At 42.7% G+C, this 72,089-nt stretch overlaps 1 protein-coding gene across 1 annotated transcript; it reads left to right on the forward strand.

The window, feature by feature from the left end:
* Positions 1 to 27,945: 27,945 nt before the first annotated feature.
* PIN4 (peptidylprolyl cis/trans isomerase, NIMA-interacting 4) lies at positions 27,946 to 53,600 on the forward strand. Its single transcript, XM_075834254.1, has 4 exons — positions 27,946 to 28,052; positions 38,249 to 38,316; positions 41,446 to 41,565; positions 53,422 to 53,600. The coding sequence occupies exons 1-4, from the start codon at positions 28,025 to 28,027 to the stop codon at positions 53,578 to 53,580; spliced, it is 375 nt and encodes a 124-aa protein (XP_075690369.1). The 5' UTR covers positions 27,946 to 28,024; the 3' UTR covers positions 53,581 to 53,600.
* The last annotated feature ends 18,489 nt before the right edge of the window (positions 53,601 to 72,089 follow it).

The raw sequence follows: 72,089 nt of genomic DNA on the forward strand, positions 1-72,089 counted from the left end.
TGCAGTTTAACTAATTACTGTGCGACAGGGAACAGTGATATGGTGGTAATTGGTGCCGACTAGGACAGCACCAATCCCTACCATTTACCATGTAAAAAGTGGCGGTGATGCCACCCCCCACCCCCCCGGTTGCCAAGGTTGGTCGGTCTGCACCGACCGACCACTCGCCGCCATGGCGGGTGTTTGAAATACCCTCCACCAGCCCTGCCCACCTCATTCCGGTTAGGAATGGTGAGCAGAGCTGGTGTGATCGTCTGTGAGCTGATACTTACCAGTTCTGAGGCCTTCTGTGCTGCGATCCTTCTATGACGTCTTCATCCGTCTGCTTCCTGCTGCTGTGTGATCACCTCTGCTGTGGTAATCATCATCAACTGTGCTGCTGATTTTTTTTTAGCAGCAAAACTAGTTTTGTCCCTAAATTTCTTATCCCTGAACCCCTCCCCCTCTTCCCCTTTTTATGTCTTGCGGTCGCTGAGTGCGGATCAGTGACCACCATCACTGATTGCTCTGTGCGCTCAATTTTTTGGCACAGGACTTTTTTTTTCTTTTTTCTGCACCGTCTCCCTGTGTGCGCCCTGCGGCCACTGGGTGCCGATCAGTGACCACCATCATTGATCAGCATCTGTGGTAATTTTTGACACAGTTTTTTTTTTTTTTTTGTACCAATTTCAATGTGTGCATCCTGCGGCCGCTGAGCAATGATCAGTGACCGCCGTCACTGATTAGCATTTGTGCTACATTTTTGCCGCAGGTTTTTTATTTTTTGGCCTTTTTTTTACTGCACCATCTTTTGAGTGCGCCCTGCGGCTACTGAGTGCTGAGTTTATAATCAGCCTCAGTGGTAATTTGGTGACGCAGGTTTTTATTGAGCCTCTTTATTTTTTATTTTTTTAACAAAATATTTTATTTTCTTCAAGTTATTCAAAACCATACAACAAATATGGGCACACAGGCCCAAAAAAAAAACTATTTTACATCAATAAGTAAGAGGAAGAGGAAAAGGACAGGAAACATTGGAAAAGATAATCGCCACAGTGTATCCATCATGTCACGGATCTGAAACCACAAGGGCAGAATTGCGGAACATTGCCACAAACCGTGGAATAGGTCTGTTCTACTAGTATGACATTTAGGACAAGCCACCAGGCGATCAGGCATGGCAGGACTCGGTGGTAGGTTAAAACCAAAGATTGCCCTATGCATTATACGAAACTGAGTGACCCTCCACACCTCCCTCACCACGTTTCCAAACTGAACCCCAACCTATCAAGATTTTATCCCTGAGGTCACTATCACCAAGTTGTTCTTCCCATTTTGTAAAGAATTGTTCCGGCGGAATAACAAGCTATCCCTAATTTTACAATATATGTGAGAGACAGACATCATTCCAGTATCCTGAAAAATATCTTTATCCATATCGTTTGTGATCACTTCTCGACTAACATCACGTATGGCATTCCCAAAGAAATGTTGGCATGATCAGAATGATAACTAGTCCGTGCAACCCAATCTATTACATGTCGTGCTAAACAAGCCAAATTGTATCCCCGTATATTAGGTAAATTAATACCACCCCTCTCCTTAGTAGCCATAAGCTTACCCATACGAATTCGAGGCCTCCTCCCTCTCCATAAAAAATGACCAAAAGCCAAATGTAACTTCGATACATCTATATGTTTCAAAAGAAGGGGTAGGGTTTGTAATGGGTACAATAATTTAGAAAAGCAAATCATCTTAAGAAGGTGGTTTCTTCCCAACAAGGAGAGTGGTAAACCATGCCACCTTTTCAAGTCATGAAGAATTTTCGTAAATAAGGGAAGATAATTTAAACAATATATGGAGTCTGAGGTGCGCCAAATATGGATGCCCAGGTATTTAATGGAGCGTTTAGCTACAGGAATATTGTAAAGATGAGTGGGTAACCCCCCCCCCCCCCCCCCCGTGGGTCCTTAGTTCCCTAAAACAGGGCCTTGCACTTTGAGACATTCAATTTTAATCCCGAAGAAAACACTAAAGTCCAAAATGAGATCTAGTACCTTAGGCAACTCCGAGCTCGGATTAGCCATAAATAATAGGATATCATTCGCAAAGAGGGCCATTTAGTGCAGCGCCACCATTCGGAATACCCTTAAAAATCCGGTCTGTATCCAGAGATCGGGCCAAAGGCTCTAAAGCCAAATCAAATAATAAAGGGGACAACGGACATCCCTGTCTCGTCCCCTTTAGCAAAGGAAAGGGCGGGGAGACAAATCCAGGAATGTGCACACTAGCCTTAGGTTGCATATAAAGAACTCCTAGAAACCTTCTAAAAGCCCCCTGAAAGCCCATGACATCCAACACTTGACCAAACCACCCCCATCTCAAATTATCAAATGCTTTCTCTGCATCCAGGGTGATCAGGACAAGCGTCTCTCCCTCTAGGCCATCCCCAACCACATCCATCGCCAAAACAACTCTACATGGAGATGTATCATCCGACCTTCATCATCCGTAACTACATCAGTAATCGTATGAGGAAAGGCTTTAAGAATCAGCACCAAAACCCCTGCTTTACGCTCTACTGGAGGAGAGCCATAAACTTCCCCCACCCAAAGTTTAAAGAGGCTCTGTCACCAGATTTTGCAACCCCTATCTGCTATTGCAGCAGATAGGCGCTGCAATGTAGATTACAGTAACGTTTTTATTTTTAAAAAACGAGCATTTTTGTAGTTATGCAAATGAGGCTTGCAAAAGTCCAAGTGGGTGTGTTTAAAAGTAAAAGTCCAAGTGGGCGTGTATTATGTGCGTACATCGGGGCGTTTTTAATACTTTTACTAGCTGGGCGTTCTGATGAGAAGTATCATCCACTTCTCTTCAGAACGCCCAGCTTCTGCCAGATCACGCTGTGACGTCACTCACAGGTCCTGCATCGTGTCAGACGAGCGAGGACACTTCGGCACCAGAGGCTTCAGTTGATTCTGCAGCAGCATCGGCGTTAGCAGGTAAGTCGATGTAGCTACTTACCTGCTAACGCCGATGCTGCTGCAGAATCAACTGTAGCCTCTGGTGCCGATGTGTCCTCGCTCGTCTGACACAATGCAGGACCTGTGAGTGACGTCACAGCGTGATCTGGCAAAGGCTGGGCGTTCTGAAGAGAAGTGGATGATACTTCTCATCAGAATGCCCAGCTAGTAAAAGTATTAAAAACGCCCCGATGTACGCACATAATACACGCCCACTTGGACTTTTACTTTTAAACACACCCACTTGGACTTTTGCAAGCCTCATTTGCATAACTACAAAAATGGTCATAACTTGGCCAAAAATGCTCGTTTTTTAAAAATAAAAACGTTACTGTAATCTACATTGCAGCGCCTATCTGCTGCAATAGCAGATAGGGGTTTCAAAATCTGGTGACAGAGCCTCTTTAAGCATACGTGAAAAATCATCTTTAAGGAGATGGGTCTCCTGCAGCAAAGCGATATCTACCTGGAGTTTTTTCAAATGGCGCAAGACTATCATGCGTTTTGCCGGGGACCTAAGCCCCTTAACATTCCAAGTGACTATTTTCATTTCATAAATGTACTATAAATATGGTCAACTGAATAGGTCACAAATACGTGGGCACTTATCTCAGCCAAAGAACCAAAATTATGACAGCTATATAGGACATCCCGGGAGATTAACTTTAAACAGAAATTGCAATAACAGTCCTCAATGAGCAGTAGTGCATTAAAAAGCACAATGAGAGGAAACAAAAAACACGGCGCCACATAGTGCAGGTTACCCAAGTTGAAGTGGATAGATGAGAAGAGTGATGCTCACCTTAAAACGATGTAAAATAAGCGATGGAGAGATAAAGTGCTGCTGCTGCCAGGACTCAAGGCCGGTGATTCAAGATGAAAGACCGCAAAGAATATGCTGGGTGAGCTGGGAAAAGAGTCTGCGAGGGCGCTGCTGCACACGGATAAGACCGAAAAAACAGGACTTCGGAGTGATGATAATAAATGAATGATTGAATAATAAATAAAATTTATTGGTAATATGACTACGCGTTTCAATGCCGTACCGGCATCTTCATCAGGTCATGAAGGAAAGCACACAAATCACTGTTTAAATAGAATGTTAAAATTGAAAAAAAACCGCCAATGTGAACGAGGACAGGGCGTTCTAATGACGTCAGAGTTCAAAGGTTAAAACATGACAAATAACAATGATAATGAGATAAGAACATATGATAAACATAGTTGCAATGATAAAAATGGAAAGATAAAATACATAAACTGGGAAGCGATATGAGAACAATGAAAGTAATAGCACAGAATGAATCACAAAGGATGCCGGACCCGATGAATGGCTGCCCGTGAAATAAACAGATAAAAATAGATGCTAGTGTAAATGTATAGATATAAAACACACACGGATATGTAGTATGGGAATACAGTTTTTTGGTGCAGAAGATGACGTTTGAAAGAAAGACAAATAATCAGCAACAGTTCTAAAACCCCAAGATACGAATAAAAGAGCTATAGAAAGAAAATAAAAGGGGTGACAACGTCAATGGACTGAACTTTGGGCAAAGTGAGCAAGCCAATACCGTAAAGTGTGTAATATGAACTACAAAACTATGTACATAATGTAGTGTAATAACTCAATAAAAAGTAGGACCGAGTAGCAGATAGTGAGAGTGATTTTGAGGATAAAGGGTACAGTATAAAAAAATATATAATATATTAAAATGTATAAATGGTCCACATACTAGCACAATTATCAGGAGTGTCAGAGAGGTAGTGGGAACTATCCTTATATACTCTAAAGAACTAAGTCGGCAAAAGCCGGTAAAACATAATTGATGGCTCAACGAAATTGGAAGACTATGATGTCTCATGTATAAAATTAGAATGCAAAAATATAACTGTGAACAATTCTAAGAGACTGAGAGTAACAATAATGTATCTGAAGCTAGTGAACAAATATATATGGTATGGTATAGTAATACGCTATGTAGCCGATTGTAAAGTCGGCAGCCGGTAAATGATAATTAGTAACAAAACGAAATAATAAAGACCAATAGGTTTATGGGAGAGAATGTCAGAAAAAGGGGGAGGGGGGGGGGTAACAAAAAGGCTAAGTAATGAAATGTACGATTAGAGAGGACGGTAAGTAGTAATTAACAGTGGGTACTATTAATACTAATGATGGCCAAAGGAAAGGCCATATGTCATGAATATATTCAATGGGAAACATAAACGTGCATATATCAGAAAAATAGGAACACTAATAATACATAAGAGAAACGATGAGAAACTTAAAATGAGCAAAGATCTGAAAAGAGAAACACTAATGATACATAACAGAAATGGCACAGAATGTATTGAGCCAACAATATATGGTCTCGGGTCGGAAAACAATACAGTAATGATATAATATAGTATAATGTAATATAATGTAATAATGAAATGAATCATAAATCAATTAACAAAAAGAATAAGAATATATAATATTAATAATTAAGGCATTTATTAATCAAGAGTAGACTCTGATACATCATTGAGGCCATCAGGTTGGAGAGTTTTCATTTTAAAAATCCAGTAATTTTCACGTTGTTTGAGTTTGCTGAATCGATTAGTGATGTTGAGCGGAATTTGCTCTATAGGCGTAATGAGCAAACTACTAAACTGACTATTGTGTGTAGTGGAGAAGTGTCGAGAGACACTATGTTTTAAAAAAACAGTATTTATGTTAAATCTGTGATTATTAATCCTGGTCCGCAAACATTGCGTAGTACGGCCAATATATTGGAGATGACATGGACATTCCAACAGATAGATAACAAAAGAGCTTCCACAGTTCAGAAAGCTATTGATATTAAAGGATTCTTTAGTTACTGTGGATGTGTAGGTGGAGGCTTTGTGAGTTATGTTGGAACAGCACATACATCGCTGTCGGCCACATTTGTAAGAACCTAAAATCCTAGGAAGCAAAGTGGAACAAGGTACCATGGGATTTTTCAGTTTGCTGGGTGCTAAAATATTTTTAAGAGATTTAGATCGTCTATAGGTGATAGTAGGTCTATCAGGTAATTCTGTTTTTAAAAAGGGATCATTTCTCAAGATGTACCAATGTTTATCAAGAACCTCTCGGATTTTTTTGTTTCCACTGTTAAAAGTTGTAATAAAATTATTACTAAAATTCTGTTTACTTTTAATTGCTTTATCTTGCTTAATGCACGAAACTTGTGATAGTAGAGAAGCTTTGTGACGTGCTCCTTTAATAAGACTCAAAGGAAAATGCTTTTCCCTGAACCTTTTTTCTAATAGGTTACATTCCTCTGTGAAATCAGAGTCAGTTGTGCAATTTTTTCTCACTCTTCTAAACTGTCCAAAGGGAACATTTTTTATCCATGGGGGGTAATGGGCACTGTTGAAATTTAAGTAGCTATTTACATCAACAGATTTAAAATGTGTCTTTGTTGTAAATTTATTAATTCTGGTATCAAATGAAATGGTCAGGTCTAAAAAGTCGATAGACAGAGTAGAAAAAGTGTGTGTGAAAGACAGTCCTAAGCTATTCAAATTTAAATGCTCAATGAAAGATGAAGCCTCAGTCTCATTGCCTAACCAGATGAAGAGGAGGTCGTCAATGTAACGTTTATAAAATAAAATTTTGCTTTTAAAGGGGTGATCATGTAAAATATACTGATCTTCAAACTGTCCCATATATAAATTGGCATAGGATGGTGCGAACCTTGAGCCCATGGCGCATCCTTTAATTTGATTATAAAATTTATTATCAAAACTGAAAGAATTGTGATTTAAAATAAAGTCAACACATTTAATTAAAAATTCAGTTTGATTCTCTGGCATACAGGTTTTGGTAGATAATACAGACCTAATGACCTCAAGACCTTTGGAGTGGGGAATATTACTATAAAGGGCAGTTACGTCAGCTGTAAGGAAATTGATGGGGTATATAGAATTGGTGACATTTAATGAATGGAGTTCTCTAATCACTTGGGTGGAGTCCCTAAGATATGACGGAAGGCTAACTACTAAAGGTTGAAGGTGAGTGTCAATGAAATGTGAAAGATTACTAGTTAGGGACCCAATCCCCGATATGATCGGACGACCAGGGGGATTTGTGATGGATTTGTGCACCTTGGGGAGATGGTATAAAAAGGGTATGTTTGGGAAGGGCACATTGAGAAAGCCTCTTTCCTTTTTGGTGATGACCCCTTCATGGAAAGCTGTATCTATAAGAAGAGCGTATTTGGGTATATGAATGGGTAACGGGTTTGTAGCTAATTTAACAAAGAAACTACTATCGTCCAAAATTCTATAGGATTCATCCAAGTATTTATCCTTATCCATGATAACAATCCCACCGCCCTTGTCAGCAGAACGGATCACAATGGTATTATTTTTGGCTAAAGATTTCAGGGCAATTCTCTCCTGGTGAGTGAGATTATAAGGAGTATTGATGGGTTTGTCAAGGGATCTAAGTTCATTACCTACTAGAACAGAAAAGGTTTCTATAAAGGAACCTTGGTGGTGCAGAGGGTAGAAGTTCGATTTAGGCTTCAAATTAGTGGCAATAATTGCTTGAGGAATAGTTGCAGTGGAGGGTTCAGGAATCGCAGTCGGTACTGGAGCGGTAGGGGCCATTTTTGCCATAGAGAAATGCCTAGTTAGGGTAAGTTTACGGATGAAACGATTGAGGTCCATGAAGAGATCAAAAGTATTGGGTGGGGAGACAGGGCAAAAAGAGAGACCTTTGCTAAGAAGACTAATCTCATGTGTGTTGAATTCATAAGAGGATAAGTTGAAAAGTTTGACTTTTAATAGTTGGTCCGATGTTTCTTTAGATTGGTTGGTGAGGTTCTTTTTGTTGGCATTTCGTTTACGGCCTCCTCTTCTTCCTCTATATCTAATTTTCTTTTTGTTGATATTTTTTGAACCAAGGGAAAAAAATGTGTGATTGTTTGAATTTTCGGACTTATGAGGTAAGTGATGAGGTGGTCGTTGCTGTTGATAGTCGGCGTGACAGGTGGCATTGTGAGTTGGGAAGGAAGTCCTAAAAAAGAAGTGGTAGTGTCCAAAAAGGATACAGGCGCTAAAGATACAGCTTCAGATGAAGCGACATTCTCTGTACAAGTAGGTAGAGACATTTCAAAAAGGTTGGCAGAGGTGTTATGAATGGACAACTGTAAGAGGGAAGGGGATATGCCATGGTCAGAAGATGAAATAGACTCATTGGGAGATAGGGATATTGGAATGGGGTTGGAGGAATTTTCAATAGTGGATTGGAATTGTAGTAGACGAACTTCCAATTCCGAAGCCTTAAAAGCATTGATAGGTACTTTAGTAAGGTAATTGGTGGGTGGTGCCGAGATGGTATTAATAGGGACATTGGTAGGCTTGGGTACAGTGGAAATGGTAGTAGAGACTGGTGCTGAAACCATAGTGCGTCTAACTAATGGTGATTCAAACTGGTGAGCAGAATCTATAATAGGTTTTGAAAGATTATTGTTCCTAAGGCTGTTCTTAAAAAATCTGTTGCGGGGTGAATATCTCCGTGGTTCACCCCCAAGAGAACCGTTGGTATGGGGATATTTGTTAGGAACCGCTCCTAATGGGAGATGTGAGCCCTCCCGACGGGAGTTTGCCGTATTCTTAATACAGTTGTCAAAAATGTCATTACTTGAACTAGGAGAATTTTCATAATCACGGCGGTCTCTTTTGAATTTGTTCGTTTTTTTAAAAATTAAATCTTTTTCATAGACATTCAGACGTTTATTAATGGATGTTTCTATTTGTAAAAAATCGGGATGATCGGAGAATTTGAGAAGATTCCCCTTGGTTGTATTGACCTCTGATTTAAGTGTATCACTGATGGCTGTCCTCTTTTTGAGAAGGACATCAAGGATGCCTGAGTGACAGTCATCCAACACCTTATTCCAAATCGTACTGAAGGTGGCATCAGTAGGGTAAGGGTTACTCAACTCAATCCTCAGACCCCTAGGGGTGATATTTTCTGAGATGTAAGTTCGTAGAAACAGGCAGTCTATATTCTGTTTAGCCTCATCCTTGAGACAATTTTCCAATGTTAAGAATAAATCAGTCATGATCTTCGTGAGTTCGGGAGTAAAGTCATTACTCACCACGTCTGCTGGATCCATGTTGTCCATGATCCCTAGAGATTGCAGAATCCATTGCTCGCGGAAGTGCCTCCTGTCGTTGATGAAATCAGTCATGTTGAAGGAGGGTAAAGTAAGAAATGGCACAAAAAATCCAAAGGTCCAGATGAAAGAAAGTTGCCAAAAGGATGGAGGGTCTTCAAAAGAAATAAATGGGATAAAACTTGCTTCTAAACGTATGTGGTGGCAGCCAGTGTGAAGAAGAAACTGCTAGGACGTTGTTCACACGAGGAGACCAAAGCCGCAGCGAGGTAACTTTACTCCAGGACGTCAGCTCGAAGAGGAGATTGTCCAGGACTGGAAGGATGAGAGGAAACAAAAAACACGGCGCCACATAGTGCAGGTTACCCAAGTTCAAGTGGATAGATGAGAAGAGTGATGCTCACCTTAAAACGATGTAAAATAAGCGATGGAGAGATAAAGTGCTGCTGCTGCCAGGACTCAAGGCCGGTGATTCAAGATGAAAGACCGCAAAGAATATGCTGGGTGAGCTGGGAAAAGAGTCTGCGAGGGCGCTGCTGCACACGGATAAGACCGAAAAAACAGGACTTCGGAGTGATGATAATAAATGAATGATTGAATAATAAATAAAATGTATTGGTAATATGACTACGCGTTTCAATGCCGTACCGGCATCTTCATCAGGTCATGAAGGAAAGCACACAAATCACTGTTTAAATAGAATGTTAAAATTGAAAAAAACCCGCCAATGTGAACGAGGACAGGGCGTTCTAATGACGTCAGAGTTCAAATGATATTATCAAATGATAATGAGATAAGAACATATGATAAACATAGTTGCAATGATAAAAATGGAAAGATAAAATACATAAACTGGGAAGCGATATGAGAACAATGAAAGTAATAGCACAGAATGAATCACAAAGGATGCCGGACCCGATGAATGGCTGCCCGTGAAATAAACAGATAAAAATAGATGCTAGTGTAAAAGTAAACAGAATTTTAGTAATCATTTTATTACAACTTTTAACAGTGGAAACAAAAAAATCCGAGAGGTTCTTGATAAACATTGGTACATCTTGAGAAATGATCCCTTTTTAAAAACAGAATTACCTGATAGACCTACTATCACCTATAGACGATCTAAATCTCTTAAAAATATTTTAGCACCCAGCAAACTGAAAAATCCCATGGTACCTTGTTCCACTTTGCTTCCTAGGATTTTAGGTTCTTACAAATGTGGCCGACAGCGATGTATGTGCTGTACCAACATAACTCACAAAGCCTCCACCTACACATCCACAGTAACTAAAGAATCCTTTAATATCAATAGCTTTCTGAACTGTGGAAGCTCTTTTGTTATCTATCTGTTGGAATGTCCATGTCATCTCCAATATATTGGCCGTACTACGCAATGTTTGCGGACCAGGATTAATAATCACAGATTTAACATAAATACTGTTTTTTTAAAATATAGTGTCTCTCGACACTTCTCCACTACACACAATAGTCAGTTTAGTAGTTTGCTCATTACGCCTATAGAGCAAATTCCGCTCAACATCACTAATCGATTCAGCAAACTCAAACAACGTGAAAATTACTGGATTTTTAAAATGAAAACTCTCCAACCTGATGGCCTCAATGATGTATCAGAGTCTACTCTTGATTAATAAATGCCTTAATTATTAATATTATATATTCTTATTCTTTTTGTTAATTGATTTATGATTCATTTCATTATTACATTATATTACATTATACTATATTATATCATTGCTGTATTGTTTTCCGACCCGAGACCATATATTGTTGGCTCAATACATTCTGTGCCATTTCTGTTATGTATCATTAGTGTTTCTCTTTTCAGATCTTTGCTCATTTTAAGTTTCTCATCGTTTCTCTTATGTATTATTAGTGTTCCTATTTTTCTGATATATGCACGTTTATGTTTCCCATTGAATATATTCATGACATATGGCCTTTCCTTTGGCCATCATTAGTATTAATAGTACCCACTGTTAATTACTACTTACCGTCCTCTCTAATCGTACATTTCATTACTTAGCCTTTTTGTTACCCCCCCCCCTCCCCCTTTTTCTGACATTCTCTCCCATAAACCTATTGGTCTTTATTATTTCGTTTTGTTACTAATTATCATTTACCGGCTGCCGACTTTACAATCGGCTACATAGCGTATTACTATACCATACCATATATATTTGTTCACTAGCCTCAGATACATTATTGTTACTCTCAGTCTCTTAGAATTGTTCACAGTTATATTTTTGCATTCTAATTTTATACATGAGACATCATAGTCTTCCAATTTCGTTGAGCCATCAATTATGTTTTACCGGCTTTTGCCGACTTAGTTCTTTAGAGTATATAAGGATAGTTCCCACTACCTCTCTGACACTCCTGATAATTGTGCTAGTATGTGGACCATTTATACATTTTTATATATTATATATTTTTTTATACTGTACCCTTTATCCTCAAAATCACTCTCACTATCTGCTACTCGGTCCTACTTTTTATTGAGTTATTACACTACATTATGTACATAGTTTTGTAGTTCATATTACACAGTTTACGGTATTGGCTTGCTCACTTTGCCCAAAGTTCAGTCCATTGACGTTGTCACCCCTTTTATTTTCTTTCTATAGCTCTTTTATTCGTATCTTGGGGTTTTAGAACTGTTGCTGATTATTTGTCTTTCTTTCAAACGTCATCTTCTGCACCAAAAAACTGTATTCCCATACTACATATCCGTGTGTGTTTTATATCTATACATTTACACTAGCATCTATTTTTATCTGTTTATTTCACGGGCAGCCATTCATCGGGTCCGGCATCCTTTGTGATTCATTCTGTGCTATTACTTTCATTGTTCTCATATCGCTTCCCAGTTTATGTATTTTATCTTTCCATTTTTATCATTGCAACTATGTTTATCATATGTTCTTATCTCATTATCATTGTTATTTGTCATGTTTTAACCTTTGAACTCTGACGTCATTAGAACGCCCTGTCCTCGTTCACATTGGCGGTTTTTTTTCAATTTTAACATTCTATTTAAACAGTGATTTGTGTGCTTTCCTTCATGACCTGATGAAGATGCCGGTACGGCATTGAAACGCGTAGTCATATTACCAATAAATTTTATTTATTATTCAATCATTCATTTATTATCATCACTCCGAAGTCCTGTTTTTTCGGTCTTATCCGTGTGCAGCAGCGCCCTCGCAGACTCTTTTCCCAGCTCACCCAGCATTAAAAAGCACAGCAGGGGTAACTCCTCTTACAATTCGTGTTTAAAGTGTGGAGCACCGCATGCAGACTTATTACATTGTCTCTGGTTATGCCCAACTATTGTTGACTTTTGGCGAAAGATTCAATATTTTGTGTCAAACACCCTGTCCATACAATGTCCCTCAACCCAAAAGTGGGGTCTCTTTGGGATACTGCCACCTTCCATGCTCTTTATCCCCAAACATCACAAAAAACTGTTATACTATGTCTCTGCGGCTGCTAGGAAGGTTTGGATAATTAATACACCCCCCCCCCCCCACACATCATATATTCCTAGAAAAAATATCTTATCTTTTCTGAATGGATTTTGTGGAAACCTCCCTTCGAAAAGAGCACAAACTGAGGTTTTTTTTAAATTGTGGGAGAATTTTATACCTCTCTTACCACTTCATATAAAACAAAAACTAATTGCATGCTTTGGCTCCACAACTTGGTATCTGGAGCATCAGCTGTCTGGTGTGACACCAATCATGATATGATTCCTTAAGCATCAGTGTGGAATCGTGGTACTGCTGGGGGATACACGTGTCCATCCTCTCCCCCGACCCTCCCCTCTATCCTTCCCTTCCCCTTTCTTTATGGTTTATTTAGTGTGTTACATGTCCTATGAATATTGATACTTTTTCCCTTTGTCTTTGGGGTAAAATCTCTAATTCTGTCCGTGGTTCCAACGAGGACCCTTTGAAGTAATTTATACGACTTGAAGATTATATTCTATGCAACATAATGATATTAGTGTTCAGAGATGCTATTGCCATGGGACATGTTGTTGAATTGTTGAATTTTTGTTCACTTGTCTGTAATGTTTGTAAAAATAAAAATACATACATTAAAAAAAAAAAAGCACAGTGGACAAGGTGAAACAGTGCATAACAACAAATCACAATTGTACACAACAATATGTATATAGGACTCCCATAAATCTGGTACTCAACGTTACACATCACCTCCCCTCCATATTGTATAGCTAAAGATGGGAGGAACAAACAGTAAGATATTTCCCAGAACATGACATTAAGAGAACAGTCTCATGTCCTTCCCTCCCCCATTGTTAAGGCCAATTCTGACAATCTAGTAAGTATACCCAGGTAAACTCAAGTACCGCAACAAGGACCCATCCAGGGGCGTAACTAGGAAAGACTGGGCCCCATAGCAAACTTTTGACTAGGGCCCCCCCTCCCCGGTGTCACACAACCCCCCCCCCCTTGTAGATAGTGCCTTTTTTACAGCCCCCCTGTAGATAACGCCATACAGCCCCCTCTGTAGATAGCGCGATACAGATATCTACAAAGGGGGCTGTATGGCGCTATCTACAGAGGGGGCTGTATGGCGTTATCTACAGAGGGGGCTGTATGGCGTTATCTACAGAGGGGGCTGTATGGCGTTATCTACAGGGGGTCTGTATGGCGTTCCCTACAGGGGGGGGTCTGTAGGGAACGCCATACAGCCCCCCCTGTAGGGAACGCCATACAGCCCCCCCCTGTAGGGAATGCCTTACAGCCCCCCCCTGTAGGGAATGCCATACAGCCCCCCCCTGTGGATAGCGCCATACAGCCCCCCCCCTGTAGGGAACGCTATACAGCTCCCCCTGTAGGGAAAGCCATACAGCCCCCCCCTGTAGGGAACGCTTTACAGCCCCCCCCCTGTAGGGAACGCCATACAGCGTCCCCAACCCCCCAAAAAAATGCGACCTACAGTGTGAGAAGACAAAATACATGAATCCCCTATCCACAGGATATGTGTGATCGCTGGCAGCGATAGGGAGAACGGGGGACCGAAAGTCCCCCATGTTCTCCATGACTAACCTCTGATTTCCGGCGTCTGCGCAGCTAAATAAAAATGAAAGGAGCGCTGGTCACGCATGCGCACAAGCGCGACCGGCGCTCCATTCATTTCTACGGAGCTGCTGACACAGACCCCGGAAGTCCGAGGTTTGTGATGGAGAACTTCAAGGGACTTTCGGTCCCCCGTTCTCCCTATCGCTGCCAGCGATCACACATGTATCCCCTATCCTTTATTGCTTTATGCAATAGTGCTTTTTTTTTTACACAAACTTTGTATTAACAACATCTCCGTCCCCCGTAGTGATTGCCTAGCCATAAGATTGTCCCGCCTAGAAGGTATTAACCACAGCGTCTTTTCTTGCCGGAGACGCATGCGCTAAATTGAGGACGATTGCGTGATACAGTAACTCCGTAATGAATCTGCGCCATAGTGTCAAGATACGCTGCGCTTCTACTGGCCCATGGTATGATGACGTCAGAGCTGCGACCGTACGGATTCTCTCTGACGTGCCTGCATGGTTGGGTCTAGAATGGAGTTGTTCCTGGTAGGAACAACTCCATTCTAGACAATTTACTAGAGAGGTGACTAGATTGGAGTTGCTCGGAAATACAATCTAGACAGGTCACTGCTGAAATGACTAGAATAAAGTTGCCTACAGGAGCTCCCCTATAGAAACTCCATTCTAGTAGACGGACTAGAGCAGCTGGAGTGGAGTTGCTGCAGGGAGAATCCTGGAGCTCAGTCACAGCTGCCACATTATAGATCCCCATTTGGAAAACTACAAATCTTAAGGGATCTATCTAGGGGTATAGTGGGCATTTAGACCCCACAGGTCTTTTGCAGAATTTATTATGATTAGGTGTAATGACAGGAGGTAGGGAAACAGACAAGTGAGCCCTAATCTACCAGCCACTCAGTCCCTGCCTACTTGCAACGACCCACCCTAGGCGACGGGGTACAACTGGTCGACGGTCCCTACGCTCAATAAGTGCACGACAGACAAACAGACAAGGGTACACAGAAGCTAAGGGAAATGGGGCAGTTGCCCACGGCAACACCGTGAGCAACAAGAGTGGTGAACGAGCCGAGTCAAACCAGGAGTGTACGAGGTACCAAACGCAGAGCAGGAGGGTAGTGAACAAGCCGAGTCAAACCAGGAGTGTACGAGGTACCAAACGCAGAGCAGGAGAGTAGTCAGTAAGCCAGGGTCAGTATGAAGCAGGGACAAATAGTTCAAGAAGCTGCAGCAGTGCCAGGAAACCAAACAAGAAGAATCACAAGCAAGGAGGAACAGGAAAGGCAGGTATAAAAAGACAGAGGGCGGGAAATAGCTCCGTCTGGCCAGGCTGTGATAGGTTCTCCCACTCCTAAGCCTGCCATCCTGAGTGGTGGAAGATGGAGTCAGTCTCACAGACATAGAAGCAGGTGCAGACTGATTACCTATGGGCGTTGACACAGAAGCTGTGCCTAGCAGATCCTTTACAGTTCCCCCCCCCCTTTTATGAGGGGCCACCGGACCCTTTCTAGGTGGACCTGGTTTATTGGGGAAACGAAGGTGGAACCTCCTGACCAATACCCCAGCGTGAACATGGCGGGCGGGTACCCAAGTCCTCTCCTCAAGCCCGTATCCTCTCCAATGGACGAGGCACTGGAGGGAGCCTTGGACCATCTTGCTGTCCACAATCTTGGCCACCTCGAATTCTACCCCCTCAGGGGTGAGAATGGGGACAGGAGGTTTCCTCGAGGGAGCCAAGGACGGGGAGCAGCGTTTAAGGAGGGAGGCATGAAACACGTTGTGTACTCGAAAAGATGGGGGCAACTCCAGTCGGAAGGAGACAGGATTGAGGACTTCAATGACCTTGTACGGCCCTATAAACCGGGGAGCAAACTTCTTGGACGGGACTTTAAGGCGCAAGTTCTTTGACGATAGCCACACCAGATCCCCGACCATAAAGAAGGGGTTAGCAGAACGTCTTCTATCTGCCTGAGTTTTTTGTATGCTCTGGGACGCCTCTAGGTTCTTCTGAACCTGGGCCCAGGCTGTGCACAGTTCCCGATGAACGACCTCTACCTCGGGATTGTTGGAACTACCAGGTGAAACGGAGGAGAACCGTGGATTAAACCCAAAATTACAGAAAAAAGGGGAGACCCCTGACGAGTTACTGACCCGGTTATTAAGGGAAAATTCGGCGAGGGGAATGAAGAAGACCCAATCATATTGACAGTCAGAGATAAAACACCTTAAATATTGTTCTAGAGACTGATTAGTCCTCTCAGTTTGGCCATTAGTTTCAGGATGGAAAGCAGAGGAGAAGGACAGATCAATCTCCAACTTTTTACAGAAGGCTCTCCAAAACAATGAAACAAATTGTACCCCTCTGTCCGAAACAATATTGACAGGGACCCCATGGAGACGCAGGATGTGTTTGACAAACAAGGTAGCTAGCGTCTTAGCATTGGGTAGTTTCTTGAGGGGCACAAAGTGGCACATCTTACTGAAGTGGTCTACTACAACCCACACCACCGACTTGCCTTGAGATGGAGGCAAATCGGTGATAAAATCCATGGAGATATGGGTCCAAGGTCTCTGGGGAATGGGCAAAGAACGTAGTAAGTCCGCTGGTCGGGACCTGGGAGTCTTGGACCTAGCACAAACTTCACAAGCGGCGACGTAGGCCTTAACGTCTTTAGGCAACCCAGGCCACGAATAGTTTCTGGCAATGAGCTGCTTGGTACCCAGGATGCCTGGATGACCAGATAGTGCGGAGTCATGATTTTCCCTAAGTACCCTTAGCCGGAATTGCAGGGGAACAAACAACTTGTTCTCAGGAAGGTTCCCGGGAGCTGAACCTTGATCAGCCGCAATTTCAGAGACTAAATCAGAATCAATAGAGGAAATGATTATACCTGGAGGCAAAATACAAGCAGGATCTTCCTCCGAAGGAGGGCTGGCCATGAAGCTACGCGACAGTGCATCAGCCTTAATATTTTTAGACCCAGCCCTATAGGTAACCAAAAAGTTGAATCTGGTAAAAAATAACGCCCATCGAGCTTGTCTCGGATTTAGCCTCCGGGCAGATTCTAGGAAAACCAGATTCTTGTGCTCGGTAAGGACCGTTACCTGGTGCCTAGCCCCCTCCAGGAAGTGGCGCCACTCTTCAAATGCCCATTTAATGGCTAAGAGTTCGCGGTTGCCAATATCATAGTTACTCTCAGTGGGCGAAAACTTCCTTTAGAAGTAGGCACAGGGACGGAGATGGGTGAGGGACCTGGTACCCTGGGACAAGACAGCCCCCACTCCCACCTCGAACGCGTCAACCTCCACGATAAATGGCTCCATTTGGTTGGGCTGAACCAGCACCGGGGCCGAGATAAAGCACTTTTTAAGGATCTCAAAAGCCTGAACAGCCTCAGGAGGCCAGTGGAGGAGATCAGCACCTTTGCGAGTGAGATCCGTAAGAGGCTTAGCGATGACCGAGAAGTTAGCGATAAATCTCCTGTAATAATTAGCGAACCCCAGGAAGCACTGTAACGCCTTCAGGGAGGCAGGTTGGACCCATTCCGCCACAGCCTGGACCTTGGCGGGGTCCATGCGGAATTCATAAGGAGTGAGGATTTGACCCAAAAATTGTATCTCCTGCACCCCAAACACACATTTTTCGGTCTTCGCAAACAGTTTGTTTTCCCGAAGGACCTGGAGCACCTTCCTGGCATGCTTAATGTGGGAGGACCAGTCCTTGGAAAACACAAGTATGTCATCAAGGTACACAACAAGAAATACCCCCAGGTAATCTCTTAAAATCTCATTTATGAAATTCTGGAAGACTGCGGGAGCATTACACAACCCAAAGGGCATGACGAGGTATTCAAAATGACCTTCAGGCGTGTTAAATGCAGTCTTCCACTCATCCCCCTCTTTGATGCGGATAGGGAAGAAGGATGGTGGTCTTAGGTCATGCATTGACTACCGTAACTTGAATAAGGTCACTGTAAGGAACTAGTATCCCCTTCCTTTGATTCCTGATCTCTTTAATCAGGTTCAGGGGGCCCAATGGTTCTCTAAGTTTGATCTACGGGGGTTCATATTTACAGGAAATACCTGTGCGCCCAAGTGACCTCCCCGATGATCACTTAGGCGCGGAAGTTTTCCGGCTGCTTATTCCTACGCCTAGGACAGTTGTTCACTTGATGCTTGTCATCCCCACAATAGAAGCAGAGACCATTCTTCCTGCGGAACTCTCTACGTTGTTGGGGGGACACGGAGGCCCCGAGTTGCATAGGTATTTCCGAGTCTTCCGTGGAAGAACGAAGCAACGGAACCTCGGGAGGCATCATGGGGGAGTCAGAGGAGAAAACACAAAAACTTTCAAGTTGTCGTTCCCTGAGACGTCGGTCAAGTCGTACCGCTAAAGCCATAACCTGGTCTAGAGAGTCAGAAGAGGGATAGCTAACTAGCAGGTCTTTCAGGGCGTTCGACAGACCCAACCTAAACTGGCACCTTAAAGAGGCTCTGTCACCAGATTTTGCAACCCATATCTGCTATTGCAGCAGATAGGCGCTGCAATGTAGATTACAGTAACGTTTTTATTTTTAAAAAACGAGCATTTTTGGCCAAGTTATGACCATTTTTGGAATTATGCAAATGAGGCTTGCAAAAGTCCAAGTGGGTGTGTTTAAAAGTAAAAGTCCAAGTGGGCGTGTATTATGTGCGTACATCGGGGCGTTTTTAATACTTTCACTAGCTGGGCGCTCTGAAGAGAAGTAACATCCTCTTCTCTTCAGAACGCCCAGCTTCTTACCTGCTGCTGCAGAATCAACTGTAGCCTCTGGTGCCGATGTGGCCGTCACGATGCAGAACATGTGAGTGACGTCACAGATCTGCACTGTTAGAAGCTGGGCGTTCTGAAGAGAAGAGGATGTTACTTCTCTTCAGAGCGCCCAGCTAGTGAAAGTATTAAAAACGCCCCGATGTACGCACATAATACACGCCCACTTGGACTTTTACTTTTAAACACACCCACTTGGACTTTTGCAAGCCTCATTTGCATAATTACAAAAATGGTCATAACTTGGCCAAAAATGCTCGTTTTTTAAAAATAAAAACGTTACTGTAATCTACATTGCAGCGCCTATCTGCTGCAATAGCAGATAGGGGTTGCAAAATCTGGTGACAGAGCCTCTTTAAGGCAGGGTCATTCCACCGAGAAGCTACGCACCACTTCCTAAAGTCAGAACAATACTCCTCAACAGGTCTCTTATCCTGATGTAAGGTCAACAGCTGACTCTCGGCAAAGGCAGTCTTGTCAGTCTCGTCATAAATGAGTCCGAGAGCCGAAAAGAAAAGATCAACGGAGGAAAGTTCAGGGGCGTCAGGAACCAAGGAGAAGGCCCATTCTTGGGGCCCTTCCTGGAGCCGGGACATAATTATACCCACCCACTGGCTCTCAGAACCTCAGGAGTGGGGCTTTAAGCGAAAATAGAGCCTACAACTCTCCCGAAAGGAGAGAAAAGTCTTCCGGTCCCCTCAGAACCGGTCAGGCAACTTGAGGTGGGGTTCAAGAGGTGAGGTGAGCGGCACTACCATGGTAGCATCAGGCTGGTTGACCCTCTGAGCCAGGGCCTGGACCTGTAGGGAGAGACTCTGCATTTGCTGAGCCAGGGTCTCAAGGGGGTCCATAGTAGTGTCAGGGACCAGGGTAGACAAGCTATATTGGCTTGTGATTATGTAATGACAGGGGGTAGGGCAACAGACAAGTGAGCCCTAATCTACCCGCCACTCAGTCCCTGCCTACTTGCAACGACCCGCCCTAGGCGACGGGGTACAACTGGGCTACGTTTCCTACGTTCAATAAGTGCACGACAGACAAACAGACAAGGGTACACAGAAGCTAAGGGAAATGGGGCAGTTGCCAACGGCAACACCGTGAGCAACAAGAGTGGTGAACGAGCCGAGTCAAACCAGGAGTGTACGAGGTACCAAACGCAGAGCAGGAGGGTAGTGAACAAGCCAAGTCAAACCGGGAGTGTACGAGGTACCAAACGCAGAGCAGGAGAGTAGTCAGTAAGCCAGGGTCAGTATGAAGCAGGGACAAATAGTTCAAGAAGCTGCAGCAGTGCCAGGAAACCAAACAAGAAGAATCACAAGCAAGGAGGAACAGGAAAGGCAGGTATAAATAGACAGAGGGCGGGAACTAGCTCCGTCTGGCCAGGCTGTGATAGGCTCTCCCACTCCTAAGCCAGCCATCCTGAGTGGTGGAAGATGGAGTCAGTCTCACAGACATAGAAGCAGGTGCAGACTGATTACCTATGGGCGTTGACACAGAAGCTGTGCCTGGCAGATCCTTTACATTAGGCCGTGAAAATGAATATCAACATTATTTCCACTAAAATGTTGGTTTTTTTCAATTTCACAAAGGATAAAGGAGAAAAGCACCTCAACATTTGTAGAGCAATTTCTCCCGAGTACGGCTATACCCCGTATGTGGTCATAAATGTATTTTCATTAGAAATTAATTAACTCTTTCAGGACTGATCCAGTTTTGCTTTTTCTTTTTCCCTCCCCGCTTTCCAATAACTCCTCGCCTCCCCGCGAGCCATAACTTTTTTATTTTTCCGTCAATAGAGCGGTGTGAGGGTTTATTTTTTGCAGGACGAGTTGTAGTTTTTAATGGTACAATTTTTTGGTACATACAACTTTTTGAGAACTTTTTATTAAATTTTTTGTTAGAGCCAAGGTACCCAAAAATAGCGATTTTTGCCATTTTAAATTATTTCTTTTTCACTGTGTTCACCATGCGAGTTAAATAATGGTATATTGTAATAGTTTGGACTTTTACAGACACAGCAATACAAATTTTGTGTATTTTTTTACATTACTTTAGAGAAAAATGGGAAAACTTTTTTTTTTTGGACTTCAAATATTTATTTCATTTTTTTCACTAATAATAACTATTTACTTTTGTTTTTACACATTTTATTAATCCCCCTAGGGGACTTGAACCACCAGCAATCAGTAGATAGGTGGTACAATACAATGCAATACTAATGTATTGCAGTATATTGTCATTTTTACAGGCTCCTGTAATGCGATCGCTGTTCCTGTCCATTAGTCCTGGGTGTCAGCTTTAATACACAGCTGACATCCGCAGCATATGGCGCAGGCTTAAAGCGTGAGCCTGCTCCATTCATCACCCCCCACACCACGACATGCTATTCAATCGTGGTTTGTGAAGGGGTTAATGCGCAGCGGATGGTGCAGAATGAAAATTAAAATTTTCCACTGATATGCCATTTTAGTGCACTCTATGTTATGACCAGTTTATGCCACTGAAGACAAATACCTCATAAAATATTAATCGGGTTCTCCTGGGTATGGCGATGCCATATCTGTGGACGTAAACTGCTGTTTGGGCACGCTGTAGGGCTCAGAAGGGAGGGAGTGGCATTTGGCTTTTGGAGCGCAGATTTTGCTTGGTAGTAGTTCTATTTGGAATTTTACTGGTATTTCAGTTTATAACGTCGGGGCATATGTAATCTGTGAGCGTTTTACTGGTATTTCAGTTTATAACGTGGGGTCACATGTAATCTGTGAGGAGTTTATCAGGGCATAATAAGAGTGTATGATAATGGGGTAAATAAATAATAATTCATAGATATGTGGCCAGTGTCGCACTGATAAATGGTGCCATATGTTATCCGATTTTGGAAAACTCTGCACATTTTGCATCGTCATATTCTGGGAGCCAGAAGTTCATAATTTTTTCTGCACCGGAGCTGTGTGAGGGCTTATTTGTTGCGGGACAATCTGTAGTTTTCATTGGTACAATTTTGGGGCGCATGCGTTTTTTTTAAATCACTTTTTATTCCATATTTTGGCAAGGAAGGTGACCAAAAACCATCAATTCTGACAATGTTTTTTGTTCTTTTTTTTACGGCGTTCACCCTGGGCTATAAATGACCATTTTACTTTATTCTGCGGGTCGATACGATTACGGCGATACCATATGTATATCGTTTTTTTTATGCTTTGCAGCGTTTGTGTAATAAAATAACTTTTTTTTATAAAATAATTTATTTTGTGTCACCATATTCTGAGAGCCATAACTTTTTTATTTTTCAGTCAAAAAAGCTGTGTAAGGGCTTGTTTTTTTGTGGGACGGGTTGGAGTTTTTATTGGTATTATTTTGGGGTACATGCGACTTTTTGATCACTTTTTATTGCATATTTTGGGAGGGGTGGGGACCAAAAAATAGTGATTCTAGAATTGTTTTTTACTTTTTTTTTTGCGGTGTGCACCGTGCAGGAAAAATATAGTTTGGGTCGTTACGAATTCGGTGATACCAAATATGTGTACTGTTTTTAACATGTTAATTTTTTTCTTATAATAAAAGACTTCTTATAGGAAAAAAAGTATTTTTGTTTATGTAACTTTTATTTTTAAACTTTTATAAAACATTATATACTGTAGTGGTTATAGGGAGGTTCATGGTCTCAGTATGGACTGTAGTTGTTATAGGGAGGTTCATGGTCTCAGTATAGACTGTAGTTGTTATAAGGAGGTTCATGGTCTCCGTATATACTGTAGTGGTTATAGGGAGGTTCATAGTCTCAGTATATACTGTAGTGGTTATAGGGAGGTTCATGGTCTCAGTATAGACTGTAGTTGTTATAGGGAGGTTCATGTTCTCAGTATAGACTGTAGTTGTTACAGGGAGCTCCTCCATACAGTGACTCTATTCTAGCAGTCTCACTACTGCACTGACTAGGATGGAGTTGTTATAAGGAGGTTCATGGTCTCAGTATATACTGTAGTGGTTATAGGGAGGTTCATGGTCTCAGTATAGACTGTAGTTGTTATAGGGAGGTTCATGTTCTCAGTATAGACTGTAGTTGTTATAAGGAGGTTCATGGTCTCAGTATATACTGTAGTGGTTATAGTGAGGTTCATAGTCTCAGTATATACTGTAGTGGTTATAGGGAGGTTCATGGTCTCAGTATAGACTGTAGTTGTTATAGGGAGGTTCATGGTCTCAGTATAGACTGTAGTGGTTATAGGGAGGTTCATGGTCTCAGTATATACTGTAGTGGTTATAGGGAGGTTCATGGTCTCAGTATAGACTGTAGTTGTTATAGGGAGCTCCTCCATACAGTGACTCTATTCTAGCGGTCTCACTACTGCACTGACTAGGATGTAGTTGTTAAGGGAGGTTCATGTTCTCAGTATAGACTGTAGTTGTTATAGGGAGGTTCATGTTCTCAGTATAGACTGTAGTTGTTATAGGGAGGTTCATGGTCTCAGTATAGACTGTAGTTGTTATAAGGAGGTTCATGGTCTCCGTATATACTGTAGTGGTTATAGGGAGGTTCATGGTCTCAGTATAGACTGTAGTTGTTATAGGGAGGTTCATGTTCTCAGTATAGACTGTAGTTGTTATAGGGAGGTTCATGTTCTCAGTATAGACTGTAGTTGTTATAAGGAGGTTCATGGTCTCCGTATATACTGTAGTGGTTATAGGGAGGTTCATAGTCTCAGTATACACTGTAGTTGTTATAGGGAGGTTCATGTTCTCAGTATAGACTAAAAAAACAATGGGCCTTCCCACCCTGGTAATGCTAGGCTGCAGCTGCTTTATTGTATCTGGCTGGATTGTACCCGGCTCTTCCCAGCACCCCTGGTGGCAGTGGGTACCAGGGTAATAAAGTGAGGTTAGTGCTAGCCTCTTCACCGGCTAAAATTAAGCCCCGCCTTAGTAACAGATGCTGTCAATCAGCCAGTCACCATTACTAACTCAGTAGTAATAAAGTAAAAAAACAACACACACACAGAAATTTTTTTTATCGAAATAACCCCCCCCCCCCCAATCCTCGTTAACCAATTTATTGAAAATAAAAACGGCGTCATCAAAGTAGTCCTCGAGTCCGACATAGACCAACGAACGGCCCTGTAAAAAAACAAACAAAGACATTAGTTAGGCATCATTTACACGAGCGTAATATACGCGCGTGCGACGTGCGTGCTCATCACGCGTGTCGTACGCACCTATATTACTCTATGGGGCAGTGCAGACAGTCCGTGGGTTTTGTGCAGCGTGAGTGCGCTGCGTAAAACTCACGACATGTTCTATATTTCAGCGTTTTTCGCGCATCACGCACACATTGAAGTCAATGGGTGCGTGAAAATCACGCAGGTCGCACGGAAGCACTTCCGTGCGAACTGTGTGATTCGCGCAACAGCTGTCAAACTCTGAATGTAAACAGAAAAGCACAACGTGCTTTTCTGTTTACAAACATTCAAACGGAGTGTCATAATGATGGCGGCTGCGAGAAAATCTCTGAGTTTTTTGACGTGGAAACCAGGCAGCAAAAACACCTCCCATTGAAATCAATGGGAGGCTTTTTTTCCCCACGAGCGGAAAACCCGGCTCGCGGGAAAAAGAAGGTACACGCCCTATCTCCGGGCAGTTACGCCTCTGACATCAATGGGAGGTAGAGAAAGCGTATTTCGCAGGGTTTTATGCCCGCGGCACTCAATGGCTGCGGGCGAAAAATCGGCGTGCAGGCAGAGGAAAATCTGCCACAAAATTCCAATCTGAATTTTGAGGCAGATTTTTCTCCTGCAAAAAACTCAGTGTGACCCCAGCCTTAGGCTAGGAAAGGCAAGAAAAAGCAGCACTTCCCACCCTGGTAATGCTAGGCTGCTGCTGCTGCTATGTTGTATCTAGCTGGTTATTAAAAACAGGGGAGGCCTCACATTTTTTCCATTATTTTCTTAAGTGACGTGGGGTCCATTTTTCATAACCAGCCAGATATAACATTTCAGCAGCAGGCTAGCGTTACCAGGGTGTTAAGTACCAGTTTTTCTTGCCTTTCCCAGCCAAATAATACTAGCCTGCAGTCACCCCAATACCCAACCATCACTACAGATGGTCGGATACTGGATCGTACCCGGCTTCCCTGGTGGCGGTGGGTACTGGGGTAATAATGGGGGTTAGATTTAGCCTTTGCACTGGATAAAGCTAAGACCCGCCTTAGTAATGGATGCTGTCAATCAGACAGCATCCATTACGAAGGCGGTAGTAATAAAAGTTTTAAAAAAAATATATACAATTGCACAGAAAAAATATTTTATTGAAATAAAACACCCACACATCCCTCATTAAAGAGGCTCTGTCACCAGATGTTGCAGCCCCTATCTGCTATTGCAGCAGATAGGCGCTGCAATGTAGATTACAGTAACGTTTTTATTTTTAAAAAACTAGCATTTTTGGCCAAGTTATGACCATTTTTGTAGTTATGCAAATGAGGCTTGCAAAAGTACAACTGGGCGTGTTTAAAGTAAAAGTCCAAGTGGGCGTGTATTATGTGCGTACATCGGGGCGTTTTTACTACTTTTACTAGCTGGGCGTTCTGACGAGAAGTATCATCCACTTCTCTTCAGAACGCCCAGCTTCTGGCAGATCACGCTGTGACGTCACTCACAGGTCCTGCATCGTGTCAGACGAGCGAGGACACATCGGCCACATCGGCACCAGTTGATTCTGCAGCAGCATCGGCGTTTGCAGGTAAGTCGATGTAGCTACTTACCTGCAAACGCCGATGCTGCTGCAGAATCATCAGTAGCCTCTGGTGCCGATGTGTCCTCGCTCGTCCGACACGATGCAGGACCTGTGAGTGACGTCACACCGTGATCAGGCAGAAGCTGGGCGTTCTGAAGAGAAGTGGATGATACTTCTCATCAGAGCGCCCAGCTAGTAAAAGTAGTAAAAACGCCCCGATGTACGCACATAATACACGCCCAGTTGTACTTTTACTTTAAACACACCCACTTGGACTTTTGCAAGCCTCATTTGCATAAATACAAAAATGGTCATAACTTGGCCAAAAATGCTCGTTTTTTAAAAATAAAAACGTTACTGTAATCTACATTGTAGCGCCTATCTGCTGCAATAGGGGTTGCAAAATCTGGTGACAGAGCCTCTTTAACCATTTTATTGAGAATACAAAAGCTAGGGTCATCAAAGTAGTCCAACAACCGAACCAGTAAAAAAAAATAAAAAAAAAAATGCATTAACACCACATGTGGTAGGCTTAGACACAGGGCCCATGTGTAATACGGTCTGTTGGACCCTGTATCTAAGCCTACCACAAGGTAGGCTTAGATACAGGGCCCAGCAGACAGTAAGGCCCTGTTCACACAGAGTTTTTTAGAGGCAGAAAAATCTGCCTCAAACTTCAGTCAGTCACGACACCGCGAGTTACAGTGTAAGCAAGTGACCGGAATGAAGGGGAAGCAGCGCTCGTACGAACGCAGCATCCCCTTCAAAACAGCTGATTGGCAGGGGTCCCGGAAGTCGGACCTCGAACCATCAGCTATTATTGATGGCCTATCCTGAGCATAGGCCATCAATTTTTAGGGACTGGACAACCCAGGCCCCAGCAGACTACTTACCCTCCTCTTCAGCAGATATCCAGCATCATGACTTCGTGCACAGTATTGTGACATCACGACATGGAGAGTCGTCAGAACCTCCGCTGCGCTCCGAAACGAGGAGTGTAAGTATACGGTCAGTTACTATATTAACAGGGGCCCGTGTAGTTTGTTACATAGGCCCCAGTTACTACAGTAACTTTTTATAGACGTGGTGTGGGGGCCACAGCCCCCCTGGCTTCGGGGCCTGGTCGCAAATACAGCTGCTGCAACACCTATAGTTACTCCACTGTTATGCGCCTCCAACATACAGTCCCATGTAAATACATCAACCGCCTCCAACATACATTCCCATGTAAATACATTACACCCCTTCAACATAGTCCCATGCAAATACATTACACCCCTTCAACATACAATCCCTTGTAAATACATTACACCCCTCCAACATACAGTCCCTTGTAAAATACCTCACTCACTGCAACATACAGTCCCATGTAAACAGCTCCCTCCCTCCCACATACAGTCCCATGTAAAGAGCTCACTCCCTCCAACAGACTGTCCCATGTAAATACTCCCCTGCTCTCCCACATACAGTCCCATGTAAATAGCTCACTCCCTCCAACAGACGGTCTCATGTAAATACTCCCCTGCTCTCCCACATACCGTGCAATGTAAAGAGCTTCCTCCCTCCAACAGACTGCCCCATGTAAATACTCCCCTGCTCTCCCACATACAGTCCCATGTAAAGAGCTCCCTCCCTCCAACAGACTGTCCCACGTAAATACTCCCCTGCTCTCCCATACAGTCCCATATAAAGAGCTCACTCCCTCCAACACTGTCCCATGTAAATACTCCCCTGCTCTCCAACATACAGTCCCATGTAAAGAGCTCACTCCCTCCAACACTGTCCCATGTAAATACTCCCCTGCTCTCCCACATACAGTCCCATGTAGAGCTCCCTCCCTCCAACAGACTGTCCCATGTAAATACTCTCCCACATACAGTCCCATGTAAAGAGCTCACTCCCCCCAACAGACTGTCCCATGTAAATACTCCCCTGCTCTTCCACATACAGTCGCATGTAAAGAGCTCCCTCCCTCCAACAGACTGTCCCATGTAAATACTCTCCTGCTCTCCCACATACAGTCCCATGTAAACACCTCACTCCCTCCTAACATACATTGATCTAAAGACATCCCTCACTCCTGATCTACATCCGCTGTACTCGTGTAACACGGAGACTCCTGCTTGTTGTTAGGCGCACAGTGGGAGGTCCTGCGCATTCTCCCGTAGGCTCCGCCCCTTCCTGTGACTTCATACCTATCAGGAACAACTCCATTCTATACACGAGAAGTGGATTCATGCCGCCCAAAGGGAAAGGTGGAAAAGGTAAAATGTTTACGAGGTGTCCCAGCGCCTGCACGTCCTCTACGTGGCAATGGGGGCTGATTTATTGGGGTCACCGCGTGCACTGGCATTGCTCATAATGTAAGTGGTTTCAGACTATTCTCGTCAGTGTCGCCATGATATCCGACATCTATTATTACTACTCGCGTTTATTTGATCGATATAGGCGGCTATCTGAAGAAGTGCAGTTTTGTGATGGGGAGGGACGTTCTGACCTGTATGTGGACAGATGTGCAGCTCAAATCCTCGTGACCAGCACGTGCTCCCGTATTATCAGACTTTGAGGGACTTCTGTCATATACCCGGGTGTGAGGGAGGCATCCTATTGGTCCACAGCCAACTCCGTGCCCGCGCCGTTCATTTTGCCCAGCCCATTGTCTTCGCGTTCATGTTCCTCGATGCCCGCGTGTCGCCCGCCCCATTCTACAGGGATGATAGGGATTACAGATATAGGGTATGTGCACACACACTAATTACGTCCGTAATTGACGGACGTATTTCGGCCACAAGTACCGGACCGACCACAGTGCAGGGACCCGGGCTCCTAGCATCATAGTTATGTACGACGCTAGGAGTCCCTGCCTCTCCGTGGAACTACTGTCCCGTACTGAAAACATGATTACAGTACGGGACAGTTGTCCTGCAGCGAGGCAGGGACTCCTAGCATCGTACATAACTATGATGCTAGGAGCCCGGCTCCCTGCACTGTGTTCGGTCCGGTACTTGCGGCCGAAATACGTCCGTCAATTACGGACGTAATTAGTGTGTGTTCACATACCCATACAGGGATGATGGGGATTACAGATATACAGGGACGATGGGGATTACAGATATACAGGGACGATGGGGATTACAGGGACGATGGGCATTACAGATATACAGGGACGATGGGCATTACAGATATACAGGGACGATGGGCATTACAGATATACAGGGACGATGGGCATTACAGCTATACAGGGACGATGGGCATTACAGATATACAGGGATGATGGCGGGCTGGTATATACAGGGATATTACGCAGGGATGATGGGAGTAATACAGCGGGATGATGGTTGCTATCCTCCGGATCATGCACGTGTCACATAAATGAGGTTACATATAGTGGCTGTATACACACTCGTGGTCATTACATACAGTCTCTGGTGATTACTACTCTCATCATCGACCACTTCTCACCTCTCAGTCCCGCATCGCCTGCCGCACGCACACCTCCTGCTTCCCCTGCAGTAGTTTCAGCTCGCACAGCCCGGCCACACTTCCCTGCAACACCTGATGGAGCTGCCACTGTGGTCAACTATGTCCTCAATGCACCGTTTAGTTATTCCGTCTCATCGCCGCGCCAATACCATTGCAACCTACAGTGAGCGGCTAGAATACTGCTGCCAGGGGGCTGTGATGACCATGTACTCTCTGCTGTTCCTGTGTATATACTGTCACTGCACCCCATATTTACTGGGCTGTGCCTCATATACACTGACACCATACCCCCCAACAGTCCTGGGTTCAGCGGGACAGCCCTGGCTTCAAGGCGGTGTCCCGGTTGGCCGGTGTCAACTGTATGTGCATCCTCAGGATGCAGATACAGTTGAACCCAATGGTGAAGCAAGGAACCGTCAGCTCCCTGCTTTAGCATTAGTACAGAGCGGAGGAGCACAGGGAGCTCCCCCACTCGTCGAGGATACCCCGGGCACAGCGCTACATATACAGTGCCCACCAAAAATTCAGGTGCACTCATATTTTGAGATAGGATTTTTTTTTTTGCTGAGATATTTAACGTTAAAGTTATCATCTTCATTAACGGTTACCGCCGGTGTTATAATTACCCAAAATGTACCGCGCGGAGGTGGCACGGTTGGATTTACATCTCATCGGGGTGCTAGATTAATGCGAGTCCCCTTGCCTCTCACTTTTGTGTGTGTGTGTGTACACAGCCCGAGATAAGGACCCCGGGGTTCGTCATTCCACGTGTATTTAACGACTCCAAACCCCCTCTGCGCTGTGCGTGCGTGTTCGGCCAACCAAAGCAAGACCGAGGACGTGTATTATGTGTATTAGTACAAACATAACAATTACTGTATTAAATCAAATGTTCGAACTGATGTCCTTCAACAACTTGACAGTGTCCTAAGCGAACGTAAAACGTGTCAATAACGTTATTTATAATACCTGGTGTGACTGAATTCGAAATGTTCACTATTCTTTCCCGCAGCTCGACTAAGTTTGCGATTCTAGCCTCAGACTTTACTTTTTAAATACCCCTATTAAAAAATATTCTAATGGGTCAGATCTGGTCATCTCGGTGGCCATTCTATCGGGCCTCTTCTACCAATTCATTGATCAGGAAAATGATCGTTCAGAAGATTTCGAGCTCGCAGAGAAAAATGAGCCGGTGCTTCATCCTGCTGATGCCAAACATTGCGGAAAGCTTCTCCAGCAATATTCTGAATAGCCGGTTTCACTTGGTATCTTAGCAAATGACAGTCATTTTCTGCAGTTATGTTTCCTTCAGTGACAAACGGTCCTACAATTCATTAGAAAAACAGGTCCAGTTGAAAATCTGATTATCATAAAATTGTGTCGTCATTGTATTGCTAAATTCCACTCTTCTGTCATAATCTTCTTCGGATAACTCCGTTCATGAGCTGTGATAGCTTCTGTTTCCGACAGCAGGCTATCACAGCTCAGGGTGCAGGGACCGATCGCGGTGGTCCCCACAGATTAACCCCTCAGAAGCCGTGTTCAATAGCGATCACGGCTTCTTAGGGGTTAAACCGCCATCGACAGCCCGCTACATGATAGCGGGCGGCGATGGCTACCATGGCAACCAGAGTCCTAACAATGGACTCTGGCTACACCATCGGCGGAAGCCTAGTGGGTCCTGACAGTCAGGACCTACTATGCTTGCTGTCAGTGAGTAGCTGACAATTCTAATACACTGCACTACGCATGTAGTGCAGTGTATTAGAATAGCGATCAGGGCCTCCTGCCCTCAAGTCCCCTAGTGGGACAAAGTAATAAAGTAAAAAAAAGTTGTGTAAATATATGAAAATAAAAGTTTTAAAAGTAAAAATCCCCCCTTTTCCCTGATCAGTCTTTATTATTAAAACAAATAAACTATATATAATTGGTATCGCCGCGTCCGTAACGGCCTGAACTACAAAATTATTTTGTTATTTATCCCGCGCGGTGAACGCCATAAAAGAAACTAATAATAAACCGAACCGCAATCACAATTGTTTGGTCACTTCATCTCCCAAAAAATGGAATAAAAAGAGATCAAAAAGTCGCATGTACCTAAAAATGGTCCTGATCGAAACTGCAGTTCGTTACGCAAAAAATACGTCCTCACACGGCTTTATTGATGGAAAAATAAAAAAGTTATGGCTCTTAGAATAAGGTAACACAAAAAGTAAATGATTTATTACAAAAAGTATTTTATTGTGCAAACTCCATAAGACAAAAAAAAAACTATAAACATCTGGTATCGCCGTAATCGTATCGCCCCGCAGAATAAAGTGAATGTCATTTATAGCGCACGGTGAACGCTGTAAAAAAAAAAATAGAATAAAAAACAATAGTAGAATTGCTGTTTTTTAGTCATCACGCCACCTAAAAATAGAATAAAAACTGATCAAAAAGCCGCATGCACCCCATGAAAACTGCAATGGATTCCTCAAGGGGTCTAGTTTGCAAAATGGGGTCACTTTTGGGGGGTTTCCACTGTTCTGGCACCACAAGACCTCTTCAAACCGGACATGGTGCCTAATAAAAAAGAGGCCTCAAAATCCACTGTGTGCTCCTTTGCTTCGGAGGCCGGTGCTTCAGTCCATTACCGCACTAGGGCCACATGTGGGATATTTCTCAAAACTGCAGAATCTGGGCAATAAATATTGTGTTGCGTTTCTCTGGTAAATCCTTTTGTGTTATAGAAAAAAATGGAATAAAAAGGATTTTCTGACAAAAAAAATAAATATGTAAATGTCACCTCTACTTTGCTCTAAATTCCTGTGAAACACCTAAAGGGTTCATAAACTTTCTAAATGCTGTTGTGAATACTTTGAGGGGTCTAGTTTCTAAAATGGGGTGTTTGATAGGGGTTTCTAATATATAGGCCCCTAAAAGCAACTTCTGAACTGGAGCCTAAAAAAAATGCATTTTTCTGAATTTAAATGCATCTGCATGTAAAACAGACGGTTATACCACCAAAAATAGTTACTAGTTCCCATTTCCCATATGTCTACTTTGGATTAGCATTGTTTTTTGAACATTCTTTTATTTTTCTTGGACGTTACAAGGCTTAGGACATAAACAGTCATTTCTATTTTTTTTTTACATTTCACAAGCCTTTTTATTAAGGTACCTGTTCAGCTCTGATGTGGCTTTGAGGGGCCTATGCAATATAAACCCCATTTTAAAAACTAGACCCCTCAAAGTATTCAAAACAGCATTTAGAGAGTTTTTTTTAACCCTTTATGCATTTCACAGGAATTAAAGCAAAGTGGAAGTGAAATTTGCAAATGTCATTTTTCTTGCTGAATTTCAAATTTATTACATTTTTTTCGGTAACGCAGAAGGTTTTACCAGAGAAACACTACTAAATATGTATTGTCCAGATTCTGCAGTTTTTCTAAATGTCCCACATGTGGCTCTAGTGCGCTTGTGGACTAATACACAGGACCCAGAAGCAAAGAGGCACCTAGTGCATTTTGGGGCCTCTTTTTTTTATTAGAATATATTTTAGGCAGCATGCCAGGTTTAGAGAGGTGTTGAGGTGCCAAAACAGTAGGAATCCCCCAAAAGTGACCGTTTGGGCCCATGGGAGGGCTCAGAAGGGAAGGAGCGCTGTGTGTTCTTTGGAGTGCAGATTTTGCTGGATTGGTTTTCGGGTTCTATGTCACATTTGCAGAGCCCCAGAGGTATCAAAGCAATCGAAACCCACCAGAAGTGACCCCATTTTGGAGTAACCCCCTCAAGGAATTTATTTATTGGTGTTGTGACCATTTTGACCCCATAGTTTTTTCACATAACTTATTTGAATTGGGCTGGGAATTCAAACAAAATTTTTTCCAATAATATGTAGTTATGGCTGAAAATTTCTTATTTTCACAAGAAATAAAATACCCCATTTTGTTGCCCAATTTGTTCTGAGTGCGGCACTGCCCAATTTGTGGTGATAAACTGACGTTTGGCCCTATGGGAGGGCTCAGAAGCAAAGGACCACCATTTGGCCTACTGGGGATTTTCTGGTGCGAAGTCATGTATGCAGAAGCCCCTGAGGTACCAGTACAGTTGAAACCCGCAAGAAGTGACCCCGTTTTAAAAACTACACTCCTTAAGGCATTCATCTAGAGGTGTAGTGAGCATTTTGACCGGAGACATACACCCCATAAACTGTAATGTGGGTTCTCTCGGGTACGGCAATAGCCTCAATGTGGATGTTATCAGCTGCCTGGACACACAGCAGGGCTCAGAAGGGAAAGATGAGGGAGATAAGCTGTGTGGAGTGCTTCAGGGTAAGTGAAACTGGGGTAGATTAAAAATCAATGGATGTATGATATATTTTGAAGCACTCTTTCATATGGAGCCTCAGTTTTTCGGTACACGTGTCACATTGATATATTGTGTCCTTCCTTATCCCCCTCTTATAGCAGACTTTGCACCTCTTTTGACTTTTTCCTTTCTTGCCAATTTGGGGAACTTCTCCTGGAAAGTGTTGCCCTGGTACGATGCGTGTGGCCCCGCTTCCAGAAGTACTGGGTGTCCCCCCCCTTCTTGGTCCCTAAAGATTAGGTTCTTGATAACCACCTATTGAAATTCCAGGAAAATTCCCGTCTGGCCTGCACAACGACGTAGCACGTACACATTGTACAATGCCATCTGTATGATGTGCACGGCCAGCTTCTTATACCACACCGCATGGCGCTGTAGGGCTTCAGGGCTTGATCCGACAAGTCCACCCCTCCCATGTACCAATTGTAGTCCAGGATGTAGTCTGGTTTGGTGGTCTCTGTACTGGTACGTCGTACAGGTACATGGGTACTGGTGTGGCATTTCTCTTGTCTTGTACTTGACAAACAATATGTTGTTGCTAGAATGTGCCCTGCTCTCACCCCTTCTGAGTGTTTGCCCAAGCAGAGTCTTAGGGAGGCCTCTCAGATTTCTTCTAGCAATGCCGCATGCTGCAAGACTTCTGGAAGCGAGGCCCTTGAAGAGTGGGACACTGGTATAAAAATTATCCAGGTAGAGGTGGTAACCCTGGTCCAGCAGTGGGTGCACCAAATCCCACACAATTTTTGCATTAACACCCAGTAAGGGGGGGCATTCTGGGGGCTGAGCACTGGTGTCCTTCCCTTCATATATCCTAAATTTGTAGGTATACCCTGATGCATTCGCACAGCTTATACATCTTCACGCCATACCTTGCCCTCTTACTCGGCAGGTACTGGCGGAATTGAAGCCTCCCTTTAAAATGTACCAAGGACTCATCAATAGAAATACACTTCTCGGGGTGTAGGATTGGGAAAACCGGGCACTGAAACGGTTTAATAGGGGTCTCCTTTTATACAAACGGTCAAAACTGGGGTCATCTTGGAGTAGGCAATGCTCATTAGGAGAAGCGAAGTATTGCCTCATTTTTATTTATTTTTTAGGTTCCAGTTCAGTTCTGAAGTTGCTTTGAGGGGCCCATATATTAGAAACCCCTATGAAACACCCCATTTTAGAAACTAGACCCCTCAAAGTATTCACAACAGCATTTAGAAAGTTTATGAACCCTTTAGGTGTTTCACAGAAATTTAGAGCAAAGTAGAGGTGAAGTTTACATTTTTTTTATGTCAGAAAATCCTCTTTATACCATTTTTTTTTTTATAACACAAAAGGATTTATCAGAGAAACGCAACTTAATACTTATTGCCCAGATTCTGCAGTTTAGAGAAATATCCCACATGTGACCCTCGGGCGGTAATGGACTGAAGCACCGGCCTCCGAAGCAAAGGAGCACCTAGTGGATTTTGAGGCCTCTTTTTTATTAGGCACCATGTCCGGTTTGAAGAGGTCTTGTGGTTCCAAAAGAGTGGAAACCTCCAAAAGTGACCCCATTTTGGAAACTAGACCCCTTGAGGAATCCATTGCAGTTTTCTTGGGGTGCATGCGACTTTTTGATTTTTTTATTCTATTTTTAGGTGGCGTGATGACTAAAAAACAGCAATTCTACTATTGATTTTTATTCTATTTTTTTTACAGCGTTCACCGTGCGCTATAAATGACATATTCACTTTATTCTGCGGGGCGATACGATTACGGCGATACCAGATGTTTATAGTTTTTTTTATGTCTTATGGCGTTTGCACAATAAAATATATTTTGTAAAAAATCAAGAGCCAGAACTTTTTTATTTTTCAATCAATAAAGTCGTGCGAGGACTGTAGTTTCGATCAGTACCATTTTTAGGTACATGCGACTTTTTCATCTCTTTTTATTCCATTTTTTGGGAGGTGAAGTGACCAAACAATTGTGATTGTGGTTCGGTTTATTATTATTTTCCTTTACGGCGTTCACCGTGCGGGATAAATAACGAAATAATTTTGTAGTTCAGGCCGTTACGGACGCGGCGATACCAATTATGTATAGTTTATTTATCTATTTTTATTAATAATAAAGGACTGATAAGGGAAAAAGGGGGATTTTTACTTTTAAAGGGAATGTGTCGGTAGAAAATGTTTTAAAAAGTTTTTTTTTTTTTGTTTAACAGTTCGTATATACATGATTAGGCCTCATGCACACGACCGTATTTTTTCCCACCTGTAAATACTGGCGTAAATACGGGTCCAGTGTCACACGTATTCCACCCGTTTTGCACCAGTATTTACGAACCCGTGCCCGTAAATATGGGTCCGGTGTCACCAGTATTCCACCCGTATTTACGGGCTCGTTTTTGGCGGCAAAATAGCACTGCACTAATCGGCAGCCCCTTCTCTCTATCAGTGCAGGATAGAGAGAAGGGACAGCCCTTTCTGTAATAAAAGTTAAAGAAATTCATACTTACCCGGCCGTTGTCTTGGTGACGCGTCCCTCTCTTCACATCCAGCCCGACATCCCTGGATGACGCGGCAGTCCATGTGACCGCTGCAGCCTGTGATTGGCTGCAGCGGTCACATGGCCTGAAACGTCATCCAGGACGTCGGGCCGGATGTCGAGAGGGACGCGTCACCAAGGCAACGGGCGGGAGACCGGACTGGAGGAAGCAGGAAGTTTTCGGTAAGTATGAACGTCTTTTATTTTTATTTTTTACAGGTTTATTCTGATCGGTAGTCACTGTCCAGGGTGCTGAAAGAGTTACTGCCGATCAGTTAACTCTTTCAGCTCCCTGGACAGTGACTATTTACTGACGTCGCTTAGCAACGCTGCCGTAATGACATGTGCACACATGTAGCCACCCGTCATTACGAGAGCTCCATAGACTTCTATGGACTGTCCGTGCCGTTATTACGGCCTGAAATAGGACATGTTCTATCTTTTTCAACGGCACGGGCACCTTCCCGTGAGAAAACGGGAAGGCATCCGTCGCCAATAGAAGTCTATGAGCCCGTTATTACGGGTCGTAATTTCGACCCGTAATAACGGGAGTTTTTACGGTCGTGTGCATGAGGCCTTAGACATTGTCTTTTTTTCATTTTTTTACAACTCAGGAAATATTATAAATTAGATTCTAATTTATAACATTTCCATGTGCTGGTCACTAGAGGGAGCAATTCCCAAAATTGCAGCATTGCAATGTGGTAAAGCAACTTCATTGCTTTATGCTGCAAATTTGGTATAGACACACATGCTCTAGTGAGCTCACACAATCCCCCCTCCCTTTTCCTGGCTAGTGCCAGGAGAAAGGAGGGGGTTGAATGTTCAAACCTCCTACACTGTGTGCCGCCATTTTTTGAGCGAATGCACAGTGTAGTAGGCCTACATACAGTGGTAATCAAACAGTAAAACACAAACATAACTTACCTGCTCCTGTTGCCGCCGCTGCCTTCGCTCCGTCCGCTCGCTCCGCTCCTAATATTTGCTTCTAATCACATGTCCGGAAGCCGCGACCGGAAGTAGTCATCTTACTGTCTGGCCGCGGATTCCGGTCCACATGAAAATGGCGTCGGATGTCGCTCGGCCGAAGTCCTTCCTTTTGGACTGTGGGAGCGGCGCATGCGCCGTTCCTACGCAGACGGCGTACAGCATAGTGAATGGAACGGCTCCCGTTCGCATTCTCTATGGGGCTGTATGTGCCGTATTTCATCTCTGTATGTGTCGTTAATCGACACATACAGAGATGAAAAAAAATGGCAGCCCCCATAGGGAAGTAAAAGTTAGAAAAAGTAAAACACACAAATAAATAAAATTTCTTTTAATAACACACTAAAATCAAATTTTATATCAAATAATTTTTTTTTCGCGACACCCGTCCTTTAAAACTTTTATTTTCTTATTTTTACACATCTTTTTTTTTACTGTATTACTTTGTCCCACTAGGGGACTTGAGGGCAGGAGGCCCTGATCGCTATTCTAATACACTGCACTACATGCGTAGTGCAGTGTATTAGAACTGTCAGCTACTCACTGACAGCAAGCATAGTGGGACCTGACTTTGTCAGGACCCACTAGGCTTCCGTCGATGGCATAGCAGGACGCCATTGTTTGGTGTCCGGTTGCCATAGTCACCATCGCCGGCCGTTAACGTGTAGCAGGCCGGTGATTGTAGCTTAACTCCTAAAAAGCCGCGATCCCTATTGAACGCAGCTTTTAAGGGGTTAATTAGCGGGGACACAGCGATCGGTCCCCGTTGAAGGAGCTGCGGCAGCTGCTGTACGAGACAGCAGCTGTTACAGCTCCTGTATGTGTCGGGGGGACGGCCAAAATGGCCGTTACTCCCGAGACGTACTATTAGGTCATGGAGCGCGAACGATGCAGTTACCATGGCCTGATAGTACGTCCAGGAGCGAGAAGGGGTTAAACCAAGTTAGAACACCAAAGTTTTCCTAGTGTGTTTTATGTCTGTGTTTGTAAGGTCCGTAACGCAGTTGCCAACCTTAAGGTTATTGTGATTTGTATTTATAATTTTTCTATATCTAATCTATATTCATATCACATGAATTGTTACATATAGAACGTTTCTCTTTATTTTGATCAGGTGGCGCTGCTGGAGGCGAAGCTGCTGAGAAGAAATCCCAAACGCCAAAAGGTGGAAATGCTGTTAAGGTACCTGCTCTGCACTTCTGGTTAACACTAGATAAACAAGACATTAATGTGGAATAATCCCGGGAAGATTGATGCGACTGTGGTACCATATTCACTCTAGTATGTTACCATATCTGAGGGCAACACCCGATAAAGGAGAGATGCTGAGGTCAGGGATATATAGTTTTCTATGATTTGATTCATTATGTTCATGTTAAAAACTGTGAATGCTGGCATGCATTAATAAAGCATGTGAGTCCTGCTTTCCCCACCCACATAGGCATGCATTAATAAAGCATGTGAGTCCTGCTTTCCCCGCCCACATAGGCATGCATTAATAAAGCATGTGAGTCCTGCTTTCCCCGCCCACATAGGCATGCATTAATAAAGCATGTGAGTCCTGCTTTCCCCGCCCACATAGGCATGCATTAATAAAGCATGTGAGTCCTGCTTTCCCCACCCACATAGGCATGCATTAATAAAGCATGTGAGTCCTGCTTTCCCCACCCACATAGGCATGCATTAATAAAGCATGTGAGCCCTGCTTTCCCCGCCCACATAGGCATGCATTAATAAAGCATGTGAGTCCTGCTTTCCCCGCCCACATAGTGATTGACAGATTTTCCTGTATACAAATGCATATAACAAAAGCAGCAGGATTCACAGGCTTTTACTTTGGGTCCTAGAGCATTTACACAGGTTTTAACAAAAACACAATAAATTAAATCATAGATGACTAAATGTATCCCCAAATCTCCCCTATATCCAGTGATGCATCTGAGACCTGTCAGAGCCTCTGTAAAGCATTGGTAATTTATAGCAAGGATTTGGTAGAATAAGTTAGGTAGGTGCTACGAGGGAAAAGACCTCTCCATATACTCATGTTTTCCTCAGTTATGTAAAGACCTTAATATATTGCCTTGGAATGTAGGTTTTAGTTTTGAATTTTCCTTTTTTGAACAGAAAATTTCCATAGCTGCATCATACATGGGTTGTTAGTTTAGGGTTCTCATAGTTAAACCAAAGGTTAAATTACCTGTAGATACAACAATTTCCTAAAATACTTTTGTTATTAACCTCTCTCCCTTTATAGCCCGGAGTGATCCATTAACTCCTTCCCGCCCGGTAAGCAGTTTGTTCCCGAAAAACGTCGTACTGTTATAGCACTGTGATGTCGCAGGCATTATTTACGCGTGCTGATTATATTATACAGCCGACACGTGCTCTCCAATCTTTGCCGTTTAACCCCCTTAGATTCAACTATCAAAAGCCTTCGCAGCACCTAAATGGTTTTACAGACGGAGAAGGGGCTTGCCCTGTACGCCCAGCGGAACGCCTTTGATGTGATCGCAGGTTGCTGATGTGTTGCCATGGCAGCATGGAGGCTTTCTGATCTGACAAATACGAGAGCCTATTATGCTGCACAGTGAATGCTGTAAAAAAACAAACTATAAAACAATGGCAGAATTTAAATTCTTTGGTTATCTCACCTCCCAATAAAAAAGTAATAAAGTCGTATGTACCAATGAAAACTACAACTAGTCCCGCAAAAAAAAATATACATGCTCAGCTTGGCTGTGTGTGCATGTGTTTTTAAGGGTAGGAACACACAGTGTGTTCAGGGAGCATATGCTGCAGAGCGTGTCCGCCCCGAACAGGGCGGGGAACGCCATTTGAAAGACCACACCACATTTTGGTGCGGTTTTTCAGGTGGAATTTCTGCTGTGGAAAGCAGTGCTGAAAAAAAAAGTTTATACTTATCGACTCCCTCTTCTGTGTGTAGTCTGACCTCCTAAGATGACGTTGCAGGCCATGTGACCGCTTCAGCCTGTGATTAGCTGCAGCCATCACATGGGATGAAATGTCATCCCAGGAGGCCGGGTGGGAGAAGAAGCAGGGAATTCTGGGTAAGTATAATTTTTTTTTTTCTCTCACTTGCGATGGAATCGCTACCATTATGTCGCAATACATACCACTTTATTGCGGGTTAAAGCACCCCATTGAATTCAATGGGGAAAGCCTGCGATGCAAGAGCAGCGCTTCCACAACATAAATTGACATCCTGCGGCTGAAAAAGCCGCACCACAGGTCAATTTATGATCGTTATTTCGGCGGCTGTTTTCTGCTGTGTGGAGATGAGATTTGTTGAAATCTCACCCACACCGCTGCTACTGTATTACGCTGCGGATTTTCCGCAAGGAAATTCGTTGTGTAAAATACGGAGTGTTTACACTTATTAAGTTCCGTATCCTAATAGGGAGAAAGCCTTTGCCAGACTCATCTGCCAGCAACTTATCTGCTAACGAAGAAAAAGGATTGGGCTTGTTGAAATTCAACATGCCCGACCCTTCTGTCTCCCAACATCTGCTGTCGGGAAAGAATAAGGACGCCGCCATACACATTCGATGGTTAGCCGTTTCTGCCAAAATCCAAGGGGTTAATCCGAAATACATCTAATATGCGTGTGGCCAGCTTAAAGTGTAGCTAAACGTTTGACAAACTTCTGACATGTCAGAAGTTTGGATTGGCGGGGGTCCGAGCACTGAGACCCACACCAATCGCTAGAACGAAGCAGCTGAAGCACTCGTGTAAACGGACAAGTGCTTCATGTCTGTTCGGCTTTTTCCGGAAAGCCGATAAATCAGAGTACGGGCTCCTAGACTTTGTATTGAGTCCGTACACCGATACATTTAGTTCCGGAAAAAGTTGAACAGACACGAAGCGGCTGAGCGCTCACACAAAGGATCGGGAACAAAGGATCGGGAATGTGAAAATCCAACGTGCCCAATGTTGTTTCTCCACTCACAGCAGATGTGGAACAGTTGGCTGATCTGTATGACTAGTTACAAAGATTAGTAGTCACATTATATTTAAAGGGACTGTCTAGGATTAAAAGCAAGTCTGCTTTTTCCAGAACCAGCGTGACTCTTGTCCATAGGTTGCGATTGGTATTGCAGCTCAGTCACATACAATGAATGGGGTGGACCTGCAAATAGCAGACACAACCCATGGACAATAGTAGTGGTGGTTGGTTCTGCAAAACAGCAAATAATCATTTTCTAAATCAAGATCACCACTACTAAGTATTACACTTTACATATGTATGATAATACTGGGCTAGGCAGAATCAACAGCTTTGTTATTTTTCAGGTGAGACACATTCTCTGTGAGAAACATGGGAAAATTATGGAAGCCATGGAAAAACTGAAATCTGGAGTGCGATTTAGTGAAGTGGCTACTCAGTACAGTGAGGACAAGGCCAGACAAGGGGTAAGAAGTTAATTGTTTTCTAACCCTACAGCCAGGTTCACACAGTGCAGTTTTTGCAAGGGCGTGATCAGGAGAGAAGAAAAGTATAAAGGAGAGACTTGTATAAATCCATTCTGTACCCTTTTGGGGTACATATATACTTAGTATATATTAATGTGCTTGCTTAGTGTATAATAATATACTTCATTTATAATTTTTACAGTCATGGGGATAACATGTTTTGTAGGGTTTCGTTAAATAAATATTTTATTTAAAAAAAAATTGTGCTGTCACTTTTTTTTCCATAACTTTATTACATTTGTATTTTTTTTTCTTAAGTTCAATGTAGGATCTTCTATATACTTTAAGCTGGCATACTGTATTTGTTCATAGTAAGGCTCTGTTCCCATCAGCCCGGGGGCTCTATTATGGGCCTTCGTCGCAGTTCCTGTGAAAAATGGCAGAAGAAATTGCGGTATTTCTTCCAGGAAAACGATGGAAACACCCTCATGGAAACCTGGAAGAACCCATTAACCCATTCCTGCACCTTGACGTAACTGCACTTCAAGGTGAGCAGTAACTTTGCGCACCTTGACGTGAAGTTATGTCTGTACATTGGCAGTTAAGTGGCGCGCGACGCTACACCGCAGCGGCGGTTAACTGTGCAGGGTGTCCGCCCTGCTCTCCTGTCCGTTGATTTCGTAAACCTGTTGCTGCGGTCGATTGCAATCGCCGTATTTGAGGAGTTTAGAGCAGATCGGCAGCCCCCACATAAAATCAGGTGGACTAGCGATGGTTGCCATGGCAATGGCCTCCGGGCTGCCATGTACGGAAGCCTATGAGGACCATCCGCAGGCTTCCTGTCAGAGGGACTGTCACGTCACAATGACAGTTCGACTACACTACGCTACCTAGGTAGTGTAATGTATTATAGCAGCGATCAGTGCTGCAAGTCTTCAAGTCCCCCAGTGGTCCCAAGTCTCCCAGTTAATAAAAATGTTTTAAAAAAAGTGTAAAAATAAGTTACGTAAACAAAAAATGCTTTTTTTCCTATAAGCCTTCTATTATTGGAAAACAATGAATACGTTTAAAAAAAAAAGTACACATATTTGGTATCGCCGCGTTCGTAACGACACAAACTACAAAACTATAATGTTATGTTTCCCGAACGGTGAACACCGCAAAAAAAAAAAGTTACAAATAATGCCAGAATCATAATTTTTTTTGGTCACCTACCCCTACCACAAAATATACAATAAAAAGTGATCAAAAATTCGCAGGTACCTCAAAATCGTACCAATAAAAAGTACAAACTGTCCCACAAAAAACAAGCCCTTACACAGCTTTTTTGATTGAAAAATAAAATATGGTGACACAAAAAAAAAATTGTGATTTCTATCGTGCAAAGGCTGCAAAACATAAAAAAAAACTATACATATGGTATCGCCGTAATCGTATAGACCCGCAAATTGTCATTTATAGCCCACGGTGAACGCCGTAAAAAAAAAAAAAAAAAAACCATTGTCAGAATTTATGGTTTTTGGTCACCTTGCTTGCCAAAAAATGAAATAAAAAGTGATAAAAAAAACCGCATGTACCCCAAAATGGTACCAATTGAAAACTACAGATTATCCCAACAAATAAGCCCTCACAACTCCGGTGGGGAAAAAATAAAAAAGTTCTGTCTCAGAATATGGCGATGCAAAATGTGCAGCGCGTTCCAAAAGCAGATAAGATTGGGCGCCATTTATCAGTGCGACACCGGCCACACATCTATGAATTATTATTTATTTGGTGCATTATTATACTCTCTTATTATGCCCTGATGTACTCCACACAGCTTACATATGCCCCACGTTATAAACTGAAATACCAGCAAAACTCCAAACAGAACTACTACCAAGCAAAATCTGCGCTCTAAAAGCCAAATGGCGCTCCCTCCCTCCTGAGCCCTACAGCGTGCCCAAACAGCAGTTTACGTCCACAGATATGACAATCGCCATACCTGGGAGAACCCGATTTAATATTTTATGAGGTATTTGTCTTCATAATAGCATGTCGTGGTGCGGGCGGTAATGTATGGAGTGGTGAGGCCGTACAATAAGCTGCGGGACTAACTGACCAGAACAGCGATCGTGCTGTTACAGGAGCCTGCAAAAATGACAACATACTGCAATACATTAGTATTGCAGTGTATTGTACCATCGATCTAATGTTCGCTGGTTCAAGTCTAGGGGGTCTAATAAAATGTGTAAAAAAAAAAAGGTATTAGTGAAAAACAATTAATAAATATTTAAAGTCCGAAAGAAAACCTTTTACCCATTTTTTTCGCTAACGAAGCCTTATATGCATGCTACTGATTCGGGCATACTGTTGGTATTCTTTAATAAGTGAGACAGATGGTATCACCTGGTCCAGCAGCAATTCTTCAATGACTGGTGATTACTGTTACATGGGGCTTACTACCTTGTAAAGTTAGAGTTAGGCCCTCTACACACGAATGTGCTTTTGCGGCCGCAATTCCCCCGAAAATCCACGGTAGAATTGCGGCCCTATTTATTCCTATGGTTTCCACGGTCTGTGTGTGGTCCAGTAGCCCGGACCGCAGAAAGAACGGGCATGTCTTATTACGGCCGTGTTCTGCGGGCCAGGCTCATAGCAAAGAATGGCCGCAGCCATGTGCACGGCCTGCGATTTGCGGGCAGCTCGCGGGTGACACTCCGCCCCCGGCCGACCCGAAAATCACGGCCGTGCACATGGCTACGGTTGTGTGCATGAGGCCTTAAATGCCAGGATCTTAGTGTTCTCCAATCCCCTCAGTTGCAACGAGTTGGGCTGTGTATCTTTACATCATAACCGCTATATTTATCAGAGGTCATAAAGGCGTTAAATAGCCTTGTACTGTTGCAAGGGCAATGGCTCATATTAAAGTAAACATAGCAGTAATGTATTTTCAGCCCAGTTTGGACATTTAAGCTCATACATGTCACTTTGTGTTAAAGACTTTGGAATGCTTTTATTTATCCAAGCGATTCTGAGATTTCCTCGTGACACATTGTACTTTATGTTAGTGGTAAAATTTGGTCTATTAAAATCAGTGTTTGTGAAAAACACCAAAATGTAGAAAAATTTTGAATTTTTCTCAATTTAATTGTATCTGCTTGTAAGACAGATTGTTATACCACACAAAATAGTTACTAGTTCAAATTTCCCATATGTCTACTTCATGTTGGCGTTGTTTTTTGAACGTCCATTTATTCTTCTAGGACGTTATAGGGCTTATAGGTTTTTAACAGCATTTTCTCACATTTTCAAGAAAAGTTCAGAAACCTATTTTTTTTAGAGACCAGGTCAGGTCTTACGTGGCTTTGAGGGGCCCATATATTAGAAACCCCCATCAATCACCCCATTTTAAAAACGGCATCTCTCAAAGTATTCAAAACAGCATTTGGACGTTTCTTAACCCTTTAGGCATTTCACAGGAATTAAAGCAAAATGGAGGTAAAATGTACAAGTTTTAAATTTTTTTTTGCTGAAATGTAGAAGGTTTTACCAGAGGAAGACAAATAGGCCTGGGCGATTATGAACTAAATCAAAATCACGATTAATTGAATATGTATCTCGATTACGATTAATGAACAATTATTCAGGCCACACCCCTTTTTGCATGGCATTCCTATTTGCATGCTATGCAACTGAATTGGGAAGAGAGAAAAAGAACACACGGCGCCACCTTGTGCAAATCAGTGGGTAAAGAATGAGACGAGAGGGCATGTATCATGCTCACCTAGGTAGGGTTTTCAAAGGGCAAGTAAAACCACGGTGCTGCTGCCAGATCCGAGTCGGTATCCCAAGGGGACCGCTTTGTTGAAGGGAAATGAAGGAGAAAATTTGGATCTTTGCGAGGGCGCTGCTGTGTGGTGGAAATGATAAAAACCAGGTCCAGGGTATAATGTTCAAGAAGTTTTATTCCAATAAGTGGCCTCTTATTGGAATAAAACTTCTTGAACATTATACCCTGGACCTGGTTTTTATCATTTCCACCACACAGCAGCGCCCTCGCAAAGATCCAAATTTTCTCCTTCATTTCCCTTCATGCAACTGAATTAATATTTATCCCCTGAGCCTGCTGTATACTACTGTATATAATATACCCCGATACGTGCCCCTACACAGTATGTTGCCTCCATAGGTCTCCCCACACCGTATAATGCCCCATAGCTGCCTGTAACACCGTATAATATCCCTATAACTGACTTCCACACAGTATAATGCCCCTGTACCTGCCTTCCACTCAGTATAATGCCCCTGTAACGGCCTTCCACGCAGTATAATGCCCCTATAACTGCCTTCCACGCAGTATAATGCCCCTATAACAGCCTTCCACGCAGTATAATGCCGCTATAACTGTACTCAAACATTTTAAAGTCCCCCATAACTGCCCCCACACAGCCCCAATCGTGCCTGATATAAATAATATACATACTACCCTAAACGCATTCCAACGACGAGTGGTGGAGATCCCTCTGCTCCTCCGGTCTGTCTGGCTCTGCACAGACAGGCGCGATGATGTCACTGCCTCGCGATACATAGTGAATGGCCGAGCAGGAACCTTATGTATCTGCGTCCTGAGGATGCAGATAGAATTGAAACCGGTAAAAAAAAAAAATGTAAAAACAGAAATGCGCAAGATGACATCGGTTAATTGCGCTGAATTTCGGTTTCTGTTTTTTTTTTCGATTGCCCAGCCCTCATCACAAATCAATATTTATTGCCCAGATTCTGCTGTTTTTTATAAATATGCTACTGGACTCAAACATGTGCCTAAGGATCACTTATGTTCAGGTACAAGCAGATACATTTACATTTTGAAAAATGCTAATTTTTGCAGTTTTTTGCAAAATGTTGGTGTTTTTCACAATAAAATACTGAATCTATCGATCGGAAGATCGCACAGTAAAGTCCCCCAGTGGGACTAATAAAATAAGTCACCAATGTGAAATAAAGATTATTAATAAAAAGTACAGTAAAAAAAAAAAATAAAACCATTTTTTCCAATAAAAAGTGGTTTTATTTAGTAAAAGTGTAATAAATAAAAGTACACATATATGGTATCGCCGCGACCGTAATGACTCTATTAATAAAGTCAATATGTAATTTAAACCGCAAGGTGAACACCGTAAAAAAAAACGCAAAAAACAATGGCGAAATTGCAATTTTTTTCCATTGCCCCCCAAAAAAGTCATAATAAAAATGAATCAATAAGTCCCATGCACCCCAAAACAGTACCATTCAAAACTACGTCTCGTCCCGCAAAGAACAAGTCGAAAAAATCACTACATTGATGGAAAAATAAAAAAGATACGGCTCTTGTAAAGCAACGATGCAAAAACAAATAATTTTAGTTCAAAAGAGTTTTCATTGTGCAAAAGTCGTAAAACATAGAAAACCTCTACATGTGTGGTATCGCCGTAATCGTACCGACCCATACAATAAAGGTAACATGTTATTTACGTCGCATAGTGAACGGCGTCAATTTAAAAACGCATAGAACAATGGTGGAATTTCAGGTTTTTTTTTATAACCCCCCCCCCCCCCAAAAAAAGTTAATTAAAAAATTATATGTACCCAAAAATGGTGCTATTAAAAAGTACAACTAATCCCGCAAAAAACAAGTCCTCGTACAGCTATGTAGACGAAAAAATAAAAAAGTTATAGCTCTTTGAATGTGACTATAGAAAAACGAATAAAATAGCTTGGTCATTAGGGCCTAAAATGGGCTGGTCACTAAGGGGTTAATACAGCCATTACCCTGCTCCTGACAACAAAAGCGCGCAGTCAGAATAAGGTGATATAGCCGCTCTGCAATAACGAGTGGCGGCACAGGCACTGAAGACAGAACATGGGGGTGTTTTGCAGTGCGCCCGCCATGTTCAGGCTTCAGTGCCGCCCCTCATTAGTGCAGCGCCGGCTGCATCACATCATGCTGAACGCGCGCGCACTTGTTATCAGGACTCAGGAGCGGGGCAATGGCTGTATTACACAGGCACAGCCCCGCTCTCATACATTCATGTGTTACAATGCTAAGCTTTGCATGAAATACTGGTATCAAACCGTTCCAGGGTGCACAATGCATTGAAACTGTATCGAAGTTTCGATGCATCTTGCATCCCTATTCTGTGTATTCTCATAGCAATTTATGTTCCACCTCCATTTTCTAATACAGTGCGTAAGTCAGCTCTGGGTTTCATGGTTCATGAGCTGGGGGCTCCTTTGGTCATGATGGCTCGTTTATTAGATAAATTTCCGGTGGCTGTTGCTAATGTTTCTTTGGTATTACCAGATTCGGGCATTTCATATGGGAATTGGACATGCATGACCTTTTGGAGGCTCCGAGCGCCAGACCTAAGGCAATATTCACGTTATTCCGCCTCTCCTAATTCTTTGTCTCGTATAGACATGTGTTTGGGCAATACTTGAATGTTGCCATACGTTGAATGTGTACGATACCTTTTCTTTGTCAGATCATACTTCTGTATTACTGACTCTGGGATTGCAACATGTTGCCCATAATAGACGTCTAGGATGGAAGCTTAATCTATTCTGGTTACGATTGGTGGGTGGTGGTGTATCGAATAGATTGAAGGAATATTTTCAACAAAATGTGGGTTCCACTGCTGTGCTTATAGTATGGGATGCAATGAAGGCCTTTCTACGAGGTTTATTTATACAAGAGGTGTCTAGAGTCAAAAGTAAAAACGGAACTAGGAGTACTGAGACGATCTAGACTGCAGGAAATGGAGGGGAGGTATATTTTAGACCCTACACAGGAAAACTTGAAACACTGCAAGGAAGCACAGGACGCACTTACAGCACATGATAAGCAAAGAGCAGAGAATAAGCGCATATTAATATGGCAGCAAAATCTTGAAGAAGGGGAATGTTCAGGCCATCTGTTGGCTACTATTTCTAGAACACGAGAGGCTCACTTTGTTGCGGGTATTCGAAATGGGCGAGGTGAGCTTGTTACTGAGTATTTTAACTCAATTTTGTGGTTCTTATAGATTTTTGTATACCTCCACGGTTGTGGTCTCTGATGCGGATCTTAATATTTATTTGGATGGTATCTCCTTGCCGTCTTTATCGACGGAGCAATGTGATTCCCTAGAGGTGCCATTTACGTTGGAGTTAGCAGTACGGCAGATGGCCAATGAAAAGGCCCCTGGGACTGATGGGCTCCCCATTGAAATTTATAAGACATATTGTGAATTACTGCTGCCCCAAATGTTATCGATGCTACAGGTGACAGAGGAGAGGGGGAGATTGCCTTCATCAATGATGGAAGCACTTATAATTATTCTCTTGAAACCAGATAAGGATCCGGACTGTTGTGACTCCTACCGTCCCATACCATTACTTCCAACTGATATTAAAATTTTGGCTAAAGTCCTGGCACTAAGATTTGGAAAGGTTGTTACATCTCTTGTACATAATGACCAGGTGGGCTTCATGCCTTCTAAATTCACTGCTATAAATATTAGGCGTTTGTTCCTGAATCTCCAGGCGGTTACAGATAATCCTGGGAATCGGGTTGTGTTGTGCTTGGATGCCGCTAAGGCATTTGACAGTGTAAAATGGGCTTATCTGTGCGCCGTACTGGAAAAAATGGGATTTGGGCCCGATTTATCTCATGGCTACGGGTAATGTACAATGCACCTAGGGTACGGGTCAATAATATGGTATCCGATGCTTTTACTCTGGAAAGCGGGACGAGGCAGAGATGTCCCTTGTTTCCCTTACGTTTTTGCTTTTGCGATAGAAACCTTGGCAATCGAGCTTAGAATGACTCAGGAAATTATAGGGCTTAAATATGGACGGTTGGAGGAGAAGGTGACTTTATATGCTGATAATCTCCTCCTGTTTCTGGGAGATGCGAAGGAGTCCTTGACTCAGGCTGTCTGCACTATTACTTTATTTGGTACATATTCTGGTCTCACTCTCAACTGGAATAAATCGGCCCTGCTTCCAATAGATCCATTAGTGGATTCTTTGCCGCCTAATTTAGCTATGGTACCTGTTACGGCACAGTTTATGTACTTGGGGATTCAGATCACTCGTAGAGTTATGGATTTTGTTCCCCTGAACATTTTGGCACTTCTGGGAAAATTTAAAATGAAGACTGAGACCTGGGGTAAACTACCACTGAGATTGGTGGGTAGAGTCAGTTTGCTAAAGATGATATTGATGCCGCAACTGCTTTATGTATTGCACAGCTCTCCAGTCTGGCTTCCAAATTATTTGTTCTGCAGAATGAATCAAATATTCAGGGGATTTATGTGGGGAAGGAGGACTCCTAGGATTAAGTTGGAGACATTGCAGTTGCCTACTGATAAGGGAGGCTTGGCTGTTCCTAATCCTCAAACATACTTTTTGGCGGCACAATTGCAGCATTTTAAAGGTTGGGGGGTTTCGTATCATGGGGGCTCTAGTGGTGCAATTTTGACGCATATGTTAGGACACGGTTCCTTCTTTTCTTTGCTAGAAGCGCACCGCTTTAGACTTGCGCCCATCCCTATGCCAACTGTTCCTCGATACATAAGGTTTGGTGGAAGACTCGGAGCTTACAGGGTGTCACGGGGGTTACTAGGTTCATACCTATATGGCGCAATGTAAGGCTATGGGAGTTGTTTCAATTAAGGGGGTTTGACGAGTGGGACTGTATGGGGGTCAAATATATTTCCCAACTGTACAAAGAAGGTGTAATGCAGTCCTTCCAACAGTTACAAGAAGCGTTACATTGCCGAATACTTTCTTTTATCAATATCTGCAGTTGAGGCATGCATTGACCGCACAATATGCAGAGGTCCTGCCAGAGGTACAGACATCCGTGGTTATAAATGTGCTGGAAAATCCAGGAAGTATGAAGGGCATAATTTAATTCTTGTACGGCCAACTATTGGGTTATGTGTTGAAATCCACCTTAAACCAGGTGAAAGAAATATGGTCTCGAGATGTGGGGAATATATCTGAGGATGCTTGGAAAAGCATTCTAGCAGATGTCCCACTGATCTCACTTAACGTGGCACATCGTAGGTCTCCGTTATTCTTGCTTCAGAGTTTATCGTACTCCGGTGCTCTTTAAAGAAAAAAAAAAAAAGGGGTCTTCAAACTGATGCGCGGTGCCCGTGATGTTCAGATTAACAGGCGGAACTTCTCCATATGATGTGGGGGAGTCCTAATTTGCAGGGGTATCGGGAAGAGGTTTTTGCATTGGTAAATAGGGTATTTGGTTTACAGGTACCGCAGGATCCATTAATGGGTGTTCTGGGCTATCTGGACAATCTTGCAGTCACTATTCTTCAAAAATTGGCAATCCAAAAAGTATTGTATCAGGCACGTAAGCTGATAGCAATGAGATGGTTGGATTCATTTGCACCCGCATATAGGGAATTGATCATATGAACGGTACTAAACAGTCGAAGAGGGCAGTCTACCTCAAACGTGGTGCGATTTAAAAAGTTTGAGGGTCAATTAACACTGTGGTTGATGTCGCTGGGGTTGCCATCGGCTACTCTTTTGAACAATGTATCTATTGGGCTATTGGATGAGAATCATTAATGTTTGTTATAGATCTAGATGGGGAAATGTACGTAGTTGTGAGGGGAGGCTTGTTGTAGTCTGGTAGATTAAAGAGAACCATTCACCTCCCCATACATGTGCAGCATGTAATGGGGAGGGCTGCACAAACCCTGGGGCACTTTAAAAAAAAAAAAATTCTACCTCCCTCCATTATTTAGATATCGGTGCCGTTATATTTGGCACCCAATATTTAAATAACCCCCTGAACTATCAACGGGGCTTGTGACTATGGTTGTGACACTGTCCAATCAGATATGGACAGTGTCACAGCAAGAGTGAGGAGAGAGTGTGCAAGCTTTCAAGTTTAGTCTTCTGCCGAACTGGCAAGGGGGTGTGTCACTGCTACGGACAGTGTAAGAGCTGTGGAAAGGCGAGCGCTCTCTCATCTCTTCAGCTCTTGCAAAAGATCAGTCTTGTATTGTCTGCCGAACTGGCAAGGGGGCGTGTCTCTGCTACGGACAGTGTAAACGCTCCCCAGCTCTTACACTGTCTGTAACAGTGACACGCCCCCTTGCCAGTTCGGCAGACAATACAAGACTGATCTCTCACAAGAGCTGAGCGCGCGCTCTCCTCTCCACTACTCTTACACTGTCCGTAGCAGTGACACGCCCCCTTGCCCGTTCTGGTGAAAAGACTGACCTTCAAAGCTGAAGAGTGAGAGAGTGTGCATGGGCGGGCGCGCGCACACTCTCTCTCCTCGCTCTTGCTGTGGCACTGTCCATACCTGATTGGACAGTGTCACAGCCATAGTAACACGCCACCCTTGCCAGTACACGGTCCGTTGACCGTTCAGGGGGTTATTTAAATATCGGGCGCCAAATATAACATGTCTAAACGGAGGGAGGTAGAAAAAAAATGTAAAGTGCCCCAGGGTTTGTGCAGCCATGCCCATTACATGCTGCACATGTATGGGGAGGTGAAAGGTGCTCTTTAATACAGTTCATAGTGCACTTTACTAAAGGGTGGGAGATGTTAAGGGAAGGGGTGGGATGTAGGGGATGTTTTCTATGTCCAATGTCTGTATATTATGAAAACTTGTCAATAAAATCTATTTGATAAAAAAAAAAAAAATAGAATATGAGAAAATAGGAGCAGACAAGCTGTATAATAAAGTGGGAGGAAACCTGGGGGATTTGGAATTGATCAGAGTCCTTCCTAGGTAAATTCATCTCCTATTATTGCCTTAAAAGAGTATATTTTTATGATGTTTGAAGATCTTTGGGGTAGAAGGGGGTGGGGAATGGGGAGTTATGTTGTCTGAAGAATTGTTTACGCAATCTGTTAAAGCATGGTGCCTGGAAGTTTTGGATATTATGATACAGTAATGTCTGATATTTATTTTTTTAATTGAAATTTATTAAAGAATTAAGGAGGATTAAAAATGTATGGACCAATTCATTACATCTCATCTCTTCAGCATTTTGTAATTTCTTCCTCTCCGCTCTGATTTTGTGCAGTTCTTTGCTCCTCTTCTACTAGAAAAAAATAAATAATCAAACATAGAGACTATCCAATAGAGACCCCAATAAGTATAGCCAGATCCTACACAGTGCCATCCTAGTTAAAAAGACTAGGAAAATAAAAATACAGCCTAGGACATATTCAGCACACACCAGGGTAGAAAAAAAATCGTATAGAAATGTGTTCAGTGAGTGTAAATACACGCTGTGTACTAACCTGGAGGCTATATATCTTGCCAAATGCATATGGATACCAACATAAGCTAAACAAGTGCACTTTATATATAACCTACTATTATTACTCTACATGGTGGACATTTCCTTTACCATTTTTCTATGGACTATGATTCTGACTAATATATGCCATTGTTTTTGGTCTACTATAGGTATAATTAGTTTGTGATACTCCCACATGTACTTTCTGTACATGTAAGTATATGATAAAAAAACATTTTATTGTATTACCTGGCCAGGTGGTAATTAGGCAATAGCCTGGGAAATGGTATTTATATCTCACTGAATCAATTTATGTCCAAATATTTTTTTTTCTTCCCCCGGTATGTGCTGCATATGTCCTAGGATGGTTTGTTTCTTAAAAAAAATGTCCGATCTTCTTCCACTAGACCTTGCCTTCTGTGCCATCACTTACCCATGTCCCAAAGCTTTAAGCCACCTCCAGATACCACCTCAAATTTTTCCGCAGATTAAGCTATAAAAATTGTATATTTCATGTGTTTTATGAATCCTGAATCATCATATTTTAAAACTTTTTCTACAGGGAGATTTGGGCTGGATGACCAGAGGCTCGATGGTTGGACCTTTCCAAGAAGCTGCTTTTGCGCTTACTGTAAGCACTATGGACAAACCTGTTTACACCGATCCTCCTGTGAAGACCAAATTTGGATATCACATTATTTTGGTGGAAGGAAGGAAATAAAAACGGTTATAAAAATATAAGCTGTAATTTATTATTTTTATTTATATTTCATATGGAGTCAAAAAACAATGTTCTATATTAGAAAGCCCCCATAAATCACCCCATTTTAAAAACTGCACCCCTCAAAGTATTCAAAACAGCATTTAGAAACTTTCTTAAAGGGAATGTGTTGCCAGAAAAACATGTTGTTTTTTTTTTAATTAAACATTTAGTGTATGGGTGATTAAACATTGTTCCATTTTTTTTTATTTTTTTCACGAGTCAGGAAATATTATAAATTAGATTCTAATTTATAATATTTCCCATTGCTGGTCACTAGATGGAGCTATTCCCAAAATTGCAGCATTGCAAAATTGGGTAAAAAGCCCTCGCTCTAGTGAGCTCTCAGCATCCCCCCCTCCTTTATCCTGGCTAGTGCCGGGATAAACGAGGGGTTTGAATGGTCTAACCTACACTGTGTGTCGCCATTTTTTGAGCTAACACACAGTGTAGAAGGTTAACATACAGTAGTAAACGTACACAAACACGAACATACATTGAAATCTCTTACCTGCTCCTGCCACCACGGCTCCCTCCGGCCCGTCCGCTCCGTCTGCTGCCGCTGGTCCAAGTGCACAAGTCCGGAAGCCGCGACCGGAAGTAGTAATCTTACTGTCCGGCCGCGACTTCCTGTCCACAGGAAAATGGCGCCGGACGGCGCCAATTTCAAATTGGACTGTGTGGGAGCGGCGCATGCGCAGTTCCCACACAGACGGCGTACACAGAAGTGGATGGGACGGGAGCCGTTCGCAGTCCCTATGGGACTGTGGCTGCCGTATTCCATGTCTGTATGTGTCGTTAATCGACACATACAGAAATGGAACAAAAAATGGCAGCCCCCATAGGGAAGAAAAAGTAAAACACAAACACACAAATAAATATAAACGTTTTTAATAAAGCACTAACATCTTTAACATATGAAAAATAAATTTGTGATGACACTGTTCCTTTAAAGAGGCTCTGTCACCAGATTCTCAAATCCCTATCTCCTATTGCATGTGATAGGCGCTGCAATGTAGATAACAGTAACGTTTGTTTTTTTTTTTTTAAACTTTCATTTTTGGCCAAGTTATGAGCTATTTTATATATATATGCAAATGAGTTTTGAAATGGACAACGGGGCGTTTTTTTTTCGTTATGTCCAACTGGGCGTGTATTGTGTTTTTAACTGGGCGTGTTTATGTGTATGACGCTGACCAATCAGTGACCAGTCAGCATCATACACTCCTCTCCATTCATTTACACAGCTGCACAGCGTTCTTACTAGAACGATGTGCAGCCACATACACAAGTGTCCTGATAATGAATACACATGAAATCCAGCCTGGACGTCATGTGTACTCAGAATCCTGACACTTCTTAATCTTTTCTCTGAGATTTCAGCAAGCCACTCGTAATCTCGCAAGATTACGAGGTAAACGAGATTACGTTTCCCTTGCTGGAAATCTCAGAAAAGATTCAGAAGTGTCAGGATTCTGAATACACATGACGTTCAGGCTGGATTTCATGTGTATTCATTATCAGGACACTTGTATATGTGGCTGCACATCGTTCTAGTAAGAACGTCATGCTGCTTGTAAATGAATGGAGAGGAGTGCATGATGCTGACTGGTCACTGATTGGTCAGCGTCCTACACGTAAACACGCCCAGTTAAAAACAATACACGCCCAGTTGGACATAACGAAAAAAAAACCACCCAGTTGTCCATTTCAAACCTCATTTACATATATATAAAATAGCTCATAACTTGGCCAAAAATGAACGTTTTTAAAAAAAAACTTTACTGTTATCTACATTGCAGCGCCGATCACATGCAATAGGAGATAGGGAATTGAGAATCTGGTGACAGAGCCTCTTTAATGCCAAAGAGCTCAATTTTAGTCTCATCTGACCACAGCACCTTCTCCCAATCACTCTCAGAATCCTCCAGATGTTCATTTGCAAACTTCAGACGGGCCTGTACATGTGCCTTCTTGAGCAGGGGGACCTTGCGGGCACTGCAGGATTTTAATCCATTACGGCGTAATGTGTTACCAATGGTTTTCTTGGTGACAGTGGGCCCAGCTGACTTGAGATCATTAACAAGTTCCCCCGTGTAGTTTTCGGCTGAGCTCTCACCTTCCTCAGGATCAAGGATACCCCACAAGGTGAGATTTTGCATGGAGCCCCAGATCGATGTCGATTGACAGTCATTTTGTATGTCTTCCATTTTCTTACTATTCCACCAACAGTTGTCTCCTTCTCACCCAGCGTCTTACTTATGGTTTTGTAGCCCATTCCAGCCTTGTGCAGGTCTATGATCTTGTCCCTGACATCCTTAGAAAGCTCTTTGGTCTTGCCCATGTTGTAGAGGTTAGAGTCAGACTGATTAATTGAGTCTGTGGACAGGAGTCTTTTATACAGGTGACCATGTAAGACAGCTGTCTTTAATGCAGGCACCAAGTTGATTTGGAGCGTGTAACTGGTCTGGAGGAGGCTGAACTCTTAATGGTTGGTAGGGGATCAAATACTTATTTCTCTGTGCACAATGCAAATAAATATATATAATTTTGACTATGTGATTTTCTTTTTTTTTTTTTTTTTAACTATAATCTATCTCTCACTGGTAAAATTAACCTAGCCTAAAAATTCTAGACTGTTCATGTCTTTGACAGTGGGCAAACTTACAAAATCAGCAAGGGATCAAATACTTATTTCCTTCACTGTAGGTTTAACTCAAAATGTTTAATTTTCTCAACAAATTAAATGAGAAAAAGCACCCCAACATTTGTAAAGCAATTTCTCCCGAGTACGGCAATGCCCCATATGTGGTCATAGACTGCTGTTTGGGCACATGGAAGGGCTCAGCGGGGAAGGAGCGCCATTTGGCTTTGTTTCTGTGCACTATGTCGCATTTGCAAAGCCCCTGTGGGACCAAAACAGTAGAAACCCCCCAGAAGTGACCTCATTTTTGGAACTACACCCCTCAATCTATTTACGCAGGTATGCAGCGAGTATGTTAACCCGCAGGTGTTTTTCAGAAATTAGAGAGCACTCGATGTTGCAGAGTAAAAATGGCAATTTTTCCATAGATCTGCAAATATGTGGTGCCTAGCTTGTGCCACCATGAAAAGACAGCTCTCTGATTATTATGCTGTGTATCCCGGTGTTGGAAACACTCTACATGTGGCTCTAATCCTTTGCCTGGATATTCGACGAGGCTCTGGAGTGAAAGAATACCATGCGAAATTGAGGCCTAATTTGGCGACTTACAAAGTATTTGTTGACAATTGCAGGGCTCTGATGTGAAATAATAAAAGAAACCCCTGAGAAGTGACCCCATATTGGAAACTACACCCCTCAAGGCATTTATCAAGGGGTGTAGTGAACATTTTGACAGCACAGGTCTTTTCCATCAATGATGCATATGGTTCAAAGTACAAATTAACATTTTTCCCTAGATATACCATTTCAGTGGCAAACCTGTCGTTCCCAACTTGTGCCACTGGAGAGACACACCCCAAGAATTGTTAAAAGGGTTCTCCTGGATAGCCATTTATGTGGCAGTAAACTGCTGTTTGGGCACACTGTAGGGCTCAGAAGTGAGGGAGCGCCATTTGGCTTTTGGATCGTGGATTTTGCTTGGTGGTAGTTTTGTTTTGGAGTTTTACTGGTGTTTCAGTTTATAATGTGGGGACATATGTGAGCTGGGCAGATTACATCCGGGGCATAGACAGGTGGTGTAATAATGAGGTAAAATAATCCATAGATATGTTACGCTGTGAAGCAATCCTTTCTGCACAGGTCGGTGTTGCACTGATAAATGTCCTTTCTTATCCTCTTTTTGGTCCACACTCCGCACCTTAGCAGTTTGTGGAATTTTGCTGGGAAGTGTTGTCCTGGTATAATACGGGTGCCCTCGCTTCCAGCAGATATGTTTGAGTCCTCCAATTCCTGGTTACCTAATTTTTGGGCCCTGATAAATCGTCTTGTTGAAACATAAAAAAAGTTTCCCTCGGGCCTGCCCAACTGCATGTTTTTTTTTTCTTTCCTGACTTATTGGAGCCTTAACTTATTTTATTTTTACATAGACATAGTGGTATATGAGGGTTGTTTTTTTGCGGGACGAGCTGTAGCTTGTATTGGTACCATTTTGGCGTACATGCGTATTTGTATGAGGGCTGTTTTTTGCGGGACGAGTTGTAGTTTTTATTGGTACCATTTTGGGGTACATGCAACTTTTTGATCACTTTTTATCCTATTTTAGTGTGAGGCAAAGTTTGTTGGGTTTTTTTTTATACAGCATTTACCATGGGTTACAAATTTCATGTTAACTTTTACTCTGCGGGTCAGTACGATTCTGGCGATACCAAATTTCTAGCATTTTTTTTATGTTTTACAACTTTTTGCACAATAAAATTACTTTTGTAAAAAGAATATTTTTTTCTGAGCCCCGTTGTGAGAACCATAAATTTTACATTTTTTCGTCGACAGAGCTGTATGAGGGCTTTGTTTTTTTGCGGGAAGGGTTGTAGTTTTTATATGTACCATTTTTGGATACATGTGACTTTTTGATCACATTTATTACAATTTTTGGAAGGCTAAGTAACAAAAGAACAGCAATTCTGACATTGTTTTTGTTTGTTTTTTTACGGTGTTCACTGCGCGGGATAAATAACATAAGTTTAGCGTTCAGGCCATTACAAACGCGGCGATACCAAACTTGTATGGTTTATTTATTTTTTTCAATAATAAAGGATTTGATAAGGGAAAACTTATATTTTACAACTTTTTTTAATTTAATTTTTTATCGGGGACTCCATTATCCAACTGTTAGATTGCACTACCTATGTAGTGCAATGTATTAGAATGGTCAGTCGTTCACGGACCGCAAGCCGATTAATCTACGGGCGGGGCAGAATCTGCTTCCGTAACGGCAAACCAGGAAGCCATTGTTAGGCCATAGTAGCCGTCGGCACCGCTGCGATCGCATCAAATAGGTGCCAATTTGGCTACAAACCACTCAGATGGAACAATCGCTTTGGATCGCTGCATCTAAGGGGTTAATGGTAGGGAACGACGCTAGCTCCGGTCCCTGCCGTTACAGCAGGGCGTCGGATGTAACATACAGTTGACACCTTCCGCTGATGACATGGGCTCATCTTCTGAACTGGCACCATCTTCCCATCGGACCCGGAAGCCTTTTACGCCCCGCATCCAGACATGGCAAAGGAGGCATCTGTACTAGGCCGACCAGGAGGCCAGTGTTAGGACAGCATTCCAGCCATCGGCGCCCCAGCAATTTTGTCGCTGTGGTGGCAATTAGCTACAAACTCCTTAAATGCAGCGGTCATGTTTGACCGCTTGCATTTAAGGGGTTAATGGTGGGGATCTAAGCTAACTTAGGTCCCCGCCATTACAGCAGGGTGTCGGCTGTAAAATACAGCTGACACCCGGGGATGATGGCACGACTCCACTTCTGAGCCCTTGCCATCTATTTGTCGTAAGTATACGACAAATTGAGGGAAGCACTGGCTTTCCATGTTGTATACTCACGACAAATGTTCTGGAAGGTGTTAAATATCCGTTTTCCCTGAGCTAGTGGGTAGAGCCTGTGGGTATGTTCAATAAAGATCAAATCTATGCCACTCTGCAGGTTGTCTGAGTGCTATGAGTAGGGTTCCCACCCCATCTGTGTTTAGAAGGTAAACTCAAGCACTCCTTAGGTCAATATGCAGAAAATAGATTTAATTCGAATGAGGCAATATACAGAGATAAGTAACGTTTCGGCCGCAATCCGGCCTTTATCAAACTCTGCAAAAAGATGCAGAAACAATATGTACATTAAAGTAAACATAAAATTAAACAGAATTATTAATCACATATAGAGCGGTCATGTAAGGATAACATGAAAAACATTTATCATATCTATAGCAATCACATGCATAATATGTAATTGGAGGATTGGAGGAAGAAAAAAATAAAGGAAAAGATATCTGGGCCACTTGTGGTCCTATAGATAGCTAATCTATGATTTAAATATATAATGTAGAATGCACAAAAGTCACTATATACTACGGAATAACAGTAGTTATTTGAGCAGAATGAACATAAGACATGTACAGTAGTCTTTCTCGAATGGTATAGATGTATACATATCTGGAATATTAATTGAATGAAAAAGTATAGAGCAATGTATGTACTAAAATAACACATTTTGGCATACATTGCTCTATATATTTTTTCCTTAATTAATATTCCAGATATGTATACATCTATACCATTCGTGGGAGACTACTATACATGTCTTATGTTCATTCTGCTCAAATAACTACTGTTATTCCCTAGTATATAGTAACTTTTTTGCATTCTGCATGATATATTTAACCACTTTGCGCTGAGTGACGTACTATTCCGGCATGGTAACCACATCGTTCGCGCTCCATGATGGAATAGTACGTCACGAGAGAAACGGCCATTTCGGCCGTCTTCCTGACATACAGGAGCTGTGACAGCTGCTGTCTCGTACAGCAGTTGCCACAGCTCCTATAGCAGGGACCGAACGCTACAATAGGTACATGGGAGGGGTGGACTTGTCAGATCAAGTCCTGAAGCCCTACAGCGCCATGCGGTGTGGAATAAGAAGCTGGCCGTGCACATCATACAGATGGCATTGTACAATGTCTATGTGCTACGTCGATGTGCAGACCAGACGGGAACTTTCCTGGAATTTCAAGAGGTGATTATCAAGAACCTAATCTTTAGGGACCAAGAAGGGGGGGGGGGGGCACCCAGTACTTCTGGAAGCGAGGCCACACGCATCGTACCAGGGCAACACTTTCCAGGAGAAGTTCCCCAAACTGGCAAGAAGGGAAAAAGTCAAAAGAGGTGCTAAGTCTGCTATAAGAGGGGGATAAGGAAGGACACCATATATCAATGTGATACTTCCTTGAGCTGATAGTCCGCCACATCTTGAGTAGACTGATTTAGCAGTAAATTCAGAGTAAGGCTAGTTTTTGGTGCATTTTTTTTTTTAACCAAACACCGGAATGGACACCTGTGAAAGGAGACGGGACAGTCTTTTCTTTAAACCTTTACTTCCTTTGGCTCAAAAAAACTGCATCAAAATTGTGTGTGATCCTGGCCTTAGAGAATAGTTAGGAAGGTGGGAGGGGAAAGGAAAGGAACCTGATAAGTGGAGAAAGAGACGATTTTTACTCTAATATGATATATTACAAAGTTTCTTATATTCGCTTATACTATTAAGTTTGTTGAAAAGTTAGTGACCATTTAAATATATTTGCAGTCTTTAGAGACTCTTTCCACCATTGCAACTTTCTTTGGCCTCTTTTTATCTTTTTGGCAACATCCAATGTACTATTAGGTTGGATTTACGCCATCACAAAATAGCTCGGGCTAAAGCGTTAAGCCAGCACCTGAACTCCTTGAGTTCCAAGCCATATTTTTATTTTTTACTTCCCACATTCTGTGAGCCAATAGTCTTTTATTTTTCCGTCAATGGAGTGGTGTGATGGCTTATATTTTTGTGTGTGGAGTTGTAGTTTCTATTGCCACCATTTATTATTATTTTTTTCACCAATAAAAACGTTATTTAACTTTTTTTTGCACATTTCATTAGTCGCCCTAGGGGACTTGAACCATCGAACGTTAGATCACTGGTACAATACACTGCAAAACTAATGTATTGCAGTATATTGTCATTTTTACAGGCTTCTGTTAACCCGTGCCCCTGGCAGGGCTTAGCAGAGGCAGAGTGAAGGCAGAACTGGAGGCCTTCATTAGGCCCCTAGGCTGCCATGACAAACATCGGCACCCCGTGATTGCGCCACATGGGGGCCGATGAGCTGCCTCAGGGGACCACCCACCTCTTTTTAACGTCTCAGTTGCAGCATTTGAGGGGTTGTGGCCAGGTACATCTCGATCGCTGTTCCTGGACATTACTATGGAGCCCCTGCGTGTGGATTCCCTGCACCAGGACGTAGCGGCACATCCTGGTGCGTGAAGGGGTTAAGCATCGGGTGCCAGCTGCTTCAAGCAGCTGACTGCATGCAGCAGCCCTTTAACCTTTCAGATGCCGCTATTAAAAGCAACTGTGGCATCTGAGTGGTTAAAGAGAGGGGGCTTCTGCATAAAACAAGCTTTCACACCACTCAATCGCCAGAAAAATAAAAAAAAGTTAAGAATATGGCAATACAATTTTTTTTTCATTGCTACAGTAGTAAAACATAAAAAAAAACGATAAATTTGGTAATCTTATTGACCCTCAGAATAAAGTTAACATGTAATTTTTTTTACCACACCGTGAACGCTGTAAAAAGGAGACACCCAAAAAAATGGAGGAATTGCTGTTTATTTCCATTTCATGTTATGTTACATGCCTATGGTACCCAGTCATGGCACAGCAGTGTGACAATGCATATTTTTTAAGACGGTAAGAGAGATCATGTTCACATGACAACTTGTACAAGGTTAGAAACAGGCAGACAAGAAAGCTGATCCTCCCAGAGGCATAGAGATCCTCCAGAGTATTGTTGGTGGGGTCTAGCGGCCGAGTCCCCCAATGATCGCTAGGATGAAGCGATATGACCCATCACAGTGGTTACTTTTTTTTCTTCACAGCCGTCTAGCAATTGCCCTAACAAAAAAAAAAAAAAAAAACAGCAAGTGCAGCTGCTGAGCGGCCTTACAAGAGTTTTACTCTCAGCACTCTGCATGTTAATCACCCCACTTCCAGAGCACTTTAATTTGCTTTGTGGAGTCGATGCCACTACATGGTCCGGCTTTGCTGATCTGCCAAAAGTGGCAATTATTTAACATACTGGGTGAGCATGGGTACGCACGCCGCTGAAAGATTTCTCTGTGCCCTAAGTTAAGGAGTTTGTTCCGCTCTATCTTCCCTCAATATGTAAATGACTTCCTGAACGAGGAATTGTCCTTCATGAGACCGGGATTACAGAAAGTGAAAGACAGGGCTGCAGCAGTGGAGGGGAGAATGATATAGAAGACAAGATGACTTGTCGACATGATCAATTAAATCACCTCATTTGGTGGGAAAGGCTGATGACCTGGAGAACAGGTTGAGAAGGAATAATGTCTGACTGGTCGGAATCCCGGAGAAAACTCATGGGGCCAACCCCCAATGATTTTTTTTTTAAAAAATGGCTGCAGGTCACTGTTGAGGGAGGGGTACTCTGACCCTTTTATGCGGTGGAAAGTGCACACCGGGTTCCCACTCGCACACTACATTAGGGTGCACCACCTCGCTCTGTGATGATTAAGCTACTTCATTACAGGAATCCAGACGCTATTGTGAGAGCTGCCAGGAATAAGCCTGACATCACCATTAACGGACAGAGGATAGCCTTCTTCCCTGACTACTTTGGAGAAGTACAAAGAAGAAGAGCGCAATTCTTGGACGTGAAACGTCCTCTTCGAAATGTGCAAGTCACTTATTCTATTTTGCACCGGGTTGCTCTGGGAAACGTTTTTTTTTTTTTTAAATGCAAAGGATGCATCAAGATGGATGGATCCCTATGAACAGCGACTAAAGCAGAAGAATGACATTGGTCTTTCTGAGAACTTATATGATCTGTACCCCCAGATTGCAATAATTTGCGTAGACCTTTTAGATTTATGGCGTATTCGATAAACCTCAAATTCGTCAATTCAATTTAGCTGTGGGAAAAGAACAGGTAGTGCAATGTTTTGAGTCGGTGAGCTATCTTCCCAGGGTGCTCTCTGATTATAGTTGCTCTTGCGTGTAAATCTCTACCCACATGTTATGCCCTCCCAACGCTTATGGATATTTCATCCTTTTTTGGTTACAGGTTATTGACCATCAACTTGTTACTGATGCTTTGAGGGAGTATCTACGTCATAATGTGGGCTCTGCTTCATGTTCTGTTGTCTGGGATGCTCTTAAGGCCTGCTTGTGGGGTATCCTGTTTCAGACCGTTTCTAGATCCAAAACCAAACAATTTGGTGAGTTCTTACAACAAAGTGTGTGGTCTACAGAGGAAGCTTTTGTTATGAATGGTGGGATTGGAGAGTTGTTAACTTGGAAGGCGGCTTAGGATGCTTACAATGCACACACACTTGAATTTACCAAGATAACCTTTTTACAGCAGCGCTATTTTGATGAGGGAGAAAAAGCGGGACATGTACTCGCTTTGATAGCTAGGGCACAGACTGGCACCTTTTATATAGCGGCTGTTGGGAATTCTGCGGGGGAAACAGGTGGATTCTCCTAGTTTTCTATGATTTTGAGAAATGCTTATCTGTCCCCTCTTCTCAATAAGTATCATACCAAATTAGAGACTTAGTTAGGGTATGTTCACACGGCCTATTTACGGACGTAATTCGGGCGTTTTGGCCCCGAATTACGTCTGAAAATAGCGCCTCAATAGCGCTGACAAACATCTGCCCATTGAAAGCAATGGGCAGACGTTTGTCTGTTCACACGAGGCGTATATTTACGCGCCGCTGTCAAATGACGGCGCGCAAATAGACGCCCGCGTCAAAGAAGTGACCTGTCACTTCTTTGGCCGTAATTGGAGCCGTTATTCATTGACTCCAATGAATAGCAGCGCTAATTACGGCCGTAATTGACGCGGCGTTCAAGCGCCTGCACATGCCGGTACGGCTGAAATTACGGGGATGTTTTCAGGCTGAAACATCCCCGTAATTTCAGCCGTTACGGACCCCCACCGTGTGAACATACCCTTAAAATTATCTCTAGCAGTAGTGGGTAGAGTAAATTTAATTAAGATTATATGGATGCCACAATTGTTAAACTTGTTGCATAACTCCCCTATATGGATTTCTTTGCGATTCTTCTATAAAATTATTAGGATCTATAGGAGGCTGGTATGGTGGAGGAGTTATGGACAGATTTGCTTGGAGACACTTCAGAGGGGTAAGGACGATGGTGGTCTTGCAATACCTGATCCTTGGGTATATTTTCTGGAAGCACGGTTATAGCATGCTTGAGGTTGGAAGAGAGAGGGAGGGGACTGAAATATGTGCTGTATTAATCTCTTCAAACTGATAATTTGTATGAAGCCCTAGAGGCCCATAAATTCCGGATATCCTCAGCTCATCCTCCTACTCTCCTGTTATTGCATAAGGTGGGGTGGATATTGAGGGAATTGCAGGGCATCACTGGGGTGACTCCGTATACCTCAATTTGACATACCCCGCGGTTACCACATTTATTATTTTTATAGAGTTTTGAGCGGTGGAAGCAGAAGGGTGTAAGGAGGATCACACAGGTTTTGAGGGATGATGCTTTTATGTCTTATGACCAGTTGAAGGAGGAATTTGCTTTCCCCATAACTGACTATTATAAGTACCTACAGCTCCGTCATGCGTGGCAAACAGAATTACCTCTGCCGGGATTATCTCACATGTGTATACCTTCTTGTTAGAGTTTGTTTTGTCCAAATATTCTGTGAAAAGTAAAGAAAAATGTGAAGGTGATATTGGGCCTATAGAAAAGGAGCATTGGCGTGATATTCTCAGACGGGTGCCCCAGCTCTCAGTGAGTGACGCTCACAGGTTGTTGCACTATATAGGGTATATGAGACACCAAATTCCTCTTTGACATTGGGTTGCTCCCAGATGCTTTTTTGCCCCAGATGCCAGACACGATCGGCTGACTTTCTACATATGGTGTGAACCTGTTGGGAACTAGAGCAGTTTTGGAGGTATGTGAGACACGATAAATAGGGTTTACGAGGTCAATATTGCTCCTTCCCATTTTGTATTTCTATTGGGCTATGTTGAGGGTCTACCTACCAGTGAAGATGTAAAAACTGCAGTGGCTAGAATTATATATATGGCTTGTAAGCTCATTGCTCCGCATTGGATTGATAGCAGGGGCCTCACTACCAGAGCATTTTGGATATAATTAATTGGTTGGTAAAACTGGAGAAAGGGGTATATAGAAGGAGGGAAGCTGTCCGTATGTTTGACAAGCTCTGGGCACCCTGTATAGATACCTCGGGTCTGGCGTCTAGGGAACGGGCCCAGTATAAGTTGGGTCTTATTTGACAGGTACAAAATTCAGATTAGTCATGTGAGGGGTGCTTATGTTGGAGGATGGTGTGTGACATTTGTCCTTACTAAATATTTGTGGGGATTTATTCTTGTACATCTATGCGCAATTATAGTACATTAAGTGCAGTACGATCTATTTCTTTGTTGTTTCTTAGGAGACATTGTCTATTGTTGGTAATAAGTCTATATAGGATTGCTATACTGTGATAATTTATTGTATAGTGCACAATGTTATTGGGCTGGGAGCAAGGGGGGTGATGCACGTCAGGATGTTGTGTTTTTTTTTTTTTGTATGATAAATATCTTTAGTAATTTAATATTTGGAGAGAGAATCATCTGTCTGACAGATGCTGCTCCATATGCCGTCTCTTCCATCATGCCATAGCCCACTACATCTTGTCTCTCAGGAAGCATTGAGACTACACGGACCTAATGGAGTTGCGGCATGTTGTATTAGAAGTGCCGCTGAATTTTGCCATCTTTGGCGTCCTTTGCAAAGAACAACAGTTACCAGATTTTTTCGGATTATAAGATGCACCTGACTATAAGACGCACCCAGGTTTTAGACAACAGAAAATAGGAAAAAAATTCATATTTGACTACTTTTACATAACAAAATCTGTGTTAAAAATAATAATTTGTTGTGTTTCACCACATTCTGAGAGCTATTTTTTTGGTGCATTCGATTTTTTTTATCACTTTATTTCATTCCTTTTTCTTAATTTTTTACATTGTGCTTTAGGAAAAATGGGAAAAGGCTTTTGTTTTTTTTAACTTGTAATATTTTTTTACACTCCTAAAAATTTATCTAACTTTTTTTTACACATTTTATTAGTTCCCCTAGGGGATATGAACCAGCAATCATTAGATCGCTAGTACAATACCCTGCAATACATGGATGAGTTACAGAAACCGTAACTCGCTGAGCTACGCTGTTTCCGTAACTCCCTTAGTCTTGAATGGCAATTACAGAAGCAGAGTATCATGCTACGCTGTTTCCCTAACTACTATTCAGTTCTATGGGAGTTACGGAAACAGCGTCGCTCAGCGAGCACTAGGCTGTTTCCGTAACTCCCGACCACCTAACCAAGAAGTGGCCGAAAGGCGACGGAGCAAGTAATCTTGAATGGGGTTTACGGGGCTCTGTTCTAGAGATAGGTGCGGGTCCCAGAGGTGGGACCCGCATCTATCTAACATTTATGAGAAGACCCCTATAAATTCCGCAGTCGCTATTGACCGCTGTATTTAAATAGTTAAATGGCCAGGAACAGCGTCATCGCTGTTCCTGGCTGTTTGAGCAGCGTGTCAGCTGTAATACACAGCGGACACCTGCAGTGTATGAAGCGGGCTCCGCGTGAGCCCGCACCAAACCTCCCCTCCCCACTCCATGATGGGTCGGGAAGGGGTTAAGTAAGAAGCGGTCAGGGGGTTCCGCACGACCGGGTCCCTTGACTGCCAACTATAAGACGCAGGGACTTTTTAGCAGGATTTTTTCTTACTAAAAACTGCGTCTTATAGTCCGAAAAATACGGTAGTTCCCTGTGGGCTGCAACTACCGGAGTTCTCCATAGCACCTTGCTGATGCTCTGATTCGACTGCCCTCGTTGTGGAGCTGCTGGGTGCGAGCCTAGATATCTGAGACTCAAGAGATTGAGAGGACACTGCAACACATCTTGTCTGTCGGGGCCCAGGTTTACAGCCTGGGACCCTGGTGAAAATGGAGCAAGTTCTTATGTGGTGAAGAGATGCTTCTGGGTCGCTGTAATCGTGTAATAAAGGCCCGGACTCTGGGACTGTTCAAGCACATCGCAACTACTGGAGGAGTTAAAGGAGTCAAACTAAGGCCTGAGTCACACGAATGTGTTAAACATCCGTGGGACGGCCGTTGAAACAGCGGCCGTCCCACGTACCTATGTAATTCAATGTGGCCGTTCACACAGCCGTTGTTTCAACGGACCGTGTGAAAATAGGACATGTCCTATCTTTTCACGCATCCCTCCATAGACTCTCAACTATGGGGGATGCGTGACATCGCGTCCTGAGCGCTGAGAACGGATGCAGCTCGGACGTGAAAAAATGCAGTTTTTCACGTCCGAGATGTGCAGCGCTTGCGTGAATCAGGCCTAGGGAGGACGAAAAGTTGATCACTAATTATCTTCCCCAGTTTCCTGTCAGTGAAGTAAAGGAAACGGAAAAAAAGTTGCTAAATTCCTGAGATCTTAAATTAAAAAACAAGAGGTCTAGAACCCCTATTCATAGACTTGAAAAGCAGCTGGAATAAATAGTGACACCGAAAAAAAAGATTAGTATTTTTGCACGGTAGGATGACTGGGGTCAATTGGATCATTGCATTGATATACTAGTCCTTCCAAATGAATTAGAATATCATCAAAAAGTTAATTTATTTCAGTAATTCAATTCAAAAAGTGAAACTCATATATTACATTGATTCATTACACACAGAGTGATCTATTTCCAGCATTTATTTCTTTTAATGTTGATGAGTATATCTAACAGTTAACCCCTTCAGGACCAAGCTCATTTTGGCCTTCAGGACCAGACCCATTTTTTCAAATCTGACATATTTCACTTTATGTGGTAATAACTCCGGAATGCTTTTACCTATCAAAGCGATTCTGAGATTGTTTTCTCGTGACACATTGGACTTTATGATAGTGGAAAAATGTGGTCGATAAATTCAATATTTACCAGTGAAAAACACCAAAATTTTCTAAATGTAAATGTATCTGCTTGTAAGACAGGCAGTTATACCACACAAAATTGTTGCTAATTAACATCCCCCACATGTCTACTTTAGATTGGCATCGTTTTTTTGAATGTCCTTTTATTTTTCTATGACGTCACAAGGCTTAGAACTTTAGCAGCAATTTCTCAAATTTTCAAGAAAATCTCAAAAGGCTATTTTTACAGGGGCCAGTTCAGTTGTGAAGCGGCTTTTAGGGCCTTCTATATTAGAAACCGCCAAAAAGTCACCCCATTTTAAAATCTTCACCTCTCAAAGTATTCAAAACAGCATTTAGAAAGTTTCTTAACCCTTTAAACGTTTCACAGGAATTAAAGCAACGTAGAGGTGAAATTTTCAAATTTCATTTTTTTTTTGTTGCAGAAATTCATTTTTAATCTATATTTTTGTAACACAGAAGTTTTTACCAGAGAAATGCAACTCAATATGTATTGCCCAGATTCTGCAGTTTTTAGAAATTTCCCACATGTGGCCCTAGTGTGGTAATGGACTGAAGCACCGGCCTCCGAAGCAAAGGAGCACATAGTGGATTTTGGGTCTCCTTTTTAATAGAAAATATTTTAGGCACCATGTCAGGTTTCAAGGGCTCTTTCGGTGCCAAAACAGTGGAAATCCACCAAAAGTGACCCCATTTGGGAAACTAGACCCCTTGAGGAAATTATCTAGGGGTATAGTGAGCATTTTGACCCCACAGGTTTTTTGCAGAAATTATTGGAAGTAGGCCGTGAAAATGAAAATCGACATTCTTTCAAAGAAAATGTAGGTTTAGCTAATTTTTTCTAATTTCCACAAGGACTAAAGGAGAAAAAGCACCGCAACATTTGTAAAGCAATTTCTCCCGAGTAAAACAATACCCCACATGTGGTAATAAATGGCTGTTTGGACACACGGCGAGGCTTAGAAGAGAGAGAGCGCTATTTGGCTTTTGGAGCTCAAATTTAGCAGGAATGGTTTGTGGAGACCATGTCGCATTTGCAAAGACCCTAAGGGACCAAAACCGTGAAAACGCCAAAAAAGTGACTCCATTGAGAAAACTACACCCCTTGAGGAATCCCTCTAGGGTTGTAGTGAACATTTTGCCCCCACAGGTGTTTCATAGATTTTATTAGAATTGGGCAGTGAAAATAAAAAAAATCCTTTTTCTTCAATAAGATGTAGTTTTAGCTCCAAATTTTTTATTTTCTCAACAAATAAAGGAAAAAAAGAACCCCAACATTTGTAAAGCAACTTCTCTGGAGTACGGCAATACCCCACACGTGGTCATAAACTGCTGTTTGGGCACACGGCAGGGCTCAGAAGGGAAGGAGCGCCATTTGCTTTTGGTGTACAGATTTTGCTGCAGTTGGTTTCTGGTCGCTATGTTGCATTTGCAAAGTCCCCGTGGGACCAAAACAGTGGATCCCCCCCGGAAGTGACCCCATTTTGGAAACAACACCCTCAAGGTATTCACCTAGGGGTGTAGTGAGCATGTTAACCCCACAGGAGTTTTGCAGAAATTCGTGTGCACACGATGTGGGAGAGTGAAAATGGGAATTTTTCCATAGATACGGCAATATGTGGTGCCCGGCTTGTGCCACCATAACAAGACAGCTCTCAATTATTATGCGGTGTTTCCCTGTTTTAGAATCACCCTACATGTGTCACTAATCTTTTGCCTGGACATTCGACAGGGCTCAGGAGTGAAAGTACCATGTAAAATTGAGGCCTAATTTGGCAACATATAAAGTATTGGTTCACAATTGCAGAGGCTTTGATGTGAAATAATAAAAGAAACCCCTGAGAAGTGACCCCATTTTGGAAACTGCACCCCTCAAGGCATTTATTAAGGGGTGTAGTGAGCTTTTTCACCCCACATGTCTTTTCCATAAATGATTGCGCTGCGGAAGGTACAAATTAAAATTTTTCCCTAGATATGCCAATTCAGTGTCAAATATGTTATGCCCAGCATGTGCCACTGGGGACACACACCCAAAAATTGTTAAAAGGGTTCTCCCGGGTATGGCGATGCCATATATGTGGAAGTAAACTGCTGTTTTGGCACACTGTAGGGCTCAGATGGGTGGGAGCGCCATTTGGCTTTTGGAGCGTGGAATTTGCTTGGTAATTGTGTTGTTTGGAGTATCACTGGTGTTTCCGTTTATAATGTGGGGCATATGTTAGCTCGGCAGAGTACATCACGGGCATAGTTAGGTGGTATAATAATAAGGTAAAAAAAATAATAAAATGATCCATAGATGTGTGTTACACTGTGATCGATCCTTTCTGCACAGGCCGGTGTTGCACTGATAAGTGTCCTTAATTGCGTTTTTCGCTGCGCTATTTACGGCCGTTTTTGGAGCTGTTTTTCTATAGAGTCAATGAAAAACGGCTCAAAAAGTGACACGCACTTATTTTTCGCGGGGGGCCCCGCAGGAACAGAACACTGTTTTTCCCATTGAAATCTATGGACAGATGTTTGGAGGCGATCTGCCTGTGATTCTTCGGCTGTTTTTCGGCCGTCTACGGCCCGAAAAACGGCCGAAAATAAGCCGTCTGCACACACCCTTCCATCCAAATACTCAAACTACTGAACATTACCTAATAAGTGAAAGCGCGCTGAAATCAACGTGTGTGTCACTTCTATATGCTGCCCGACCGCAACAAAAATGTGGCAGATCCTCTTAAAGTTGCTTAAATATGCTAGAGGGTAATTTTGTTTTTCATTTTTTTATGCTGTGTGTGCTGTGAAAATCCACATTGCAGTTTTTTGAAAAATAATCTTAATAATAAATTTGCCTTCTGAAAAATAGATAAGATTTACATATTCAATGTGGGAAAACAATATAAAGGCATTAAATGCTTATCTACCTGGTCCCCCTGATGAAAGAGTGCGCCAAAAAGGTAGCTTTTTTTAGGATTCCTGTCACCGTTTCCATCAGCCCCAAATGTAGGATTCAGGTGGCTGTAACCTTTTCCATGTGTTATTGAACATGTGGGAAATTCAGTTATTTTGGAGAAAGGTATTTCAAAAGATAAATATTGACACAATCATGGCCAAAATATATTAGACTGAAGTTTTAAATGGGTATGTCAACCGATACCCGCCCCATAAACTTATCCAGATCTAAATCATAGGTTATATCGGAGAGAAGGAAGACACAGAGACCATGCTTGTATACTGAAATATGCTTCTTTAACGTTTATTACTCAAAACAATTACAATAATATCTTTCAAAAAGGTAGTAAACTTATTTCAGCCAATCGTTTACAATGTGACGTTGACTCGTGCTTCAGCCAGTAAGGCTACATTCACATGACCGTTAAAACAGCAGTCAATAATGCTCTATGGGTGTATTCACACGGCCGTTTTTTTAACGGCCCTTGAAAATTGCCTGCCAAAAAATAGGACGTGCCTTATTTTTGGCCGTTTTCACAGCCAGATGGCCCCCATAGAAGTCAATGGATCCATTTTTAACGTCCATCAACACATGTCACAACCGTTAAAACCAGATCTGTGACATGGGGATTCAAGAGGCAAGGAAACTATCGGGTCCCTTGCTGGCTATCGGCGGCGCGATGATGCAGAATGTCCTACACACTCAACGATGCAGCGCCGTCTTCAGGTGTGTTGTCTAGTCTTCACGGATTCTGTGAAGGTGGCGCAATGAC

Source organism: Rhinoderma darwinii, chromosome 8 (assembly GCF_050947455.1).
Source record: "Rhinoderma darwinii isolate aRhiDar2 chromosome 8, aRhiDar2.hap1, whole genome shotgun sequence".
NCBI classification, from domain to species: domain Eukaryota; kingdom Metazoa; phylum Chordata; class Amphibia; order Anura; family Rhinodermatidae; genus Rhinoderma; species Rhinoderma darwinii.

Coding starts and splice junctions, on each gene's coding strand:
- PIN4 (XM_075834254.1), top strand. CDS start 28,025: ATGCCGCCCAAAGGGAAAGGTGGAAAAG. Junction 28,053..38,248: donor CAAAGGGAAAGGTGGAAAAG/GTAAAATGTTTA, acceptor TATTTTGATCAG/GTGGCGCTGCTGGAGGCGAA. Junction 38,317..41,445: donor AAGGTGGAAATGCTGTTAAG/GTACCTGCTCTG, acceptor GTTATTTTTCAG/GTGAGACACATTCTCTGTGA.